Raw genomic sequence first — 70,221 nt, forward strand, 5'->3', positions numbered from 1 at the left:
GCTTCTACCACCTCTCTAGGCGGCCTGTTCCAGTCTCACTACCCTCAGTGTAAAACATTTCTTCCTTCTATCTAGCCTAAATATCCCCTCTCTTAGTTTAAAACCACTACCCCTTGCTCTATTGCAGCAGGTCCTGCTAAAAAAAGACTGGCCCCAGCTGTCCTGGGTTAGCACAATCCACTCTAACAAGCCCCAGTCCGTCCCCCCCACCCAGACGGGAAGGGAAAGTAACACACAAAAAATCTGGGTTGAGATAGAAAGTTTAATGAGATCATATGGTATACAGACACTTTAGCAAAAGCAGAACAACAGAACAACTCCCCCACCAAAGCATGCTGCAGCCAGCCCAGCAAAAAAAGGCCAAAACCCCAAGCCCAGAAACCAGAAGCAGCAACCAGACAGGAAGCCTCTCATGTTACAGTCTGAACATCAAGCTCCATAGTACTTTGCTCCAGCCAGCACTTTCATTTTGAAGCTGCCATCACTGCAGCATGGTATGGGATATCCATCAGCAGATTTGATTCGCCCATGACACAATCTTTCTTTCAGGGTCCCTTAAGTACTGTAAGGCTGCTGTAAGGTCTTCCCAGAGCCTTCTCCTCCTCAAGCTGAACAATCCCAGCACTCTTGGCCTTTCTTCATAGGAGAGGTGTTCCAGACCTCTGAACATTTTTTTGTAGCCCTTCTCTGGACAGACTCCAACTGAAGTCCATGTGTGTCTGGTGCTGAAGGCTCCAGAGCTAGAAGCACTACTCCAGGTAAAGTCTCACCAGAATGGAGAAGAGCAAGCACAATCGCCTCCCTGCTAGCCACACACACATGCTGCCTACACCTATGCTCACAAGAGGTTACTCAGGCATCTACCACTACTGTGAGCACACCCACAAGTTTTACCATCTACACTGACCTGAGCAGTTGTCTGCCCACCTGAATCCCAAAAACATCATGTACTCACAGAAGTTGTTCCAGTGCAAAAAGCCAACACACAGGTATGTTCTTCCAAACATCCCTGTGTTAGGTGAATGTACTATTACCATATAATGCTGTCCTAATCTACATGCCATGGGTAACCAAGACCAAATCTCTGGCAGCAAGGACAAACATACAAATTCTCCCTAGTGTGCTTCAGGCAAAATTAGTACAGCTCATCCAGCTGCTCACTTACCCAACATTAACTCAAGAGCTGTGGGGGTGGTAACTTTGGCAGAGGAAAAGCAGCAAGTCACTGGGGGAGAGTTGCATCTTCAGCCAGCACAGCTGCTTGCAAAATGAATTATCTTGCTACACCCGTAGCCCTGAGGGGCCTAATTCATACTGACGACATCAAAACCAGCTATCACAGGCACTTTCAAACAGCAGACTAGTGGCTAGAGCACTTGCCCAGGCTGAGAGAAAGCAATGGTCACTTCCCTCTTTTATCTAAAAGGATCCAAAAAAGCACTGCCTGCTTCCTAAACGATGGTTGCAGCTAAGCCTATGAGACACCTGTCGTGTAGCAGGAAACACATTAACTCAATTTCTAACAAGCAGCTAAAATATACATTCATTACCTGAAATTCTAACCAGGATCTAGATCTCAGATTAGGAAAAGAGCAGGACCACATTTTTGCTAGGCAGTCTATCTCTACTGCACACGGACTCGGGCGTACTGCTGAGCAACTCCTCAATTACTAATTAACTCACAGTCCACAAGTGAAGAAAAAAAAACAGTATTTATAAAACACAGGGCTGCATACTGCCACGACTCCGAATTTGCAATGGGTGAGACGTGGAAAAAACTTCACCATCTTGCAAATGCAGTTCACCTCCTAAGAAGGCGCAGTGCCCTCTGGCAGTTCCTCAGGCGCCCCAGCCGAGGGGAGCCCCACCACGCCTCCCTCTAGAAACATCCTTCCACGGCGCCGCGCCTTCCCCCACCTGACCCAAAGCACCTGCTGCCTTCACAGCAGGGAACTAATTAGAAACATTGAATTAAAACACGCAGAGCATGCCATGCCGCACTACCGCCTCACCGAGAGGAGGGGACAGACTACAAGAAAGCAGCGCCTCAGCGTACAGTGAACGAGCCTCTCCTCTTAGCCCCCTCCAGCCGGGGCCGCGGGGGGGGTGGGGGGAAGGGGACAGGTAGGCAGGAGGATAGCTAGGAACTGTCCGTAACCCTCGGGTCTCTCATGCAAGGGAGACGTAGAGACGTAAAGGCAGCTCCAGGCCCAGAGCCCCCCAAGGCACCGCCCAACAGTAGCTCGAGGGGAAATGAGGCTGCGTCGCCAAGGCAACACGGGCCAGCCGCTCCCCAGGGAGCTACACCAGGCCCAGCACCCGCCCGTCCCTGGCACTCGCCGCCGGAAGTTTATTTATAGATTGGCCGGATACGTGCTGACGTCACGGAGCGCACCGCCCCCGTGCGTCAGCGTAAGGTGTACGTAATGGGAACGTGACACACGCACGGTTCGAGCTATTTATAGCTGAACGAGGCGGACGGAGCGGGGGGGGTGGTAGCTGTTAGGAGGCGTGTGGCGCTCTAGCCGTTTGTGTGCGGTCTGCACGCGCTGGGGGGCGGGGTCGCGCGCTTAGCGTAGGCACTATCAGGTGACGGTCCCAGCTCCGGCCCTGTGGAGTATGGGGGAAGCCAGGCAGCGCGGGGGACGACCGCCGGCGGCGGCGGCAGCAGCAGCGCGTGACGGGGGCGGGGCAGGGCGACGGAGACGGGCCGGTCGGGGCATGCTGGCAGCACAAGCAGCAGCCGCAGTGTCAGGCTGGGGATTCCCCACCACACACACCCACATCTCCTCCTTCCCCGTCCCTGGGAAAAACCCCACGGAAAATAAAAGCGTACGAGCCCATCCCGGGTTTCCGGGAAACGGAGTCGCCGCCTGAGCCTGGCGGTTCCGCTCAGCCCCCAGAGTTCTGGCCGGGCCCTTTCGTCTCGTAGCGTGGGTGGGCTTAATGGCGGGGCCGGGCAGCCCCATCGGTTGGGAGAGGGAGTCTCCGCCACAGAGGGTGGCACGAGGTCACCGACTCCCTTGTGGAAGCGGTGTCGTAACTGGCGGCGGCCGCCCGTAGAGCCCCCGCGTGCCTCACACCCGATGTCTTATCGGTGACGGCTATTTAAGGCCGAGTTACGTCTTGTTCCCTTCTCCCGAAAGCTGCAAGAGGTTTCCCTAAGTTTTCTCCCGCTCTGACGACAAATCAGACGCAGGAAAACTTGCTGCCCGGGCCAGCGCCGCAGCGGGCGGCTGTCCCGCCGTGCGGCAGAGCTTTTTCGAGCCACCCGCTCTAGTGAGGAACGCGGGGCGGCTCGGGCTCGGAACTGTTTCGTTAGAGGGGGAGCTTCCTGTGCTCGGTGGCGGGCCGAGGCCGGGGAGAGGCGGGGGTGCCCCAGCAGCGGCACGGGGACACCTGTTGGCACCGTGGCCGCCGTCACGCGGCGCTCAGCTGGGCGGGCGCGCGGCGGGCCGGGCTCCAAGCGCGCCGGCGGCGTCACGGGACCGGGCGCGCGTGGCGCGCGGCCCGTCACCTGCCCACGGGATTAGCTGGAGGGAACGGGGGGAGCTTCGCCCCGGGGTCGGTGGCACGAGCCGCTGTCCTGTAACACCGGCAAGACCCGGGGAAACGGCGAGAAGTTTCTCGCCAAGGCCTTCCCCGCGTCGGGGAGAAAGAGCTGAAACCAAATATTCTGTGGTTGCCTCCTTGAAAACAGCCAGCTGCCGCGTCCCGGCTGGATCGCTCTGCTGGCCGTGCGTGACACGATTTAGCGGGAGCGAGTGGATTTCAGTTCGGTAACTGGGGAAGTCGAGGAGTCTAAGCAGCAGCGCATTCCTCGCATGCTTATCAGCGCAAATAAGAAATTAGTGGCGTTAAGCTGATGTGACACAAAATCTACAGATAACGTGGAGCCCTCGAGAAATGTCTGCAATACGGCCAACTGAACAGCTAGAAGGAAGTGATCGCGAAAAGACATAATTTTTAATAAACGCCTCTTTATGATACGGTTTCCAGTTCTTGTCATTAGGAAAAGGAATTATGAATGACAAAAAGGTGAAGCTCAGAAGTCTAATCTGTTGAAAATGGCATGTTCTGTCTTTAATTTAAAGAGCAGCAGCATGACAAATAAAGGGAATTTGCCTAAACTCATCAGGGTGCAAACCCTGCAAATTTAAGTTACTATTTCATAACAACAAAAACAATAAAGCAGGGAAATTAATAGGAAAAGATACCTAATTGAGAACAGATGGCAAAAAGCTTTTTTTTCCTCTTCTTGTATGGAACCACAAATGTGTGGAATGATCAGTGGGGAATTTTGGTAGGGTGAAAACATCAGAGTTATTCTAGCACTCAGCACATGAAAACTTTGGTGAAGGAAAGAGAAAATGGGAATAACATTTGTTTTTTAAATTGCCCAGAACTTATAATTATGCATTAGTTTCTGTTGCCAAATTTAACTGTAATGTGGCAAAGCTTTTGCCTCATCATCCCAGGCAAGTTTCTTATAAAAATGGAAAATGTACCCTACTAAAAAAATAGGAGACAGTGATTCTCCTCATTCATTCTCAGTTCTTCTCAAACATTCATTCTCTTGCAGCACAACTTTCCATTGCCTTCCATGCCAAGTACTGAGATCGGGCAAAGCTATGCAGAATGATGCTGATTTTAAGTAGTCTTTGCCAACATTTGCTGGTTGTTTCTTTCAATCAGAGGAATTAAGAGTCTATCACAACTTTGCTCCTTTGAAAATGGGGAGATCCTTTTACTAGAAAAACTTACCACCTTCTGCTACAGCGGCAAGCAGCTCCACTGATTTTCAGTTCCCCTGCACTGTTTCCTGTTTGTGAAGCTTGAACACTCAAGGGAGGAGAACTTAAACAAGCAGAAGGCCAGGCATGGAATTGCTTCTCCTGCGTTCTCCCTCTCATCTCCTTCATTGAGAAACATTGCCTTTCTGTAATTTTGGATCTCTACGTGCCCTGTAAGCAGCGATGGTTGTTTTCTAAAGCTGTATTTATGTTTTTGACTTTCACTCCTTTATGTTCTAACTTTGTGCTATTTTAACCGCCTCAATATCTCATATAACACTACAACTGTAAGATTTTGCATAGCATACAATTGCAATCAAGGGAGACTGTCCAGTTCCTTGTCTCCTTGAAACAGGAGGGGTCAAAGTCAGAAATTTGCTTCTATTTGTTTTAACTTTCAAGACTTACTTTCCCAGACACATTTCAAAGTTCAAATGCTTTCCTGAAGAATGTGAGGCAATGTCATTCTCCTTTGCCTTTCTCACAGTTTCTCCTGCAGAAATGGCAGCAGGCTCCCCCTCTTTGGTGGGAGAGGAACAGCCCAGCTTCTCTACACTGGTCTAACGGCAGCACACCTGTGCTCAGTGCACTTTGCTCCTTTTGTTTGTAAGCTTGTTTTGGCACTGCTCACTTCTGCCATCTCCAGAGGGCTGCACAGAGGAGCATGCGTAACACAGCTCTAGGTATGACATTTCCAGCCCACTGTGGGCTCTGGCAGCCATGACTTGACTGTTTCAGTCAAGTTTGGATTTCAAGATGGTTTTCACAACCCCAAAGACTAGGCTGAGCTCATCATCATTCTCCTGCAGCTAGGGCCCTAAGTTCAGACCTAGAGTGCACACACCATGATCTGGTCTTTCAGATGCAGGGAGGGAAAGATAGGCTGATTTCATCATCTCACACTAACAGTGTATCTCAGCTGATTCAGAGATGCCAGGTTTAGTCATAATTGAAGAAAGGTGATGCTTAAACTCTCTTAACCTGTGACATGATACATAAAAGAAATCATCCAGATCATCTCAGGTAAATTACCAATTTATTTGTATAAGAAAAAGAGGAATCGCTGCCATTAAGGGATCTGAGGCCTTGTGCATTAGTAAGACATAAACAGTAACAGTAATTAGTTTTCATCTCTGTGTGTAATCCCCAAATCTTGTGTTACAATTTTACAAACTGGGAAACAAATCACACAGAGATAAATGGAGTTGAGCAAAGGCACAAGCAAGGACAGATAGAAAGCAAAAAGCAAAACTTGGGCAGTTGGTTGCCTTGGCAGCTGGACCCTCCCACTGTTCTCTCCTCGAAGCCCTGTGCTTATGCCTGCTGGCCGTTGGGTCTTGGAAATGGGCAGTTCAGATAGCACAGTAGTGGGGAGGGAGAGAAATAGGGAAATAGTAGGAAGAAAGAAAATGCAGTCCCAGAAGAGGTGTGTGAGAGAGTGAATCAAACACAATGCTCGGTAACATAGGTAAATGATTTAGAGATCATTAGGAGTAAAACAGGGTATTCAGAAAGGTGAGGCAATAAGAGCAGGTGGAATTTAAAAGGTTCTGCTCGTGGAAAGATGTTTGGAATAATAAATAAATAATAAGTTGATGCTTTTGAGGAGCTGTCCTTTGTCAACATGAACAGAAAGTATTAGTCTGGTAGAATGGCAATGCCTGCTGAACAAGCCTAAATTTTAATCTGGTATAAAGAATTCTTTTCTTTACAGTGGTAGAGTTGCATTTGTGTAGTACTTTATGTTGTAAGTGAAAGGGGTCATATGGAACCGCAGGAAAAGAACTTAGAAAATTATAGCTATAATTGCTATTATTTTATTAATTACAAGCTAAAGGGAGGGGACAGTGTTAACTTTCAGGGTTTATAAACCAGCCCCATGGCCTTGATCCTCATTTCTGTAATAAGTATCATACTCTTCAAGATCTTTGTCCAGGATAAGTTCAAGGGGTTTTTTTGTTTTTTCCTCTCTGTACTTTAAGTGGACACAATCAAATGTGATTGTCCTTCTGAAAGAATCAAGGCCAATGCAAAATGTAGTTCTGGTGTATCCATAATAAATCCAGTTTAAAGCTGCTTCATTATTAGATAATTAATATACTTAAATTAAGGTCTCTCTGAATGCTTCTTCATCTCCTTATTTAATAATCTGCTGTGCTTACATGTCTGAACTTTGTCTGGTCCTGGCTTCTCCCATTCCTAATCAGCTCTTACGTGGGCAGTAGGAATTATACTCTCAACAACCCCTTGGCTTAATATGATCACAGTTTGGTCTGTGGGTTTGCCTGAAAGGCAGACGTTCCTTTCGTTAACAGGCAACCTTCTTTACTTTTCATTTTGGATCTTCACAAGCAAGAAAGAATCGCCTATTGTCTTAAGAGCCAGGCAAAGCGAACAGGCTGAGTCAGTCCAGGAATATTTAAGCCTCCTCATCTGTGGTATTGTAGAATTCCAGGGCAATTCCACCAGTTGGTGGAGCTTCTGTCTGGGAAAACAGAGCTATTGTGAACAAAGCATACTGTGCATATTTCTAACATTCATAAAAGACTGGGTTTGAATAATTTGAATCTTTCTCAAAATTTCTTCCTTTGGGGCAAAAACTTCCAATGCTTGGCCTTGATCCAGTCATAGTCATTTGGAACATCTGAGCACAAACCACCACAGCCATTTTTTTAACTAGTTGGAAAAATAAAAATATAAACTTTTGAGTGCAAAAGTGTATGACAGTGGGCTAGAATAGACTGGGACTTAACTTAGTCAAGACTCAAGACACAAGATTCAGCTACCACCAAGGACTAAGACAGGCCTTTCCTTCTTCTCCATCATGACCTCTGTATGACAAAAGCACCATTCAAGCAAAGGAGACAGGATAAGTTCTTCTTTCGGTTTGGAAACACAGCAGTGATAGATTTGGTGTCTGACTACCTATTGTAGCATGATACCTCACATATAGAAACTTGTCATCCTAATCATGTGAGGCAGCTGAGGCTGTTCTAGGCTATTCAACTAGGTGTCATTTTGACCAGAATCACATCCTGCTTTCAATGTTTTAGTCACCTTCATCAGCACCAGAGCGTGTACAACTATTTTCTGAATGGCAGGATACCTCTGAAGGCTAAGATTCTGACTGAGACCTAAACCCAGTGAGGTTATAGGTGACCAAATTAAAACTGGTGTGTTTTCTTTAGTGTCCCATCCTCAGAAAGAAATCCAGAAATCCAAATTATCTCTTTGTGTGCTTGCAAGGTGAGAAAAAGGTACAAAACAGCCAGCTTGACAGAAGACATATCCTACCCTTCTGGAGCAAGGATACATAGTTTAGGAATGCAGGAAGTCTCAGGGTATCAGAACCCTGTATTGAAGATGTTCAGAATGATGAGCTTCTTCAGACACAGCTGAAAGATGGGTTCTATCTTACATTGACTCTCTATCTTTGTCAATTACAGCACTCCCTAGAAAACAAGGTGTGAGGTTCAGCTCCTTTCCCTGCTTAAAGAGACTCAAATCCACACTGACTGTTATCAAAGAAAATGGCTTCAGCAGGTTATTAGCGGTTTAGGAAGGTATGGAGGGGAAAGAGAGCTTTTACTGTAGAAGTCATGCTCAATAGGAAGGAATTAATCAGGCAAGAATGAAAATTCACTTAAGGCCAAGGCAGTATTTTTATACTACAGGTGTTTAGTATAAAATAACACAAACCATCCTTGGAGCAGAAATGGAAAGGCAGATCTCCCCCATCCCAGCAGACAGCCTGAAGCACTAGGCTACAGTGCCTGCACGCGAGCCTGAAAGTGGTTGCACCACTTCAAACAGGTGTGTGAAATACCACCCAGAATGATGCAGGGATTAGAGCAGTCTCCTGGGAGGTGGAGAATGCAGGTTGATTCTTCCCATCCCCACCCTGCCTGAGACAAACTGTGTGATTCTGGACATCCTATATTCTGCTGAAACTACTGAGCTGTCATGTGATTTGGGTGTGCCAACAGATTCCTCTTTTGGGGTTTTCCTAGAAGGTGGCATTTAAGCAGAGGAACGGTTGATTTCTGGAGGAAGATAAGGAAATTTGTAGATAATAGATGGGAAAACTTTTAAGTAGGAAGGTGCACTAGGTAATTTTCCAAAGGTCACTTTTATGGCACTACTGAATGTAGCTGCCTCCAGATACAGGGCAGCTGATCAGGATTCCTGGATTGTGGATTTTGGTTTGGCTATTAGGTATTCTGGAATAAAAGCCTAAAAACAGTCAAATTTCTATTGCTCTTATCCCAGAAATGTGCAGCCTAAAGAACAGCCTGGACTGTACAAGCTCTGGTCTTGGAGGAGTCAACTGCAAATTCTGATAGGGAGTTGTCATCAAGTTATTTGGCCATAAATGCAAATTCTAGGATAGGTGGGGTACTGGAAGGGGACCCTTCAGCCTCTCCACATTGCTTTTTCCCAGTAGCCCTATTGTAACCTTCAGTCTCCCCAGCTCTGGAATCACCCCACAATTGTCCCTCGACAACCTTCCCTCATCTCCTTAAGTTTTACTTCTCTCATTGCTACAGGTTTCCTCCCCTCGTTGCACGGCCTCCAGTGCCTGGTCTTATTATCCTGAATTATCCAATAAGCCCTAGAATCGCAGAACCACAGAATGATTTGAAGTGAGAATGACATCCTTCTGGCCCTCACTCTCGCATCGCCGCCTCCAGCCAGCCAAGCTGAAGCGTACAGATCAGTTAGACTATTTCCCTCGTGTCGTTCCTGCCCCCTTATCTCTCCCTCTGCCCCGGTGTTTATCCTTAGATTGAGAGCTCCTTGCACGAAGGACTTCCTTTTCACTGCCTGGGAAGCACGCAGGGTGTAGGAGTGACCTCTCTGTTCATAAATGCAGGACAGCAGACCGCGCTCATCCCAGAGGAAACTGCTGCCTTCGACAGGACGGTGGCCGAGTTCCCAACTCCCTGCCCAGCGCCCTCCTTTCCCCGAGGCTCCCTAGCTCTCTCAGCGCTACTTTCGACCCATTTTTTTCCCAAATATCCCGTTTCCTGTGTAGCGGTTTCTTTAAATAGCACCTCGAAGATTATTTTAAAGGCTTTCAAAATACGCTTTCCGTCGGCTTTGGGTTTGTTGCATTATTTTTTAGCTTTCTTTCATGACGATATTTTCACATCGTGGGAGACAGGAACAGCTTGAGGGAGGTGGGGTTGGGGAGGGAAGAAGCAGAAGGAAAGCAATAAAGTTTATAAGACTGTCCAATTGGTACCGACGTTTTGTGTTTGCACACGCTCTCAGTGCGAAGCTGCGACGTTTCAGGATGACGGTGGGACTTTATACCTCAGTGGTTGCCCGCCCGGAGGGGGTGACGGGCTCGGCCCCGGGCTGCGGCCGCGCTCCGCGGAGTCCCTTTCCCAGCAGAGAGACCTAGGTGCAAAGGAGAAATGACAGCATGGAAAACGGGTATTTTTATCAGGGCCGGTGCCCGGGGTGAGCGGCGGGCGGAAAGTGCCACCCTCCCTCCTCCCCTGCCCTCAGCCGCCCACGCCGGCAGCGGCATCAAAGGGAATCTCCCTTCTCCTGGCGTGTCAGCACCGGGGATGAGCGCACCGGCCCGTCATGGCATTTTCACTTCTCCCGGCGCTTACTCAACAGGCTGGGGGGGGGGTGTTGGAGGGCGGGGAGGCGGGGGGAGGACTCCCAACCAGCCGCCGCTTCTGCCGTGAGGTCACCGCCGCGCTATGCGCGCCCGCGGCCGCCCCTGCTCCGCTCCATTGCGTCAGGCAGGGGGGTATCCCCGCCGCGGCCGAGCGGGGCATCCCCGCCGCGGAAACACCCCGCGCTTCCACGTGTGTCCCTTCGCCAGCGGGGCGGGGGGATCCTGGCTGCTGCCCCTCCGGAGGCCTTCCCCCAGCAGGCGTTTGGTCACAGCTCAGAAATGTCAAGTGGTTGGCGGGGCAGGGCAAGGGTGGGATGGGACGGATGAGGAAGGTAAGCAGCGCACGCTGCATCGAAGGGAATCGCCCCTAGCCGGCGGCCGAGACGTGAAGGATATGCGGAGCAGGAACCTGGCCGCTGAGTGAAACAGCCAGCCGCTGCGTTTTTAGGGAGGGAGGGAGATAGCCGGCACCCCTCCACTGCAGCTACTCTGCTCTGTAGAGTCGTGAGAGCCAACCCAAGGGGGTGGGGAGACAGAGTACAAGATGTCCACGAGATGAAGGGGTCCCCACGGCCCGGCACTCCACCCCCTGCGCATAGGAAGCCGGGCGGGGGCGCGGCCCCACGACAATGGGACTCGCCGGCGCTATAAATACCCGCCCGCATCTATATTTGGTTTGGCCGGATCACAACCGGCGAGGGGGGAGGGGGCCAAAAATAGCCCCACGCGCCCGCCCGCCCCGCCGCCGCTCAATGGGCTCTGGCTCCGCCCCCTCCTCCGCGCGATCCCGATCGCCCTGCACTGGGCCCGGCGGCTAAATTTAGCAACGCCGCTTGCGTCAATGACGCGGCTGCCGTGCGTCAGCCCGCCCCGCCCCGCCTCTCGGAAGGGGGCCAGCCGCGTCCTGTGCGTGGATTGGCCGCGGCGGCACGAGGATGGCGTTCCGCGGTGACGTCGTGGCGTTGATTGGCCTCGCCGGGGGACGGCTGCGTCCGGAGGGGAAGTGTCGCCGCGCGGGGAGTCCGGCGGCCGGCGGATTCCCCCGCGGGGGGAGCAGGGGCCTGGCAGCCGGGCCGGGAGAGAGGGAGGGAGGTCCCGGCGCCTGCTGGGGGACGGCGCACACCGCCGCCCCCGCCGCCTCGAAAAGGGGATCCCGGGCCCATACTTGGACTCTCGCACAGCCGGTCTGCGGTGTCCGACGAGGCCTGCTCGGAGCCCGGCTTGTCTATTTCTCCGCCCAGGGCGGGATCGTACCCGGCGGCGGTACCGGTGACAAGCTGGTGGAGCGAGAGGTTGCGGGCACCGAGATGGCGAAGCGAAAGTACTGCCACTGCCTCCGCCGATTCCTCCTCCCCAGGGCGGCGGGCATGCGTGAAGTGGGGTGCTTCACTCGCCCGTTGCCCCGCAGCATCTTGGTCCCCGTCCGTAGAACTCATGTTGCAAAACCCCTCCGTACGAAGCACAAACTCTGCAGCGGCTATAACGGCCGCCATGACAATAGCAAGCGGCCCGGCTGTCGGCAGCGTAAGTAAACATAGTACTGGGTACCAGCCGCTCTCGGCTGCTGCCAGCGGAGGCGGCGGGGGACCCAGCAGGACAGACACACGCACACACAAGCGGGAGACCCGGACGTTCTCGGGGCCGCACGCGCAAGCGCCCGCTCGGAGCGGCACCTTCCGCAACCTGTTCTTTGCTCCTGCGCACTGCAAAGTTTGAAAAGAAAAAGAGGGAAAACAAACCCAAGAACAAGCAAAAAAAGGGTTTGCGAAAGGGGGGGGGGGGGGGGGGGGAACCCCGAAAAAAAGAAAAACTTTTAATAATTCTTCCTGAAAGTGCCACTAATTAACCGAATAAAGCTCTTTTCCCCTTGAAGTACTCCAGTAAAGAGTTGCTGCGTTTGCAAAATAAGGCAACACCATCGTTGTATTATAATAATAATAATAATAATAATAATAATAATAATAATAATAATAATAATAATAATAAAAGGGGCGACTCGCCAGGCTGTGGCAGTCAGACGGCCAGATGCCGGTGGCGCGGCTCGGCAGTGCAGCGCTCGCCGCGCTCGGCACAGCTCGGCTCTGTACAGCTCGGCGCGGTGCAGCGGGAGCGCGGCGCACACACTGGGGCGGAGAGGGGGGGGGTCAGTAGCGTCAGGCTGCCATGGCGTCACTATTGACGTTTCGCATTCCAGCCGCTCTATGGAGAGGCCGCTAGGGCTCCTCTCACATAAATGACGTTCAGAGAGAGGGAGCGGGAGAGCAGCTCAGAGAGGCGCCTCCGTCCCCTCTCTCCGCGCAAGCACACGCGCACCCCGGGGCACTCGCACCGGGGACACCGGCGCAGGTTTCAGCCCGGCTCCCGCCGCACACACACATACAAAGGCACATCGCGGCGGCGGCTCGGCATCCCTCGCCCGTCCGCCCGCTGTCTCCCTCCCTCTCTTCCTCCGCCTGGGGACGGGCTCCTGGCTTCTCAGGCTTTTTCAATCCTTTTCCATGCCTCGGGATAACGCACCCTCCGGACCTGCAGCCGCCGGGAGTCTCCGGGGTTTTGTGTCTCGGGTCCTGCCGCTGGACAGCGCCTACATGCGCCTTTAAGGAAGCGGGCACCTACAAACTAGATGTAAAGACGGAACCTCCACAGCAACCGAGTACGTATACGAATGAGCGGGAGCGGATGAGGGAGAGGGACAACGCGACGTGTGCCCACTCCGGGAAAGTTGTGCCGCCGCGGTAGATGCTGGGGGGGTGCCGGCGGCAGGCGATGCGGTTCAGCCGACGCGCTGCCGTGCCGGGCTCTCGCAGAAACTTTTCGCTCCCCTTTCCCTCCTGCCCCCACCCAACCTCCCTCCACCCCGCTCTCCTTCCCGTGGATGCTCATTTGCCGCTCGGTTTCCGAGCCTCCCTGCCGCGCTCAGCAGCCTCTGCCGTGCCCGGGGCACCGTCGCCCCTCGCAAACGGGAGGGCTGTGGTTAAGAGGAGCGGGAGCCGGAGCCGGTGATACTAAGGTATTTCTGCTAGTTGTTGTCATGGAAATGATGCTGCCGGCGGCAGCGGGGAGTTTACAGCGCCCGCGATGAATGGCAGTAATTTGTCTCCTTCCTTTAACCGCGCTTGGGAAATAGGTGGTTTTGTTTGCAGAAGTTCGAGCTGGCTAATAGGGACGGCGGGGCAGGTTGATCTAATCTCACTTTGGGAGAGACCAGCCCCCCTCGGCAAGCCGAAAGAGCTCGCCCAAGAGGTAATTGCTGGAATGTGACAGATTGTATTGAAATGAGACGCGATCTTTGCTCGGCACGTCTGCCCGGCATCTGCTCCTCGGAAATGTGCACTTTTCCTTTCGGAGGTCAGAAGCGGTAACGAGGGGCTGCGGTGCCCCGGCACGGGCGGTGCGGTGTGGGGAGGCTGGGCTGGCCGCTGCTGCCCTGCTCCTGCCTCTCGCTTTTGCCTTCTTCCCTTATTAGCTGCCAAGGAAGTTTTCAGTCTTGAAAGGGGCGAGAACGCGCGCGCGCTGGGTTGTGATACTATGTCGGGACACGGTTATCGGGAAGGCATTATCGCGATACTCTGTCCCGGCCGGAGATGCGGCTCACCTTCGTCTGGCTAGTTAGTAACTCAACTCTGTTATTTAACTATCAATTTTTGGAGACGATGGATTCCGTGCGAGGATATTTCTCTGGGAAAGAGCGGAAAATGCTGTTTTCTGTAGGGGGGTTGGTGTTTTGGGATCGGATTTTTTTGTTTTTTTATCCAGGAAGAAAAAAAAAAAAAAAAAAGGCAGAAAGAAAAGTTTGGGAATGAATCACTAACTTTTATCCAAGCCGCTTCACTCGATTACATTCTTCGCCCTATTTTTCTCTCCTCCGTGGAGACCGTTGTATGCTGGAGTCAAGCCCCGGTAAAAACAATGGACTAGACCAGACGGTTTCTTCGGAGGTGAATCTCACGCGAGCTCGTGGATATTTGATGGAGTGACCGTGCAGCTCGGGGCGATCCCTCCCCACCCCCCCCAAAAAAAAAAATCGCGAGCTATCCGGCGATGGAAATCGAGCTCGAAACTTTTTAATTCAATGGAGCTTCCCCCTCCGCGGTCCCTCCCGGGTAAATGAAGGTTTCGAAACTCGCCTGAAGAAGTCACAATCACAATGGAGTATTTCACGCTTTCCTCCTCGTATTACAGGGTGGGGAGGGGTGCCACTCGGGGCTGAATGTAAAGTGCACGGAGGAAGAAAAGAGCTTTGACAAGGGTAGTTATTTCCTCCTAATTTACAGCCCTTACGGCTCTGCGCTCCTGGCTCGGGCGGCTGCAGTCCGGAGGGGTGTTGCATGGTTAAAAGCGCAGCAAGTGTCTCTAGGTAACCGGCGGCTCAGGGGGTGGAGAGGAGCCCTAGGGCGCTCCGTGCTGAGCGGGAAGCAGCAGGAGCTCGGGAGAGAACAAAACCCTCGGGAGAGAAAGGGATGAGCTGACAGTCACTTAAACATCCAGAGAACTGGGGTGGAGGGGTGGGAGGATCAAATGCAAGAAGGACAGAGAAGGCAAAAGAAAGCCTAGGAGCCGGAGAAAGAGTCTCCGGGGAGCGGCTCCTGTAGGCAGGGGCCGGCGTCGCCGCGCATCCCCCGCGGAGCCCCCGGCAGCGCAGGCAGCGCCGGGCGGGCTGGGACAGAGCACTCCTCCGGGGCGGGGGCACGTAGCGGGGCAGGGCTCCCTTCCCCGCGCCCGCGGTGGTGGCCGCGAGGCGTCCCGCGGGGTCGGAGCTGCCGCAGACTTCAGTGGAGCTTGAAGATACCCCTCAAGTTCCTTTTGCGCAGGAACTTCCAGCCTGCTTCCTCACGGTCCAACACTCCGCCCCTGGAAAAAAAAAGTTCACGCGGGGGACTGGACGCACGGGGATGCTGCCCCGCATGCTGTAGTTACCTCGCCTGGGGCTTTCTTCTTGCCTTCCCCGCGCTCCCTGCTCGGAGAACAAACCAGCGGCTCCGCTGTCCCAGCCGAGTGATTTCTGCCTTTTGTGTGGTTGAGGGAGCGGGAGCTGGCAGAGGTGGGCTCCCCGCCCAGCTCTCCCATCCCACCCGTGAGGGAGAGGCTGAGGCTTGCCGTGCGAGCCTGGGGGAAGATTCCCGTCCCCGTGAGGCGCTCGACCGGGGACGAGGCGCGGGGGGCGTACCTCTGTGACCCGTCGGGTTCTGCCGCTCCTGACTCTACCCCTCTCCTCCCGCCGCCGCCGGCGCACAGAGACCGGGTCGGAAGAGCGCCCCCCGCCGAGGCCAGGCCCCAGACCCGCCTCCGCAGAGAGGTCCCAGCCGGCACCCACCTCGCCGCCGCCGCCCGCCGCCGCTGCCGCCTCCGTCCGCACCTCCAGCCCCACCATTCAGCGCACAAGATACCCACCAGGTAAATGCCGTTCTGCCGGCCCTCTCCGGGAGAGCAGGGTGAGCGTCTGTGTGCGTGTGCGTGTGTGTGTGTGTGTGTGTGTGAGAGAGAGAGAGAGAGAGCTCCTGCCCTTCCAAACCCTTTTGTCATCATCGGTCCCCGAGGTCCCGTAGCAGGGCCGCAGGGTGTTCAGATCCCAGAAGGATCTGGGGCAGCGTTTCACAGGGCTTTTAGCGATGCCGTGCCAAGGCGCATAGATGTTGAGCCCCCCATCCGAAGGTGTGCCAGGTTTAAGGGGGAAATGGGTGGGATGTTGGTGTCCCCGTGAGGAGCGCGGCTTGCTGGGCGTTAAATTGGGCGTCCTTCACCTCAAGATCTCATAAAGATAGCAGAATAACAAGGGAATCGCTCTGAATGTCCCTGCCCTGATGTTTTTACTTATTCCTTTGGGCTTTGATGACAGGTTGCTCTTTAATACACCTCCTGGGGGGCTTTATTCTTTTTTTTTAAATGTTGTTTGGTAAAGAAAAAAAAAACCAGTTATGTACTTTGAGGGTAATTAATACTGATGCCTTAAGTGGAAAAGAAGGGGTTAGAGTAAGACAAGTGCCCTGGCAAAGCGCGAGGTAGGAGGAGTCCCGCCGATCCAGGAGAGAGCCGACCTTTAGGTTAAGGATTTTTGTTTTCTGTCCTCAGGTCGTACTTTTTTAGACTTCTATTTTCTTACTCCACTTTGTGCAGAATTCAGTGACATTAACCCTCTTATGCTCAGAAAACTGCAGGGGAAAAAACGCCGTAATGATCTGTTTCCCGGAACTCCCGCTCATTTTCTGAGCTAGCAGAAAAAAAAAAAGGCCTTTTTCCTTCCTCGGGCTGCGTATCAACACATCCACTCATGAGATGATCTGTCCGCTTTGTCAGCTCTATTTCTCAGGCAGTTCTCAGTGGGGGTGCTTGGAAGGAATTTCTTTCCCTTTTTATTTGATTAAGCACGATGTTTTAACAGACGGTCCTCAGACTAACAAATGATAGTAAATAAGACTTGCCATGAAAATTGTGTGCATGGAGTGGCATGGACAGAAATTGATAGGAAAGAAGAGAAACACAGGAAAATACATAAATATCATTGGGATGCAAGGCTTGTGAAAGGGTCACCCTACTTTTTTCTTGAAACATTTGGATTTGCGAGCAGGAAGATCTTAATTTCAGAAAGCAGCACTATTAGTATTTTTTTTTCTCAGTTTTTAATGTTTTCTGCAGCAGAAGAAAGACATGAATGGTTTATGACAGTACAATAATTGAAATCTGGTGCTGCTTAGTTTAAATCTGTTTATCTGCAGAGTGGTCAGGAAACAATTGGAAGTTGATTTAACAGAAATGATTTGATTTCTGCATGACAGGCTAATGTGAAGTGAGTTCCTAAAACAAGGGGGGAAATCCCATTATTTTTAACACAGCTTTTCTTTTTTTTTTCTCCCTTTAATTTTAGCATACATTGTTTCTCAGGTGCTTTTGGAATGTAAATTACCACAATTCAGAAGAGATAACCAGCACTTAAATCCGATACAAATGTTCTCCGTATTTCCTCTCTTTTAATCTTCATAAGAGAATTTATACTAATCTATGCATTTTATCCCTCTGTTGTGGAACTGAAACACCCCCCACACTTTTAGTTTGGATTGCAGATATTAGGCTAGGATCTCTCAGTGTTCTGTCAGGCAAACCTCAAATGGATTGCAGAACTGGGCCCGTTATTTAATGAGAGCAGCAAAGGAAATAACAGACTGGTAGGAAAAAGGGAAAAAAAAATCAAATTTTAATAGCCAGCCACTGTGTTGCTTCAACCATCCCAGCTACCAGGGAACCACATGAATTTTTATGACTAATAGATAAAAACAATTATATTAGCAGCCTCAACCTCGCTTTCCCATAAAAACAGGAACAGAAAGACCACATACTTTTTCTCTTATATTTTTACATATTGAAGGATATGTTAACCACCTACTTTTTTTTCTGGAGAATGTTCTACCACAGATAAGCCTTAAAGCTACTAGGCAGGCAGCAACGTTAGATTATTAGCTGACCAGAAAGGCCCAGAGGCCCAGAGTTGAGTAAGCAAAATTGATGTTTGCAAGTCCTAAGTAGCAAACACTGTGATTTGAGTCGTTCCTCTGACATGCACTGCAGATACTGTTCCTCTTAAAGTAAAGATAGTTTTTAATATTATGCATTTAATAATCTCATTTGCCCTTCATGAAAATTTTATGGCATGGTTGCATGCATACAGAGATAGATTTAGAGCCATAAACTGTTTTCATTCTGCTTATCTAATTCTCATTGACACCTATGTATATTAAGCAGCAGATGTAGGGCAGCTGGAAGATAGATTCCTCTCTCACTGACACTGGTATAAATTTGAGTTGTTCCCGTGACTAGATGAGAAGAGGCTCTCTAATACCTAATGCTTAGTCAATCCTCTATATTTCTTGTTCGAAGGCAGAGACTTGAGGCTAATATATGTGTCCCCTGTCCAGGCAAGAATGGGAGTTGAGTGTCTGACTGAGCTCTGTGAAAAGCAGCAAAGCTCCTAGGAAAGAAGTTTGTGAGGGCCAGGGCCACAGCCTCAGTGTGCTGGGCTTGTTGTTAATGTCCCCCTTTGCCCTTGCAGATATGCCCTGTGTGCAAGCGCAGTATAGTCCTTCACCGCCCGGTTCAAATTATGCAGCTCAGACCTATGCGTATGGCTCGGAGTACAGCTCGGAGATCATGAACCCTGACTATACCAAGCTGACCATGGACCTGAGCAGTACTGAAATCACTGCCACTGCCACCACTTCCCTTCCCAGCTTCAGCACCTTTATGGAGGGTTACTCTGGCAGCTATGAGCTCAAGCCTTCCTGCATCTACCAAATGCCAACTGCCTCCTCTGGCCAGAGGCCCCTCATAAAGATGGAAGACACCCGGCTCTCCCCATACCAGCCCTCACTGCCACCCTCCACGGATGAGGGAATGCCCAGCACTTCCATGTACTTCAAGCAATCTCCACCCTCCACGCCCACCACGCCTGGCTTCCCCTCTCACCAGAGCCTGTGGGATGAGCCCCCATTGCAGCCAACACAGACCTGCCTGCCACCCGGCCACCTGATGGACACCGCCCCTATGAAGACCGTGCCTCCACGCTTCCCCCTTTTCCACTTCAAGCACTCACCTCCCCACACGCCAGCTGCAGCCACCCACATGTGCTACGACCCTGCCTCCCTGAGCCTGCCCCTGGGCTCTGACAGACCTGCCACCAGCCAGGCACCCATGGAGAGCCATTCCTATGGGCTTCACCTGGCCAAAAGACCAGCCACCTTAGCCTTCTCACCACTCGGCCTCAACGCAGCCACCTCCGGCCTGATGGGCGAGAGCAGTGGTGGTGGCAGCAGTGGTCTCCCATCTCCACCCAGCAGGAGCTCCTCATCTGGGGAAGGTACCTGTGCTGTCTGTGGAGATAATGCCGCCTGCCAGCATTATGGAGTACGGACGTGCGAGGGCTGCAAGGGCTTTTTCAAGGTGAGAGTTTTGTGGCTTGGTCCCCTCCCTGCTTCTCACCTCCCCCCCAACAGCTTCCTCCCCACCTGCCTTGACATGTTCTTAGTCCTCACCCAAGGGGTGTTGTGTGTTAGGGCTCCAAGCCTCCTAGTAGGGTAGGATAGATTCACACTCAAAGCTTTTGAAGAAGGCCAAAGTAAGCCTTCCATAAGATAAAAAGATCAGCCAGCGTTGGCTGAGAAAGGGTCGTGGCAACAAGCTGGGCAAGCAGCATCTCTGGCCTGCCAGTATCCCACAGCAGAGCATGTTTCATTCATGTCTGAGCTATAAACTGCATTTGTTCTGTAGTGAAATGCATCTGGAATAAATCCATCCTGGCTTTTACTTGGTCACTCAGTCCAATTAAACCTTGTTTTCAAGCAAGGAAAGAAACCCTGAAATGATAAAGTCTACTTGACGTTGAGTTAATGTCAGCAGTGGCATTTGTTGTCCTGGGGCAGCTGGGATGAGGAGGGCTGTGGGTTTGGCACCAGGAGGAAACTGGTTTCACACACAGGACAAACCCAAGTATTTCTAGTTGCTTGCTGCCTTCTTATTACTCTTCAGTTGAGGAGTGAGTCGAGTGAGTCCTCACCAGTAGAATGCTGCTTGTGGGGCAGTAACTAGGCACTACACAGGGTCCCTGTACCTGCTGTGTAACAGAAAAGGCTTTGCAGATGGAGGGCACCATGAATAACTTACACATGGCAGTTTTTGCAGTCAAAACTTTGTGTGTACATTTCTAATAACTGAATACTCTTTGTTCTTAGATTTGAGAGTTTGTAATTTCCTTTCAACAGCCTGAGTTCAGATTCCAATATTTTCAAATAATAGCTTGTTTAAGTGAAGAACTTGGCATGGATTTTGGTAGGATGGTTCTGGGCAACAGGTTTAAGATTTAATACATTTGAGATTGATTTGGTATATTTCTTCCTGCTAAGGCATGCCTATATGCTGGTAAAAGATACGATGGGAACAAAAGCAGTCCAAAAATAGTTGAGGGGAGGGCTTACAACAGTGTTTATTGTAGGTGGAGCTGCTCATGTTACTTAATAACCCTCTGACAACATGGTAAAATACACATGTTCTGTGAAAGTTATTTGTTATTTAAATATAACTAGGAAAAGGAAGACCAATAACCTGGAAATAGCAGTTCTCACGGGCCCAATTCTGCCCCTGTGAAAATTAACAACATATCCTTGAGTGGGAGATGTATCTAGAGCTTATTCTGCAAAATGACACAGTTTTCAGCTCCAAAGCACAATAAACAATATTTGCTGTGCCTCATGCATTTTGTACATGGAGGCTGTTACTTGTAAAGGAGGACAAATGGTGAAGTAACATTTGTCCATTCATTTACTTGCAGTGAAATATTTGATATTGAATGCTGCGTTGATGAATTTGTCCTTATTCTGATATATTTCCTATTAATGTTTTGTTTGTCTGTTCGTTTTGGGTTTGCTTGGTTGGTTCTGGTTTTATTTCTGTTGGTTTGTTGTGGGATTTTTTTTGGTGCTAATTTATTTATTGATGTGTCTTTGATTTGGAGTATAGAAACATGCAGTAAATTTTGGCGTCAGTATTTGTTAGGTTCTCTCAAGGCTTGCCAGGTTTTTTGCAAATTTAAAGTTTATTCTATAGTTTCAGGATGATTTTTGAGGAATGAAATGTGTATAACTGTAACATAATTCTGTCTATTTTTTTCTTAGGTCAACTTAGCTTTCCCCTCACCATATTTTGTAGGGGTTTCTGGCGGTTTTTATTTTCTCCTTGATGATTTTAAGGGCTAACCAAACCAGTTATTGTGGTATTTGTGTAACAATAATGATAGCAAAAGAAGTACATTGCAGATCATTTTGATTTTATTTTAATAAGGTCAGCAATAATCAAGGGAATGAACCAAGTAGAAAATTGTTCCCAAAGGGATATTAAAAGCGGAGATAATCTAATCCCCAAAGGTAGATGTGATGACCTGATAATTTCAGATATGATTTTATCATTCAAAGTTGCCTGTCTCCAGAGACTTGCTTCAGAACAGTCCTAGATGATTTTCATTGTCAGCAGCTAACACTAATAAAATTGTTTTTCCTGCAGGCTAGTGTGTTAGGAAATTAATTTTATCTAATTATATGAATTGCACTGTCGCTTTTCATGTTGTAATTAAAACACATTTTGTCAGGTTAGAAGTTGTTCAGGAAACGATCACTTTACTCTTCTTGTATTGCGTTTTTGCAGAGAACAGTTCAGAAAAATGCAAAATATGTTTGTCTGGCAAATAAAAACTGTCCAGTGGACAAGAGACGTCGTAACAGATGCCAATACTGCCGGTTTCAGAAGTGTCTCAGCGTCGGCATGGTTAAAGAAGGTAAGGGCTACTGCTATTATTATCCCAGACGCTGAACTATTACATTTAATGAATCTCTGTATGTACGTGTGTGTGGACATGGATGTCTTTACAAAGAATTTTACAGTGACAGGTTTCATAACTTACCCCAAAATACCTCCATTTGTGCAACAATGTATTGATTTTCTTCTTTTCACCCATATTATCATATTTAGACTTTAGGCCCCAGAGTTCAAGAATAGCAAGGTCACAAGAGGATAATTTGACACTGGCTAAAATGTCTCCTTTATTAACTTTGAGTGTTTCTCGATCATGCTCTTGGCTTTCCTCTGTTTTCTCACCGGGGGCTGCACTCGATTGTGTACATTTTGGCATAGGATCTTGTCTCATTCCCATAAGCTGATTATAAACTTGCAATTAATTTAAAACAGGATCAACTCATTAGTCCCAGTTCTGCAAATATTTAACTATGTGAGTAATATTGTGAGCAGTCCCATTGCAAATACTAACATGGATAATATAACCTATATTGCGTGACCATATTTTTTTTCAAATGCCTCCAGAAAGCTGAAATTACATTAAATGAGTGATTACCATTCTAAGGTGCACCAGTAGTAGGAACATGAGAATCTGTGTTTCACATTGAGTTTTCTTTCAGCATTAGAGTGTCTGTGTGTATGTGCATGGGCACACGTACATAGGCACATAGACATGCTTGAAAAGAAAGCATGAACACAAGGAAATCAGCTGGGCTTTAAGTAATGAGCCACACTGCGGGTTGCGACCATAGGTCGGACACAATTCTGGTATGATTTGTGTTCCTTGGAAATCATAGGCATTAGCAGCATGTGATGAAACTGGAGATGCTCTTATTTTTGCTGGACTAGCCACTATAAGGAAGCAAGTGTTCATTCTCAGCCACCATTTGCCAGTATCTTCACGACTAATTTCCTTTCTTATTTTTACCTAGTTGTCCGTACCGACAGCCTGAAAGGGAGAAGAGGTCGGCTGCCTTCCAAACCAAAGAGCCCCTTACAGCAAGAACCCTCTCAGCCCTCTCCACCTTCTCCTCCCATCAGTATGATGAACGCCCTCGTACGAGCTTTAACTGACTCCACGCCCAGGGAGCTTGACTATTCAAGAGTATGTCTCACTTTTCTTTGCCTCTTTGTTTTACACATAGAAATGATTTGCAAACCGCATTTCTACTTACCAGCTGGTTTGCTCAAATGAAATTGAACGTGAAATTTGGATGAGGGTAGAAATTCATCCAGCCAACCGTGCCTTTTCATAGTAGATGGATGACAAGGGGAAAGGAGGTGCAGTAGAAATCAGTGCTAGTAACTATTCATCGTGAGGTTCTCAATCACAAAGTTACCTGCAGCATGTTCCACGGGTGACTGAAAGGAAGAATGTGTGGATAAATGGAACATTCTTGCAAAAGTCTGCTAAAACACTAGCAGTAACATTATGATCTACCAAGTTCAGGAGCAGTACTCATGTGCACAGTATCTTAATTTCTGAACTGTAAAATCTGATAGCACTTTCCCAATGTTCAGATAGAAGGGCTGCAAAATGTAACTCTGGCTGGACAGGGAAAATTTCTGTTGAAATCAACAGGAATTTTGCCATTATTTAAAGGGGGCCAGGGTCTGGCTTTGGATACGCCAGCGTGGATATTTCTCCAGTAAAATTCACAGTTGTAAAACAAACTTTTGATTTAATTCTTAATTTTAATAATAATCTTAACAATGATCAAAATTTTACCAGAGATTATCTGCTCTTGCAACTTTGTTGTTTAATGCATCATAGTCACCGTTTAAATATTCATGGAATATTTTGAGAGCTTAAAAGGCTGTTGTATAGTTACTAAAAGACAGCATTGCAAGGGCTTATTAAATACCTTTTTAGGCAGCTCTATATAGGAAAATGTTAAAAAAGGACAGCTAAGGAAAAACAAGATCAAATTCCTTCCCCTTCATAAAACAAGATTAACTCTGAGTCTGTAAAAATACAGCTGTACTCAGACAACATCCACATTGGCCATTTATCACTTGTTGCTAAGTAACATTTAATACTAAAACACATTTGATTCTAATTGCATCAAAATTACATTACTCTGGTTTAGAATGTACTTACATATATCATTTAGCAATTTTAAGCATGCTGTAACATCTTTTCTTCAAGCTAATCTGAAAGTATACAATCGTATAATTTCCCAAATTACTATTAAGAATCTAGCTGTTCAACATCTGACTGCCTTTTGGGGGGGGAGAATGCATTAGCCATATTTTCATGTATTTTAACTTACCAAGAATGTCTCAGGGGGTCATTCTGCAAACACTGAGGTGTGTGACAAGCTGTGCTCTTTGACAGAAATCTGCTGGGTTCCGCGGGATTACAGGCATATAATAGCCCAGGCCATGAAAGCCATGTCTAACCTGATGTATTTATTTATAGAGAGTAAGTGCTTTTGCATTTGCAAAAAAACTGAATGAAAACTGTGTAATTTTATGTGACTTTTCCCCTTGTCCTACAGGAATTATTTATCTTCTAATGAAAGCAGCCCATAAATCTAACTGCTGAGCAGTTATGTTGGACATTGCAGGAAGCATATGACTGACAGCAAATTAATCTAGTCTTGGTAGCTAAAAGATTCAGTAAGATTGTCTGTTAGGACATGTTAATATCTAAGTTTTTCTATACAATAAAATATATAATTGTCTGTTATGGTCAACAGTACTGAAGAGACAAAAATATGCTGAAAGAAATTAATAGATTCCTGTGGTTTTCATTAACCTTAAGTTAAGGGTGATCAGAAATAAATGCTGTGTAAAAACTGGCATTAACTAAATGAAACGGGCCATAAACAGACTGCAATGATAGAAAAATCTTCTTGAAGAATAATCCTGTCCCTCTAGAGATTAATTTAGGCCGTGTTGGTGGCTGAGCAAAACAAGTGCGTAGGTCTGGAAACCTGGCTTTGGAGTCAGTCCTAACACTTCTGCAGACATGACCTTCACGTTTAGCGTGATCTTCATGTTTACAAGCCGTAAGGTACCGATAAGAGTTTCAGAGATGAATGTGTCCCCCTTCTGTCCAAAAAAAAACCCCAACACATATTAAAAAGGTCCCCCAAAAAAATCAAAACCAAAATTAAATTCCCTAGACTATGAATTTTAAACCAGAACAGATTGGAACTGGTTCTGTTCAGAACATGGCTGCTTTTCATTTCAGCACTGGTTTTAACTTACCAGTCCCCAGCAATGGTATATTTAGGTACTTGGTTTCAAAAAGCAATTACTAGGAAGAGAATTTGGTTTATGAACTCCTTAAAGGCCAAGGGCCGCAGTCCGGTCTCACACCTGTTTTACTGGTACAATTCCACAAGTTTACACTTCTGAGAGATATGCTGTCCTTATTCACACAGAATGGCCTCCAACTTAAATGGAAATGTTGCCTTGTTGGAGGGAGAGTACAGCATTTAGGTTATAATGCCCCCTTTCCCCAGCCACAAAATTAAGCAAATATGGAGGCTTTTGGAAAAACAAGCATAGCTCCTCCTTTGTGCAGAGAGTCAATGTTAGGCTTTTGCAGACATAGCTATTAATGAAGGTCAGATGAAAACCAGCAAAGGGTAGGGCTAGGTACTATCAGGCTCCCCAGCATTAGGCTGTCCAAATCTGTACAGTTATACCATGCTAGTTAATGTCATGCACACCCCTCCTTGAGTAACACTTGAGTTTCACTTAATTCCCAGAGGAGCTCCAAGGAAGGTATTTAGGCAGAGCTTTGTCTTCTGGCTTTCTCTCAGTGTGCCTCCTGTTTTGCTCAGGGCAGGTAAAGAAACGCAGGTCCGAGCCTTTCTGTATTGTGGCCTCCTGACCAAGGTCAGGCATACCAGCTGCTTGGTCAGAAGTTAGGTCAAATGTCAGCTCTTCTCGATGAAATAATCATGAAAAAACCCCAGATTTTGGAGCATAAAATAGAACCCTATACATTTTTCGTGGTCACTTACATACTTATAAGTCTGTTACGAGTAAGTAATATTTTACTTTAGCTATTCTTTGTAAGTGCTAACTCTTTGTAGTGAGCAGGAAGGTATTACAGCAGATAAAATGTATAAAATTCCATATAATTTTTTACCTTTCTTCTAAAATTTCTCTCACAGGATGAACTGTAACAACAGATGGAGGTTGTAATGTTTTTTAGATGCATTTGATTTTATTAAGTGCCCCGTCTATACTCTCTATTGTAGCCTTCACAGTGACGTGACATAACGCAGCATGCACCTTCATTAGAAAGATGTTACAACTTTGTCTTAATTTGTCTAGAGGAATGTTTTATAAATACTGGGAACAAATTAATAGCTGGTATAATTATGCTGACTTGTGATGACATATATTTAGAATTTACTTAGGGTATTACCTTTTTTTCCCCTTTCTTTATCATCTTCACTGTTCAAATGATCAAGAATGTATCTTGCTTTAACAGTACCTATGGTGAGACATGAGTTTCCATCAGCCTATTTGGTTTTCCTGTGTAGGAAGGAGTTGTAGATCAGCCCCTGAACAGCAAAGCACTGTCTTGGCTTGCTCTGTAGCTTTATTTTAAGAGGGTCCAGACCATGTGAGGTCTCTGAAAAACCATACGATCTTTCCCTACCCACTGATCACCCCGGCACCTCTTGCTGCTGTTCGGTGCCAGGAGTAGATAATTCATGCTGCCTGAGCATCCTGAACTGCTCCATCCAGACAAGGGACTGACCACTCCAGTGATGCAGCACACAGATTTTTCTACTGTGTTTTGGTCTCTACATACTTCACTGTCGGAGGATCCTTTGGACTAGCTGGGGCAAATTTTTTCTCCACATTAACTTGTAAGAGGGGTTGCACATATTTCACTGGCTGACTAGGGAGGGATGTGAGCTGACATTTAACATGAGGTACTCTTGCACTTAGTGTTGGGTAAGCGGAACAGAGTCATTGAGGGCTAGTGCTGGTACCTCAGATACAGAATCATAAAATCATAGAATTGCTTTGGTTGAAAAAGACCTTTAAGACCAAGTCAAACCATTCTGTAACTCTGCCAAGTCTGGTAGTGTCTATGGTCAGCAATGTCTAGGATTGCCATGGTTCTCAAACCAGTCACTGATTCAGATACGGTGTCCTTCACCCCTTGCCTACCAGCAGCAAGCAGCTGCAACTAGGACAGGCAGAGGACAAGCCTGAGAAATGCTGCTTGATGCCTCCCTCTCTCTTTCCTTTTGGCTTGCAGTTAGCAGCTTGGGTTATATCTGTAGCCCAAGAAGGAGACGTGGGTCTTTCAGCATCTGCTCTGGCTAGGGAGACCTTTAGGCTGATTGCCTCAAGCCCTAATTGCATATGGGAAGTTGTTGTCAAACAGTATGCACACTTCTTTGAGCCATTCACACCACCCCAACTTCTTCTTGGCTGAGTCCCAGAGGGAGAGAAAGTATGAAGCCTGTCCCAGAAGTAACCCTACAGATGCCTGATGGTGAGGAGGTTGTTAAAATAAATCCCAAATTATTCAATTCTTGCTCAGAAAACCATCAGTGCTTTCTAAGCACAGAATTGGACTAAGCCACAAAAGCTCCTGTTGCATTTTCTGCCAAGAGAGACAGCAGTGTCATGGGAGTGACAGGGATCCACACGTGAAAGAGTAGGAGAAGCAAGGAGGGAGCCGCCAGGGGGTCATGGGGCAGTTGAGCAAGCTGAAGCTGTCGAATGGTTGTCTGGAAGAGTTATGGCCACATAAGCAGGATAATAGGTTGTCCTGAAGCTTAAACACTCCTATTTGAAGGATAAGAGGTGTTCCAGGGCAGCTGTTTTACTTTGAACCATTCTGTATTCAAATGAAGCAATGCTGCATGTGTCAGATAAAACATGATTTATCTCACATGTCTCTATCACTGTCAGATAAAATGCACTTTGAGAGGCTTTGGAAGAATTCTGTGTTTTGGACATAGTGAGACAAATTCATCAATGGGAAAAGTGTATAACTGTAGTAAGCTAAATAGTGTTCCTCTTCTAGTGTAATGGAAATTATCCTACCCACCAGGTTTCTGTTTGTGTTTAGTAATAGCATATAAGTACTTGTAAAATGTGGTGTTGTGTTTGATTTATAGATTGTAAACTATTTCTATGTAAGTGAAAATATTTTTGCAATATACATTTGAATAGCAGAGCACCTGTACATAGCCAAATAGGTGGATGTAGAACTACTTATTATGCCTTTGATGATAGTATCAGTTTTGCCACAGAAGGAAGTATTGTTGGGCAAGTAATGCCATATGTTTCACAGAATGCCCTTAAGTGCACGTAACCTTGCTTTCTGTGGCTTTCATTTTAGTACTGTTCCACTGATCAGGCTGCTGCAGGCACAGATGCAGAACATGTACAACAGTTCTACAATCTCCTGACTGCCTCCATTGACATAACTAGAGGCTGGGCAGAAAAAATCCCAGGATTCACTGACCTCCCGAAAGAAGATCAGACATTACTCATAGAATCAGCTTTTTTGGAGCTGTTTGTACTAAGACTCTCCATCAGGTAACTATTTATTTAATTTCCTTTTTTAGCTGATCTGAAAAATCATCCAGCTAAATGCTTTTGAGGAATAACTATGGCTCTATCTTTGAACATTGTTAGATGTACCAAACCCCCCACAAAACATCAGCAATGTCTGTATCCAAAGGACATGGTGTTTAATTTGCTTTGTGCTGCAGAGAAAAAAAGAGAAAGATAAACTGATTTAAAAAGAGATCATAGGTTTTGCTGGTATGGTTCTTTTTGTTTGACAAACCCCATCCTCTTCCATAGTAATCAAAACTGATCTTTGATTACTATCTGAGCAAGTCTGCTTCATTCTCAGCAGCATAAACTATAGAAAAGCACCTTCAGTGTGAAAGCTTTTACCTTTTCTCCCTTCTTTTGTGCATGCACATCCTTGTCAGCAGTTTGTTTAAGGGATGTAGAAGATCTAAAATCATGATCAGATTGGTTTTCTTCTTGATACCAAGTCATTTGATAGAGTAAGATGCTATTTGTCAGTCTGGTACGGGGTAAGACACTTCACCAAGAGCATTTTCAGAGACTGGGAAAATTCCAGACTGATGATTTGAATTGTTTCTTTAGGTACAAAATGACCTTTGCGTGTGTTTGTTAATGGGCATATTGGCAGTGGGGAGGGGGAAAACAGGAGACCTTGGCTGTAATATGTCTCTTACACACAGGTTTTCATATCAAAGAGTTTTTGATGTTACATATCTTATTGCATGTATTTTCAGCTGGATTTTTCCTTATCAATTTTTACAACCTGAAAAAGCAGATGAGACTAAGTAAATGCTGAGAGTTGCAGAATCTTCAGTTTTCATTATTTTTGTATTTCAAAATGCACTCACTTAGTATTCCTTTGGTTCAAACATACAGTCTTTAATGTAAAATGTCTTCTCTGTTTATGCCTTTGGGCAGGACCAAAATCTTAACTAATTAGACAGTCTACACCACATGCTACAGCTAACCTCAGGCTTATAACTCTACCAAGTAAGCAATCATAGAAGCTTGTTTGTTGTACTTCAGCCCCAAGGGAGAAGCATATTGTCAAATATGAATGCCCACATATGTCTCAGGATAATATGCCTTGGATTTTAAGTGACAGAGACTTCAATACTGGTTATGCATTTTGCTGTAAAGTAGAAGATGCAATTATAATTTTTTCAATTGTTTTTATTTGAGGTCTGATACTGCTGAGGATAAGTTTGTATTCTGCAATGGACTTGTGCTTCATAGACTTCAGTGCCTTCGTGGATTTGGGGAGTGGCTCGACTCTATTAAAGACTTTTCCTTAAACTTAAAGAGCCTTAACCTTGATATCCCAGCCTTAGCAAGTTTATCAGCTCTAACTATGATCACAGGTAAGTGCTCCTTTGTTAACAGAAAGCTTCAGAACTCCAGTGCTTTGCTTTAATACAGATTCAAGCAATTTCAGACCCTAGCTATATTCAAGGTAAATTGAGTATGATTTTTAAGCATTGCAATGACTGTACAAAATTAGACCATCAGATACACCTGTTCAAATGCTATCAAACTCCCTATTTCTTCCTTTCATTGTTTTCTTGGAACAGGCTCTGAAAAGCAAGCTACTTCCAAGCAAAATATGTAGCTCCTACAAAACCATCCCAAATACTTGATGAATTCCCAGACAAACCTAATGAAATGACCAGAGCTAGATTTTCCATGTCAGAATGCTAATACCAGGATAGCTCAAGAGCTAGAAGCTATACAGCTAGTATAGCTGGCCTCTCAGCAAGACAACTGTACCAGAAAGTGTGCTTCATGAGGGCAGGCAGGCTGTGTTTGGTAGCCAAGCTACTGTAGGTTTTCCATGTACTGTTTTTCTGGGAGAGAAAATTGGAGAATAGAAAGAAATAACACCCTCTTTGGCAACTGGACAAAAGTTTTTGGGTGTGCGTGTGACTGTATCACCCTTTCTGTTTGCTGGAGCAAACAGCAGGAAACTAATGTCAAAATCAGGTGTAAATCTGGCCAGTGGATAGAAAATGGGAGCACATAACCTTATAAAGTCTACTTTTGTCATTCCTGAAACAACAAAGTTCCTTGAAATACACCTTCCATTCCTTGGGCTTCTTGCAGCTGAAGAGGCATGACTGAGGGAAGCAGGAATGGTTAGGAGTAAGGGAGTCTGACAACCATGCAGCAGGAGTCAGAGCAGCAGTCATTTCTACTGAAAGCCTCAACTCAGTTTAGAAAAGCAGCTAATACCTTCATGCAGCTGTGTCAGTGTGAGGTAGGGCTTCAGTGTGCCTTGAGATGGATCTTCCCAGGGATGTTACAAGCTCCACTGGAATGGATATTGATTCCCTCCTGCATTTCAGACATCCACCAGTTTGCAGGTGGTAACCTCAATAATATCAGCTTGCAGCCTTCCTTTTAACCTAGACTGAGATGATGCTTAAGAAATACTGAAACAGAATGCTCCATGGCAAATATAGAAACTATAAATTGGCCCATTCTCACTGGCATTTGTAGGGCCAAAATGTGGCCTCCAGCATTTACATGGTACGCTTCCTTCCTGCATTTGGATGAAGGATTAGTGTACACATGTTCCAGCATTAACTCTCTGCTCCTTGAGAAAAGTATGTTAAATTTGTAATTAATTTGTGTTCAGGGTTGGTTTTTTTTCCTGCAGGTGGAAAGGGTTCCTGTTCTAGTTTCTTTCATAAAACTCTTTAAGTCCAGAATAATTCATTGGAGCTGCTTTGTTACCTGTGAAAAATTTTCCAAATGACTAATCTGTTAAAGTGGGAAAGAACATCCACAACTTATTTCTAACTCCTCTATATAAACATCCATAGACATGTGTTCATGCATACTTAGATATATGCATTATAAATGCATATGTATGTATTTGTGTGTGTGTATGTGTTTATATCTCTGTATATCTATAAATCAAGGGGAGGTGCTCTCTCTCTCCATAGATATTGTTATACAGGTATATATGCTCACATGCATATAGCACCTATCATTCATCTAGCCTATTTACTTTATATTAGATGCCTTTTATTTTAGATAGACACAGGTAGATGGAGCTTGTTCTTTATTGTCTTCCTCATAAGGATGAGGAGAGGACTAACCAAGAGGATGCAGGTTGATGAGTAGGATTCCCTGCAAACTGCCTATGTGGCTGTGGAAAAAAGGCAATTCTGTAGGAAAACAAAATCTTTTGTTCCTTACAAAGCATTTTGGTGTGGTAATTCCTTGTTCAGTTAGGCAGAGTCTGTTTTCTGTGCTGGTTTTGGCTGGGGTGGAGTACCTAGTACAGGGCTATGTTTTGGATTTGTGATGAAGAGAGTGTTGACATTCAGGGATGTTTTAGTTACTTCTGAGCAGTGCTTACACAGAGTAAAGGCCTTTTGGCTTCTTACATCACCCCATCAGTGAGTAGGCTGGTGGTGCACAAGAATCTGGGCGGGAACACAGCTGGGACAGCTGACCCCAGCGACCCAAAGGGATATTCCATACCATATGATGCCATGCTCACCATAGAAAGCTGGGGGAAGAAGAAGGAAGGGAGTTTGGAGTGGTTGTGTTTGTCTTCCCAAGTAATCATTATGCGTGATGGAGCCCTGCTCTTCTGGAGATGGCTGAACACCTGCCTGCTGATGGGGAGTGGTGAATGAATTCCTTGGTTTGCTTTCTTTGTGTGTGCAGCTTTTGCTCTACCTATTAAACTCTCTTTATCTCAACCCATGACTTTTCTCACTTTCACTCTTCTGATTTTCTCCCCCTTTTTCACTGGGAGGGGTAGTGAGCAAGTGGCTGGGTGGGGCTTAGTTGCCAGCTGGGTTTAAACCAAGACAGTTGCCCTGAGTCAAAAGTTGTCCCATGACTGGCTCAGGCCACCCTAAGATATTCCATAGAAATATCTTTTAGTTAATAGTGCCCCACATTCCTTCATTTGCTTGATAGCAACCCTTCCAGGAGGTGGTTATATTGTGCTAGTATTCCCAAAGTTTCTAAACAAATGGAAGTTAACTGTTGTCTGTGAAAAGGAGAGCATTTCTGTCCATAAAAGCTTGAAGGGTTTCTGTATTTGTCAAGCTTTTCTGGATTTCCTTATCTGTATGAGACAGTGCTTAGTGTAGTTTTCTGTGTACTGTTTTATTTCATGAGGCTAGTATATCTCTGCTGACCTGCTCTTAAGGGCAGCATATACTTTTGTGTGATCTAAATAAGAGGGAAGCTTGTGTGCCTAGTGATTTATATTGACAGGTTTCAGATGTCCAAGGGTAGCTAGCTAACTTAGGGACTCACCCAGAAAGGGATGGTATTGTATAACAGTATCAAACCAAATAATGTGAAACAAATGAAAATCAGGTAACTATGGCTAAGGGATCACTGCAGCACACAGCATGCTGATAGGCAGGGATTGCTTTTGAGACTTTGTTTGTGATAGTACATTGAAATTTTATATTCAGGAGAGGCTTGAGATTTGCCTCTGGTATTGCATCCCATAAGAAATGGCATCTTGTCTGCTCCCTTCAGTTTGAGTATGACAAGCCATGTGATGATTTTCAGCTAGTCACACCAGAAGAGAAAAAGTACTAAAGGTAAATTTTGGAAATCTGAAATCTGCTGAACATTTGAAAGCATTGTTTGGAGGCTTGGATTTGGCTGAGCAGGTCTAGGTGCCGTTCTTCATCTCTAGAGAAGGTACTCCATTCTCCTGTAATGGAGGCAACAGGTAGATAGTAAATCCTGGTTCAAGCCCTTTTTGTGAGTCAGAGCAAAAGAGAGTGACTTTTTTTCCGGGAACATAGCTTACCTGGCTATTGAGTGTCACTGTCCTTTGTGTTGAGGCCACCTGACATATTTTACAGGCTGCAGAATGGCTTTTGTGCATGGTGATTTGGAGATGAGCTGGTGCTCAGAGGGTACCCGAGGCCCAATCTCTGGTCCAATTCCAACAGGAAGGGAATCTGACCACGAATCTCCCACATCCCAGATGGATATCCATGTCATTGGGCAGCAAGATAGGAAGGAGTTGTTTGCTTGAGTTAGCAACACTGCCAACCCAAAATGCTGGCTTGAGCAAAATTGTCTTCATTATTACACAAATTGCTCCTGTTCTTATTTGGCATTAGTCAACTTTTCATGACTTGGTGGTTCAACTGAAAAAAAGAAAAAGAAAACAACCCAGTGTTCTGTAATAGCTATAGCTTGTTTTAGTACCGTACAGCATCTTAGGTAGCAAGAAATGTTTCTCCAGGTAAAGAAAAAAGCTCCAGGGAATAAAGACCTGTTTGTTCTTCCTGGTTTCATGAGTGCTCTTCATAGCCTGAACAAAGATGTGCTCTTAGAAAACAGCCCCTTCTGCATACCAGTCATTGGCAGTATTGCTGAAGGAGAACAGCAAGAGAAATCACTACTCTCTTTCAAATGTTCTCTCTTTCTTCTGGCAGAGGGACAGGGAGAACTAACCTCTCTTTCCCAGTGAAGGAAGAGGGATTAAATGTAAAAAAATAGTGTTGGAGGCTAAAAGATATTCCACTGTTCCCAGTGTCCTAAAATATTGAGGGCTGTTCACTCATCTTGGGATGTGGTTTTGGAAATCAATTAGCCAATAACAGCCCCAGTAGTTCCAGTGCCCTTTAATTAAACCTGCTGACTTGTTTGGAGCTGCCAAGCTGCGTGTCCTGTCTCAACCACAGCTGCAGGTGACAGCAGAGGATGCATAGTTATAGGCTTGTATGACCATTTGTTCTGTTCAGTAATTTTGAAGGGAACAAGGGGAGACCTAGTGAGTATCACAATAGTCACTAATTCACTGCTTGCTTTGAGTAAAACTAAAGGTATGCACAACATAAAAGAAACAGGAAAAGATTTTGTAATATTTTGAAACAAAAATTCCATACATTAGTGCTTTTTCTGTTTATTTTATGTTTCCTGGCAATTTGCAGTATGTTGCCCAGTAGGAAAAGCATCATGTCAGATCACTGCTGAAGTTTGAAGTCCTACCAGACAGGCCATCAGCCTGAAAGAGCACCCAGGAGGAAAGAAGTGGCTCTTGGTTTATTGTGGGTGGCTTGCAAACAGTTAACTTAAAACTCTGTGATGCCAAAGCACATCTTTTTTCTTTAAGGTACTCCTTTAGGATCTTCCTCTCTCTGTCTCTCTTCTCTTTTCTTACTTCCTTCAGTTGGTTAAGAAGGGCTGGGCAGAACTTCCCCCAGGGCACATCAGTGGCACTCTGAGCATCAGCCAGAAGAAAACAGTTAAGAAATGACACATGACACTCATCCCACATGCCCATGAAAGCAAAAAATTACTTCTGTCCTGTTCTTTTTCTTTGGATCACTTATTCTGTTGGGATGTAGGATCTAATGAGCTAAAGATGAGTGCCAACATGGAAAAGAAATACTGGTCATCCCGAGACAAGTTCTGTCTTCAGTTCTGCATGAATGATTTCTACCAGTGTAGTTTGTTGCACAGATCACAAGTGTTCCTGCACAACCACTCTGTGCTGGACTGGATAGTGCAGATTAGACCAGATATTAACACAGCCTATTCTTGAAAATGTTTCCTTAACTTCCCAAATGACCATTTCTAATGCTCTGCTTTACAATTTTTCCAACTGTGTCAAAATACAGAGACTCCAACGCAGATCATCTCTAGGGCACACTCTAATTTAGGCTCAAATTTCTGCCTGCTCTCTCCCTCTCTATTCTCTTTTCCCCTCTGCCTCTTCCTTTCTCTATCCACATCAAAATGTTATTGTTTTGCCCACTTGACACTCTCAGTGGGATGCTGCCTAGTACAGAGCATTCTACTCCTCATTCAGCCAAGCTCTTTTGGCATATGTTTTACTTTAAGTGTTACAGACCAGACCAGAGCCACTGTATATATGGGGCTTATTCACACTCTTAATGCTTTGTTAGACTGGCACCAGATCATTGGAGAGTATTGTGAGGTTTCAATTAATTATGAGTTTGTGTTTGTTTTCCTGCTGTTGGGGTTTCTGTTCCAGTTTACAAACACAATTTTTAGCACCAGTAGTCATACCGAGAAATAGTAAAGAGTCTGGTCTGGCTAAAAAGGGTCTGGCTGATGCAGTTCCCTTCTGAACATGAATTTGTCCAACTTCCCTACAAAAGGGAGGCTCACCTACTCTTCAGCAGCAGATATCCTTCAGTCCTGTTGCCAGGATCTTCCAGAGTGGGTGCTTCATGTGCTGGGTCTACATATGAGCAGGTGGCAGACTGGAGGAGTGTAGGAGAGCCAGTTATAGAAAAAAACCCTCCAGATTGCATTGTCTGCCTTCCTCCCCACCACTTTGCTGAGGGAAATACTGTCAGCATTGAAGTGAAGTACTTGCTGCTCCTTCTCCCTCCCACCCTTTTGCTGAGGCAAGAACTCTTTCCTCCTACAGCAACCAGGGGCTTCTGTGCTACGTTGTGGTTTTAAAGGAGGGAGAAAACGGTGATGTCCTCTCTGGCCGTTCAGCTCATCTAACTTTAGGCACCTTGCCTAGCTGATGGAGAAACACAGGGCACTTCCAGAAGATGGTATATCCAACTAAAATCCACACCATCTTCTAAAAATGCCCATCCTTCTTTTGAGTTGTGAAGGAGTTCAAGAAGCACAGGCTCCTAGCTTGGGCACCCTTGTGAAGCACCTGAAGGTTAGACAGGGTGAACATGGGCCAGACTGCAATAGGACAGGAGATTCTTGGATCTGCTGAATTGCAGTCTTGCACTCTTACATGTAAGAGTGTGCATGAGACAAGCAGAAAGCTTTAGGCAGCTGAGCCTCATGCTTATTTGAGTTATAGAAGGGGAAGAAGATTGTGAAGGGGGAAGAGAAAATTAGATAACTGTATACAAACTGAGACAATCAAGGGGCCTATGTCTGCAGTGTAAATCTGTTGCATTTCTGATTGGACTGAAACCTCAAACTGAATTAAGGCTAAAACTGACCCAGTCTGGCAGAGTACACAACCCAAAGATCTTCGAGCTACACAAGGTCCTTAAAGTACCTGCTGCCTTTGAGATGTGTTTCTCATAAAAGCAGCAGTCTGCCCAGCCCTGTCATGATCTACCCCATGTCAGAGATTAGGGACAGAGAAGGACTAGCACAGCTGGTGATGGCTTTTCCTCTTCTCTTACTTTCCTTCTATCACCTTTTTGCTGATCAGTGTAATGGTAACACAGAATTGCACTGAGGTTCCTGGGAAAAGGAGAAAGGTGGATAATATTTGCTGTGTTCAGTTTGCGAGGATGAACTGCTAAGTTTGCAGAGCTTTAGAGGCAAGGCTTCTGATGAATCATTTTGACAGGCTTATGGGGAGCCTCTTTGCCGTAAATCACCATTTTTATTGCAAAAATCAATAGTATCCTAAACCACAAGGCTGAAAAATTCTAGATTCACTTTACCCATGCCTTTTGTAATTGTCTTTAAGAACAAGAAAGTCTAAATACAATAACATTTACACACCTCTTCAATCAGAGAAAAATCTATCCATTTTAACTAGCTGTCCTTCTTGGGATAAATCTTGGAATTACCACTCCTGTGTGGCTAAGATATCCTACAGAAGATGGCAAATGTTTAGAAGCCATCAGCTTTGGCACCAGTGCACACACACAGCACAGTGCTTCACGCGGCTCCCCTCAGGTTCAGTAAGAAATACCATGGGCCTTGTTTGGCCCAAATGAAACTGGTTATGTGGAAAAGGCAAGAAAATGTGTTTCCTGCTATTTGAACTCTATGACATTTAAATATTTGCATATATTAGACTCGAGACTCTCCAAGTCTACCAAGGAGATGAGCTGGTTTTAACACTAGTACGCTCCCCAAAATCTAGCTGTATGCTAAACACCAGAGACTGCAATGGCAGTGCCAGTTCATGCAATGCCCTTTGCTAGCAGAAGGGCTTTCTCATAGATGGCTTTGACTTTCTGTGGGTCCCCAAGAGATGTCTTAGGGGTTGGAGACTGAATCCCTGAGGCAGCATCTCTCATAAGAAATTACCTTTATAAAGATTTATAAAGATTTACAAGTGGCAAAGGCTATTGTGTGTCAATTCATGCAGGAGAGGACAGCCTGGATTATTAGAGACTGCTTTAATATTGTAGCACCAGGGACTGGCTTAAGGACAGAGTATCTCTTAATTCTGGATTTCAAGATCTTGCTATGTAAAGCAAGGCTACTAATACTATAAACTGTGTGTTTTGCAATGTCATGTTTCATGGCTAGCCACCAAAGACACTATGAAACCTTCTTCAAGAAACCTTGTGAACTTGTCAGTGTAAGACAAAAACTGTTTAGTTCTGTCTGGAAATGTTAACATTGTTGTGCGCTCCAGAGCCAGAGACAATTTCCCATACTCTGCAGCAAGATACACACCTACTGAGACACTGGTGTAAAAATGTGCTCTGCTAATTTGTAGGCAGGTTTTGGATCCATTCTAGTATTTCAGCTTCCTAGATCTGTAAAGATACCTTCACTTACATGGTCAGGAAACAACCTCAAAACAGATTAAAAAGGTGGGAACTCTTTAAAGACTGCAGGATTCATTGAATGTCCTGCAGATTCTCTCAGTAAAAAAAAACCTTGCAGCTTTTCAAACCTGTATACAATATTTATCTGCAAGATTTTTAATGGCAGAATCTGCCTAAGTATTTACTCTCAGTGACCTGTATAGTTAAGGCTTACATAATTACACTATACACCATTTACTGGAACAGCTTTAAATATTCATTGACTCCTCGTGTTTTAATGTAAACAAGGCACTTAGAATACCTAGAGTTTTTAATTCCTGCAAGGTGAAAAAGATGTCTGAAGCAGATGTTACTGCTTGGATGAGTGTTGCTTTGAAGCAACAGGGCAGATTGATGCTAATTAAATGATAGAGCAAAGCAGCTTCTGGCCAGAGATGTACATCTCTGCACTGATGTCTGATTCTGATCCCAAGCCAGTGTTCTTCAGCAGCTAGCTCTGCCTAAGTAAATGAAGTTGAAAAAAAGTGTAGAATGGGTGAGTATCAGTGCAAAACCAGACCTTCACATTTCTGACTGCCTTTATTGAATCCCATCTGCTTTATTGGTTTCTCAAGAACATCTAGCCAAAGCAGGTGCTGAGGGGAGGCAGCAAGGAGTTTGTGTACGCATGCTTGGGGAAAGCACCACTGTGCCTGGTGCAGACCTTACGCCTGCTTCTGGAAGTAAAGGAAACTGTACTCTTTTCACTGTTCATTAGGGGACAGACAGAGAAAGTATCTGTTCCTTCCTCCTGGAGTAGAGGAAGAAGATTGGGGGGCAATGGGCACAAAATGGCCTGTGGCTGGCAGGGATGGGCGAGAGGGCAGGGAAGGCAGATGACTTCAAATGCATCAAACATGAGAACTGCCACTGTTTCTCCTCATCTGCTGCTGTCACTGGTTTTATATTTCTAGTTGATAAAAATTAATTTAACCTGCCTTTCCTTAGAATGCTCTACCTGGTATAATTGTATTCCATGTCTAAATTCTTATGACTTTACTATGAAGCCAGTTCTTTCTTACCTGTGAATTTCAAAGGCAAACCAAATCAAAACATGACAAAATTATTTGAGATTATTGTTCTGAACTGTGGTATTAATTTATACACTAAAACTTGATAGCAAATACAAAATTATTTCCCCCTGTGAAGAGCCTTCTTTTAATGAATCACAAATCTAATTGATTCTGCTGCTGCTTAAAAAAATGTGGATCCGTTTAACACTGTTGTAGTATTCAAAAAGGCTGTTTGAAGGGGGATGAACCCCAGCTCATCTTCCTTTGAGGAATGCTGAGGGTTTTGTGCCTGACAAAACAGCAGCCTTTCTCTTTAGGCATTGCTCACTCAAAGCAAAATAGTTAACTTCCAGGCTTCTTTTATCCTAGACCTTTTAAAGATGAATAAACTATAAAGCAGCAGCTGATCAAAAAACAAAGGGTGGTAAGGTGCCTTTAGTTTTTTTATTAGAGTGTCTGCAAATTCCTGGTGGAATTCTAGGCTGGGCGCTGATGGAGCTGGCTAAGGATATCGATCGCCACTTGAATTCACTGAATAAATAATGGTTGCCATAGTTATTGAGCGTTCACAACTGGTGGGGAAGCACGGAAATCTCCAAAACACCTCCTGTGATAGTTTTGCTGGAAAATCACCCAATTAATTCTGTCTCATATCATGAAAATTATGAGAGACACACAGGATGCTTGGACTCCTTGTACTAGAATTTCAATCATAATTGAGCATCTCTGCTGCCTATTTTAGCAGCTAAAGAGAAAAGGGCAGTTGTCACCCCTTATTTTATGTGGCAGAAAGGTTAACTGGCATTGTATAACCCCGACTGTTCTGAGAGATCTTATCCTTTCAAAGCATTTTTTGCTTTGAGTACCGGAGTGTGGATATGGGTCACAGTTCTGTTTGTGGTAGGGAGGCTGATGTGTTGTTTTTTTTCTCCTGCTTTGCAGAACGACATGGATTAAAAGAACCAAAGAAAGTGGAAGAGCTATGCAACAAGATCACAAGCAGTTTGAAAGATCACTTAACTTTCAGTTGCCAAAACAAAGGACAACCGGTTGAGTCTGCAGAGCCGAAGGTACTGGGTGTTCTGGCTGACCTGCGTTCTCTCTGCACACTGGGACTGCAGCGCATCTTTTACCTGAAACTGGAAGATTTGGTGCCAGCCCCTTCCATTATTGACAGGCTGTTTCTGGACACCTTACCTTTCTGAGTCAAACCACCCTCCCGAAAGGCAAACGCCCACCAGAGCAGGCAAACGGATCGTGACTTACAGCTAACATTTCTGCCCTCACTTAACAGAAAAGCAGCTCCGAGTCTAAAATGAGGGCTTTTCTGGCGCTTTGTCCTTACAACCTTGAGGCCTGAAACTTACTGGCTTACTGGTTTGGGGTTGTGTTCTTTGTTTTCTTTTGTGTGATTTGGGTTTTTTAAATGGCTAAAATGGCACTTTTGGACTATGCTATCCCAGCGGCAGTAAAAAGGTTAACATGACTGTTTTAAATCTGTTGTTTAATGCCTCATGGTATATGAGGAATAAAATTGTAGAAGCTGTGTTTGATAACAAGAACAGCAAATAGTTGTTTGCCAGGGTAGTATGTGTTGTGTGAGGATACCTTTAGCATACTTCCTGCATCAAGGGCACATACATCAGCACAATCTAAATGAAAATTCACTTTTTTAGCAAAGTACCTTCAATTGAACATTTCATACCAATCAAATATAGCAAAATGACAATGGCTGTTAGCTCCCATGTTCAAGTGCAATTTTTTAAAGTGCTGTCTTACTAAGTCTCGTTTATTAACTAATTTATTTTACTATGAAAACAAACGGAAGAAATCAAGTGAGAAAATCACGTGCACTAACTTACCTGACAGAGTTTTCCAAACTTGATTCCATGTAGCGCGACTTACTGACAAATGTATGTGGAAGACACGGGAGCAACTGTGGCTCAGTTGTTCCTTAGCTAAGGAAATCCGAGGAAGTAGTGATTGGAGCACACAGGGTCAGCATCAGGGATCGTTCAGTCTGAGACTTTTAACATGAAGCGACTAGTTACTAAACGGACAGCAGATGGTTTTCAAGAACAAGCAAGTCTTGTAAAATAGTATGAATGTAAGTGCTAGGAAGGATTTAGCGGGCTGCGTTTAAACATTCCGTGTTCGTACTCCTTTTTGTATGTTTATACTGTTGATGCCATATTAATATGAAATAATTTGTTGCATAGTGTCTTTATTTGTATAAATGTTTGTATGCATGGTATATTGTAACAGCTTTGCCTGTATTTATTGCAACGACTGCCAGCTCACGGGAGCCCTGTTACACGCCGTAACTAAATGGGGTGTTCACACTGACTCAGATACACCGGTTGGGAAACTATATACATATATATAATGTGTATATATATATATGTATATACCTATCTTTGTGTGTGCGTGTGTGTGTGTGTGCGTGCGCGCGCGCGTGTCTTTTTATTAACCATTTGTACATAAAATTATCCGTCGAATCACGAGCAGAGTTATTTTACAGGTTTATTTGCAGTGACTTCTAAGGCAGTACTGTTTAGCACTTTGATATTGAAAATCTTGCTCATGTTTTGCTAAATTCAAATAATATTTAAGGAGTTGAGTTCTAAGGAAAAAAAAAACAACACAAAACAAAACAAAAAAACAACCGACTTTATATGCACTGTACCGAGTCAAAATTTTGTTGGTCATTTTGCTAAGGAAATTTTTGAATGTCAACCTGATGTCACTGTATCTTTTGTTAGCTTTAAACATTCTAGCTTTTGTCTTTTTTTAAACTATGCTGTTTATATGGAAATTAAATTATACAATCAAACAGATGCCAAATGAATTGCCTAATTGCTGCAAAGGATAACCCAGATATCGAGTCACTGTATGGTTTTCAAATAGTAATCTGGTATTTTATCACTTACTATGGTTGGATGTGCTTTTATGAAGAAATTATTCTTATATCAAGATTTATAGTAGTGTCAATAGGGAAACAGACTTCTAATCACTATAGTTAATATTTCCGGTTTACCTGCAGATAATATTTGGAAAAGTATTGCTTTTTGTATTGACTTTTAAGCTTATGTGCAAACATAATAGCATAATTAAATATCAGAGAAGCTAATGTTTCTTGTAGGTTGCTGTAACAAGCCTGACCAGCAAGACAAATATATTTTGACTGAATTTGCTTTTGTATATACTGAATATATATATAAGTATATATACACACACACACACACACACTCGTGCGCATACAAAAACATACAGACGCAAAATCCAAAAGTATGTTTACTTTTGTCTCCTTGTGTAAGACACAAGGACCCTTGAGGAATTACTTTTATCTAGGGACAAATCCTTCCAGGTGCTGAGCACCAGCCAGATGAGGGCTCAGAGGTGCTTCTTGCGAGTTAGCCCTTACAAAGAATCTTCAGGCGAATCAGCATAGTACAGTGAAATTGCCTTTTTTTTGTTGTTGTTTTTGAGCAAGGTTTATTTATTAAGTGGAATGTGAGTGGGAGGTAGCAGGTCCAGAGCCCCATGTGACATTTCACGTAGCCAGTGTCCTCCAGTCTTCCATAGGTAGTCTTAACTGTGATACTCTCCCAAATCCCATCAACTGTGGAATTGTCCTTCATGTCAGCTTCCAAACAGACTCATCCCCGAGTACAACCAGTGGCAGGTCATAGTGGTGAATGAAAGAGTTAACGCAGAATAAAGCTACTACTTTTCTTAGAGCTCTCTCAGTGTGAACATGCCTTTTTCTAGGCAGCATTCAGGAATATATCAGGTGTTAAGGGAGAGTGCCTTGCTTTTATTTCAGACAACAGTGTTTCAGGAGTTTCTTCACTCCGCTAGCCGCAGTACTTTGGTTTTTTTTTTCCTCCTTTGGTGGTGTTAACCTGTGGGTTGAAAGAAATGCTCTTGTACATATACAATGTAAACTAAAATTATTAAATTGAATAACATTTTTTTCAGAGGCCCCATGTGTGTTGAATAAGTACACTTAATTCTGTTAAAATCTGATGTGAATTTTTTATCATTTATAAAACATTAAAAAAATGGTCTACTTGAGTCTTAAAAGTGGAGAAAATTGGTCAAGCATGCTTAAGAACGCTGGCAATTTAATGGCTAGTCTTTTGATTAAAACAGCTTTGATGTAAATACAATAAGACCTGCAGGATTTAGTTATGCAACCTCTGTTACATATTGAGAGCTGCACCTCACTTGTCACAGAGGTTCAACCACATATGGACCAGAGCAGAGGCTACTTGCCCCTCGCTGTTCTTCTCTGTGCCATGAAGGGATTACAATGAACTCACAGGTGATTGCGGCCATAAGGGAGGGAGGGGCTGGCTATAGGGCTCATGGTCCTGCAGCACCTGTATCTGGATAGAAAGAGGACAGAGCTCTCATCCCACCTTCTGCTCCTTTGTGTCAGTAAATCCTGGTAAGACATTGCTCCAGCAGGCACCTGCAGCACTTTCTTTAAATCTGTGTCCAGTTCCTTTCCTTACTAAGCCTCTGCTTTGCAGGAGAGATCACAAATGCATTTTGAGAACATCTGCCACTATTCCAGCTATTGCTTTAAGTACCGGTGGCTCCAGCACACCTCCGTGAGAGTTGTGCTTCTGCAGCAACTGCTCAGCTGGAGGTTGCATCAAATGAAGTGCTGTGGCAGGCTGCAGGACTGGCAGCTCCTTCTTTGCAAGAGAGACTAAAAAGGTTGCTCAAATTCTTTCAAATTATTTGTTGTTTTTTTTCCCCTACTCCTTATTTTAAAAATTAAACAGTGACTCTTTAGAATAATTTATGATAATGGCAATGAATTTTGCATAATAGTCCCCTGTTAGGTAAAACATGCCAATCTGGTGACCAACCTGCACAGAGGTCTGAATTTTCACCCTGCAAGACAAAGCTTATCCTCACTAAATTCACAAGTATCTCAACTGGTAGTTACTTAAGGGGCCACAAGTTGTGTCCTTAGAACAGAAGTGTGTCCTGATAGAGGTCACCTGAGTGCTTATGTGCTTATACTCCTGAACCACATCAGGTAGCAGAGTCCTTGCAAGGGGATGTGATGCCTAATGATTGTTTAAGGCAGTGGAAGGTTGGGCTGAGTCAGGAATACAATAGTGGGGTCCTCTAGTAAAGGCCATCCTTGAACAAGAAGCTGGCACTCAGGCACCTCAAAATGAGCAGCTTTGATTAGAGGAGAGTCAAATCTCTTTCTTCATCATTCCTATTTTTACTTTTCAAGTTTAGGTTCACCTGTCCAACATACAAAGCTAAAATTCCACTTATGTTTGAGAGAGAAGTGGGAGAGAGAGGTTTAATTGCATAAAATTAAGCATAGCTCTAACAAAGAATTGGCAACTGCCTCTCTGGCCCCTAGGATACACGTCTTCTGATTAATTATTTGTATTATAGCAACACCTAGAGGCCACAATAGAGATCAGGACCCCATTTTTGCTAGCTACCCTAGTTAGCACATCCAGTGTCCTCCCAGGAGGAGCTCCAGCCCACAAAGACAAGAAAAAGGAGCAAGAAGGAAAAAAGAAGTGGAGTGCCTTGCCTAAGGGCATACAGCATCTCAGTCGTAGAGCTGGGAATAAGAACTTTTGTTTACTGAGCTAATGTCCAAGGAATGCTCTTACTTTGTTCTCCCTTTCTTTCCTTGGGCAATTTGTGCTGCTGCTGTATCAATTTTTATGCAAAAGCATTAAAAGCATAGAAAAATTGAAAATAACTCATATTTTCAAGCTGATCTTATTTGCCCTGCCTATGTAAGTCTCCCGAGAGACAATTCTAAATCCTGGTCAGTCACGTGTTTTGGAACAAATCTGTGACACAAACTTGACAGTATTTAGAAAAGAGGTATTTAGCTATTCTTGATTAAACTAATGAAAGCAACCACTAGGAATACTGCAAAATATGGATTAAACAATAATTACCAATAGGCAGAAATTAACTTTGCAAAATGCCAAACTACTGATCTGGTAATTGAATACATGGGGAGTCAATGAAAAATTCTTAGCAGCAGATGACACACTTGAGAACAGCTTTCCAGACATTTGTGAGAATTACTGATACAGCAATTTGTCAGATAAAAGAAAAAGGAAGTTTTTTATCACATGAAAAAAACTTTTAGTCATTTTTCTACTGTTTTTTAACATTAGACACCTTTGCTTTTATATTCATAGTACTGAATGTCCTGGCTGCCTTTGGTTACATTTGAACACATGGAAGTTGTGCCATGGCCATGAAAGTCTGACAAGATCAAGATTCTGGCCTAAACTCACAAAAGCAAGGATTTTCCTTAAAGAAAAGGGTAGAATTACAGCTGTAAATAGATGCTATGTGTATGTCAGGATACTTACATGTGTGTAATGGATCTAATTTAATGTCAAGTACAAGATTCAGAAGTCATGCAAGAAACAAGACCACAAGGAAAGAGTATACCATTTCCCCCCACCATTTAATATTTTCATAGAATGATTTAGGTTGAAACAGACCTTTAAGATCATCAAGACCAACTTAAAGCTGCCACCACTAAACTATGTCTCTAAGTGACATACCCACATATCTTTTAAATATCCCCAGCAGGAACTCTGACTCCAGCACTTCCCTGGGCAGCCTGTTCCAATGCTTAACCGTTCCTTCAGTGAAGGAATTTTTCCTAATATCTCCCCTGGCACAACTTCAGGCCATTTCCCCTCCTCCTATCACTTGGTACTCGAGAGAAGACACTGATCCCCACCTCACTAGAACCTCCTTTCAAGTAGTCATAAAGAGCAATGAGGTGTACAATCAGCCTCCTTTTCTCCAGGCTAAACAACCCCAGTTCCCTCAGCTACCCTCCACCAGCTTTGTTGCCCTCAATGTTCTTCTTGTAATGAAATGCTCAAAAACAAACACAGTATTTGAGGTGTGGTCCCACCTGTGCCAAGCACACATGACAATCACCCCTAGTCCTGCTTGTCACACCATTTCTGATCCAGGCCAGGATACTGATCCAGGCCAGGATACTAAGCCAGGCCACCTGAGCATACAGCTGGTTCATGTTCAGCTAGCTGTCCATCAACACCTCCGGGTCTTTTTTCACTAGGCAGCTTTCCAGCCACATCTCCCTAAGTCTGTAGGATTGCATAGGGCTGCTGTGACCCAAGCACAGGACCCAGCATTTAGCATTGTTGAACCTTGTAGCACTGGCCTGAGCCAACTGACCTAGTCTGCCCAGATCCCTCTGTAAAGCCTTTTCACTCTCAAGCAGATCAGCACTCCCAGTCAGCTTGGTGTCATCTGCAAACTTACTGAAGGAGCACTCAATCCCCTTGTCCTGATTGTTGACAAAGATATGATGCGGAACTGCATGGCCAAATGGCCCAAATACTGGGCCCTGAGGAACACCACTTGTGATCAGCCACAGACTGGATTTAACTCCATTCACCACCACTCTTCAAGCCCAGCCATTCAGCCAGTCTTTTATCCAGCACAGCATCCACCCATCCAAGCCACAAGCAGCCAGTTTTTCCAGAAGAATGCTGTGGGAAATTATGCCAAAGGCATTACTGTAATCCAGGTAGACAACATCCACAGCCTTCCCCTCATCCATTAAGCAAATCACTCTGTCATAGAAGGAAGGTTAGTCAAGCAGGACCTGTCTTTCATAAACCTATACTGACTGGGCCTGATAACCTGGCTGTACTTCACATGCTATGTGATGTAGATGATTTATCATATTTCTTAAAAGAATAGAGAACTCTAGGCTTGTTTTAGGCAGACTTTTATGTCAGATAAGTAAACAAATCACCAAACTGATATTTAAAGAAAGATATGTGTTTAGCTGAAATAGTTTAAATAACTCAAAGTTATTAACCTGCCAGGTAAAGTCTTAAAGTACTTCCTCCACAACAACTTCCACTGCGGTCTGTGATTAAGCACTGTAGTAGAATGAAAGTGAATTACAGAGATAGCTTGACACTGAGGTAGCTTTGAAACGTAGCACACAGAAAACAGAAATTAATTTACCTTTCCTGGGGTCTTATTATTTATCTTGCTGTGATTCCTAATTAATTGACGATATTGATGTTTACACAGGGATTTGCTCCTTTCCAACTTCGCTTGATCCTGTGAAGAAGTCAGAATGCTGCATTTGTAGTACCACATTTATTGCCATGGCAACAGTCAGGGATTTCACAAACACTAATTAGGGTTGGCAACTTGGAATGTTTTCAGTATGGTCCCATATAATTTCCCCTCTTTTTCCATTTCTCATTATACCTTACTTCAACAACTGACTTCTCTAGTACATATACAGGACTTTCCCCCATGTCCTCAGGTTTCTGTTAATACCTTCTCTGATATACAGCCACCTTCCTTGCACCTCTGCACACACCCAGTGAAGATGTAACTACAGTGCCTACCTGCATTTGTTCCATTTCTTTACACTTCAGCTTAATCCAAGTTTCAGTATAACCAGCTGGTTGCTGCGACAGCACATGCGAAAGTACTAAGGGAAGGTACAGAGGCTTTGCTACATCTTCCCAGGCAACCTACTTTTGAAGGTAGATGCTAACTCTTGCTCAAGGCAGAATACAAGCCTTTTGTTTGCACAAAATCCGTTCTGTGAATGTAGAGCATGTAGAGCATTTTAATTGAAGCATATCAAGAACATTTACAGACATTTAATTTCCTTTACAGTGATGATGGTGGAGCACTGGACCAGGCTGCCCAAAGCAGTTGTGGATGCTCCTTTCCTGGAAGTGTTCAAGAACAGGTTAGAGGGAACTTTGAGCAACCTGATCTAGTGAAAGACATCCCTGCCCATGACAGGGGTGGTTGATGAGATGTTCTTTAAGTTCCTTCCAACTCAAGCCATTCTGTGATGCTGTGATGACACAATTTGTTACTCTTTCAGAAAGGATTTTGTACTTTATTAAGAGAAAACTAGTATTTGAAGAATAAACTCTGAGCCTGGCTATCACCTTCTTTCCCTACTCTGCAGGGAGGTAAGAAGTCTCTTAAATGATGGGAAAATGTTTCATAAGGTATGAAATTCATCTTGATGAATATTAGTGAATCTTTTTCAGGAGATTATAATTTAAACCAGGGCAGAAGTACTATAGCTGAAATTGAAATAAACAGTATAATGTGTTTAAAAAAGCAAACAAATGATTTGGACTAGACATTTAAGTCAAAAGTGAACCACTGGAAAAAGTCCTGTATTCCAGCAGACACTGAGACAAGCTAACATTAACATCTAAAGAAAGCCTTTACTGGAAAAGCCTTTTGCCTCAGAAGTGTACACTTTGCCTGCCTTTTTCATGAAGAAAGACCGAACTGCACCAGCTTGCCTTGCTTTTCACAACACCTCCCACTGCAGTTCACTCCAAGGATCAGTTTTAAAGCCTAGTCTTGATGCTTTTATGAAATTCAAACCCAGAGCCCTTCAGCCTTTGGGACTTCATTTTCATTTCTTAACTTTGTTCCCCCTACCCTGAATTTCAAAAGGCAAAACCAAACTCATGGCAGGGCTCTTCATAAGCTTTGTGAACTGGGCCACAGTCAGGAATTTCCACACTGAGTAATTTTATTACATGAAGTTTCCCGCCTGCTGTACAGAGCTGTGCAATACTCAGCACAAACATCTGCTTTTCATTTGATTTCTAAAGGAAAGCCTGGTGGATTGCTACCCCTTTGAAATTAAGTAGTTGGGGAACAAATTTAAGTCGTGAAAACAAAATGCTGGAGCTGGAGGGCTCTGGGTTCAAGTTTTACAGAGGTACCCATGCTCTTGATCTCTTGAGAGAAGCACAATGGAATTTATTTCCATTGACTGAGCAAGTTGAGTCTTTTTGGATAAAGAATCAGGATCCATGACACACTCAGACACAGAATTACATCCACTTCAGAAGTGATAGCTTTCAGTGAAAGATCTTTCAAGGTAAGCTACCAAATGACCTGAGAAATTAAAAAAAATAGACATCACCAACTTAACTCAAATTCTTGTGGAAAACATGAATTCTTTGTAGTAAATCTTGTTTTACTCTGTGCCTCCAAAGCAGCTTCTTCTTCCCATGAGATGGAGTTGTTAATGTAACGTAAGAGGCTGCAGAATCATGATGCTGGGGCAGGAAATCTAATAAATACAGTGGGAAATGCTATTTCGTGTCAGCAATTTCTACTTTTCCACAGTGTGCTATTCTCACTGCTCAAGCAAAACAAAAGGCCAGGTTTGGTCTGGGGTTGCTGCATCATTCAGGCTGTAGCTTTGCAGACATAACCAGCTGGCATAAGGCAGGACTTCTGTCAGCAGCAATCATCCCATTCCTATTTCTTCCCTCTGTGATGCTTTCCATTCCTTGGCCCAGTCACAAGGATTGTGTGCATGGGAGGAGAAACAGAGCAAGAAACTAAAACTAACCTGGTTCTCCCAAGTGTCCCTACTGCTGTGAGATCCCACCTGGAGTACTCCATTCCGTTCTAAAGTCTATGGTGTAAGACGTGGACCTTCTGAAATGAGTCCAGAGGAGGGTCACAAAAATGATGAGAGGGCTGGAACACCTCTCCTATGAAGAAAAGTTGAGACAGCTGGGGTTGTTCAGAGAAGAGAAGAATCCAGGGAGACCTTACAGGAGCCTTTCAAGATATGAAAGGGGCTTAGAAGAAAAAGAGACTTTTTACTGACACCTGTAGCAACAGGCCAAGGGGCAATGGTTTTCAGCTTTAGGCTGGAAACTCTTTACCATGAGGGTTGGTGAGAGGGGTGGCCCAGAGAAGCTGTGGGTGCCCCATCATCAGAAGTGTTCAAGGTCAGGTTGAATGGGCTTTTCAGAAGCCTGGTCTAATGAAAGATGTCCCTTCCCACAGAAGCCTGACTGTATCTTTAAAGATCCTTCCCAGCCCAAACCATCCTGTGGTTCTGTACCAATCTGCAATGCTATTAATATGCCCTTATTTTCTCATTTGCTGCCAGGGTACTTGGCTTGCTTTTTAGAACTGCTGCAAAAAACCAAAATGAGAAATAGAAGCAAGAAGAGCCATGGCCAGCCTTTTGAATCTCACTGCCATATACTGTTTGCAAGGGAGTACCCTGCAGAATTCCCAGCTGAATTAAGGGACCCAGAGTGCCTTCACATATATAATTTGAGATGGCCCCAGACATCTCTTGCTCCAAAGACATTTATAATTAATGAAGTAAGACAGAGGAAAAAAGTTGCTGTATGAACAGAACTTATATGGACAGAGGCATTTAGAGATTTGCTCTGTCACATGGGAACTTTGGAAAAGTGAAGAAATTAACCTAGATTCTACCATACTAGCCTACTGCTTTATAAAAAACCCCCAAACCTTCCTGTCTTATGCCATGAGTCAGCATACTTTTCCAAAACAGTGCTCTCAGCCTAACAAATTGCTTGGGTAGACTCTAATCTGATATATTTAGTATGTTCTTCCCACAGTCCTCACAGAAGCCCACAGATGTCAGCTTCTATCAGACTCAGCCAGGACTGCAAACCCCATCAGGTTCACAGGGTTAGGACACGTTAAGATCCTCTAAAAAGTAAGCTCTCAAAAAAACTGTGTGTGTGTGTGTGTGTGTTCCACACACAGAGAGACACGTGAGGCTGCAAAGGGCAGCATTTCTAATAGGCTACCCCAAAATAATAGTCCAATATTGGTCTTAAATCTAGAGATTTCCAGACCATGGGAATTCTTTTGGAAGCATATTACTGCTTTGAATCTCAACTTGCAGCCATCCCCCGCTGTGACAAGCTGTCACCATCCAGTCAGTGGAGTCCAAACCCATCTTGCAAACCTGCATGGCATAACAATATAAAGCAAAGTATGTTTTACTGTAACTGTCTATGTAGTGAGCAGGATCAAAGTAGGTTGTTAAAAAGAAATTAAAAAAAAAAGGCCAGAATGTTATATAAGAGATTTAATTTCCAGTATTTACTACTAGAAATGCAAGTCATATGACAGGAGCATTTAAAAATCAGAATTCAGTAGGGATGGAAGAGGGAGGAAAAAAAGTTTAAATAAAACCTGATACATTGTTGGAAAGCTGCAGACAGTTCACAGTCACAGAAGGTTTTGATTTTATGGATTAAGACTATATAAGAATTCATGTGCTAGTCACAACTAAACATCCATCTACCCCAACATCCTGACAGTGGCCAGGACCAACTAGAAATGGGCTGTTGGGGGTGGTCTTTGACTGAAAGAGTTGGGGCTGTTCAGTCTGGAGAAGAGAAGGCTCCAAGGTGACCTCATTGTGGCCTTCCAGTATCTGAAGGGGGCCTACAAGAAGGGTGGGGAGGGACTTCTCAGGATATCAGGGAGTGATAGGACTAGGGGGAATGAAATGAAGCTGGAGGTGGGGAGATTCAGGCTGGATGTGAGGAGGAAGTTCTTCACCATGAGAGTGGTTGAAGCCCTGGAATGGGTTGTCCAGGGAGGTAGTTGGGGCCCCGTCCCTGGGGGTGTTTAAGACCAGGCTGGATGAGGCTCTGGGCAGCCTGATCCAGTGTGGGGCGTCCCTGCCCATGGCAGGGGGGTTGGAACTAGATTATCCTTGTGGTCCCTTCCAACCCTGACTGATACTACAATACTATCTTGCCTTTAGGATCACTGGAGGCTAAGACCATACCTGCTAGGTATCTCATTGAGCACTGCATGGTCTGCAAATCTTACTTGATTGTGCACCCCTACCAGTAAAATATTTCTGAGCATGCACCCTCAATATATGTTTATTTATTTATTTGTTTACAAACGTTATACCTGTACTAATCATAGAATCATTGAATGTTAGAGATTAGAAGGGACCTCCAGAGATTATCAAATCCAACCCCATTCCAAAGCAGAATCACTTAGGGTAGTCTGCACAGGAATGCATCCAGGCGGGTTTTGGAAGTGGTCATGGTAGGAGTCTCCACAACCTCTCTGTGCAGCCTGTTCCAGTGCTCCATCACTCTCAAGTTAAAGAAGTTTCTCCTTATGATGAGGTGAAATCTTCTATGTTCAAGTTTGAACCTGTTGTTTCTTGTCGTATCACTGCGCACAACCAAAAAGAGCTTAGTCCCCTCCACTTGACACCCACCCCTCAGATACTTATAGACACTGATCAGATCCCCTCTCAGTCTTCTCAAGACTAAACAGCCTGAGGTCTCTCAGTCTCTTTTCATAGGGGAGATGCTCAAGTCCCCTAATCATATTCGTGGCTCTCTGTTGGACTCTCTCCAGCAGATCCTTCTCTCTTGAACTGGGGAGCCTAAAATTGGACACAGTATTCCAAGCGTGGTCTCACCAGGACAGAGTAGAGGGGGAGGAGAACCTCCCTAGACCTGCTGGTCACACTTTTCCTGATGCACCCCAGGATACCATTGGCTTTCTTGGCCACAAGAGCACGTTCCTGTCCCATAAAGAACTTGCTGTCCATGAGGACTCCCAGGTCTTTCTCCATGGAGCTGCTTTCCAGCAGGGCAGCCCCTATCCTGTACTGGTGCCTGTTGTTATTCCTCCCCAGATGCAGGACCCTGCACTTGTCTTTATTGAACTTCATGCTGTTTGCCTCCACCCAGCTTTCCAGTCTGTCCAGATCTCATTGGATGGCTGCACAGCCTGATGAGGTGTCAGCCACCCTCTACTTTTTTCCTGCACTTTCATGGATCATTGCACAGAATCCCTGAGGTGCCTGCACCCCACTTTGGAGATCACAATTATAAAGGCTGCTCCACCATTTTGGTAGCATGTCTAGGGGGAAAAAAAAAAAAGTATATTTTTGAACACAGGGCATCTTGCAGCTAATGCAGACACATTAATTACTGGACCTCAGTCAGATGGTAAAGGACTGCCATGTCTGGCTATCATTAAGCACGATCCTCTCGCATTTATGTTATGCATGTTGAATGAGATACCACTTAGAAATAGAAAGGGACAATTTGTCCAAGCTCTTAAAACCCTGTTGCTTTAACAAGCTAGGAACATCAATTTAATGTGGGAAATATTAATAGGCACTGGAAATTGTTCAAGAACATTCTACTGGGTATAGTAAAAACAACAAAAAAATTGGGCCACAAATTTGCAAAGTAGAAAAGAATTCCTGCTGGGGAAGAAAAAAATTTGCGAAGTATGGAAGATGTAGAAATATTAGTCAAATGTTAGCAATCAAAATAGAAAGAATGCAAAAAAAAAAAAAAAAGGATAATTGCAGTAAATTTCAAATTTAAAAAAAAATAGAAGCACTCTGCTGGAAACTGCTATATAAGAAAAGACCAACTGGCCAAATACCACAGTATCATAGTATTACAGTATAACTAAGGTTGGAAGAGATCTCGAGGATCATCAAGTCCAACCTATCAACACAGACCCCGTGACTAGACCATGGCACCAAGTGCCACATCCAATCCCCTCTTGAACACCTCCAGGGATGGTGACTCCACTACCTCCCTGGGCAGCACATTCCAATGATGAATGACTCGCTCAGTGAAGAACTTTCTCTTCACCTCGAGTCTAAACCTCCTCTGGCGCAGCTTGAGACTGTGTCCCCTTGTTCTGGTGCTGGTTGCCTGGGAGAAGAGACCAGCCCCCTCCTGGCTACAACCACCTTTCAGGTAGTTGTAGAGGGCAATGAGGTCACCCCTGAGCCTCCTCTTCTCCAGGAGGAGAATCCCAGCTCCCTCAGCCTCTCCTCGTGGGGCTTGTGCTCAAGGCCTCTCACCAGCCTCGTTGCCCTTCTCTGGACACGTTCAAGTGTTTCAATGTCCTTCTTAAACTGAGGGGCCCAGAACTGGACACAGTACTCAAGGTGCGGTCTAACCAATGCAGAGTACAGGGGCACAATGACTTCCCCAGTTAGAAGGGACAGATGAAAAACACACCAGTAAAACATTTCTGCACCAAATACTGGTCCATTGCTAGAAACAGAAATTAGAATTTTGAACAAAGGCTCGGGGGAAAAAATAAAAGTGTTTACCACTATTTCTCCTCTGATTTCAAAAGTAAGAGGAGAATAAATCTGCCCAATAAAATGTTGTAGATAGAACAGAAAACCTGGCATCCTGAATGAAGCAAAACACGATGCAGTGTCAGCTTCAATTACACATGTACAAGTTGAGCAGCCTAGGGGGAAACAAGCAGCACAGAAAAGAGGAAAATCTCAAAGATCTTTGAATCGACAATGCATTCCAAATATTAAATAAGAGCAGAGAGATGATCCAGTACAGTATAGATCTGTTAGTCAGGTGCTGAACTTGGACACATAATGAGAGAATAGAATAGAAAAAATAGAATAGAATAAACCAGGTTGGAAGAGACCTTCAAGATCATCGCATCCAACCTATCATCCAACACCACCTAAACAACTAAACAATGTAACCAAGCACCCTATCAAGTCACCTCCTGAAGAGGTTTCATTTACAAGCCAACCAACATTAACTTGAACACTAAAGGTACAATTAATAATAATCAAAACAATTTAATGGAACGTGGGTCTGGTAAAACAAACTTTATTTTAACTTCTTTGATTTTTTTGTGGTTTTGGTTTTGGTTTTGTTTGTTCACAGCTATTGTGCTGGTTCATAATAGTAACAACTGTGTTCATGCAATATATTTGTGCGCCACTGCCTTCAAATGATTTGAGCATGGATTTTGAATACCATATTATATGGAACTAAAAAAGATTGACCTTGGGAATTGGTTCCTATCAGTGAATGATTTTGTCATTGCTACAGTTTCCATTGATGAAATTTGCACAGGATACAGAAGCAAGTGGGATGGCAAGCAAGAACAGGTCAATTGTAAAGAGTGATCTGAAATGCCTGAGTAAAAGAGCACATCAAAAAAATTGCACAGAGATATAAAGACATGTTTTGAGGAGTAAGAAATACAATCCCACTTTAGAGACACAGAGAAGCACATATGGATCACCATATAGTAGGCTGAAACTAGCGCAGCTAATTACTTCCCAGCAATGGCAGGGAATGCAAGCCTTGGTGGAACCTAGTGACTTTGCCTGGCAGTCTGAGTGTTACAGAGTGCCTGAAGTTGTAGGGCTCAGTTTAGGGATAAGCTTTCATGATTTTGTGCACAAGGGTCAACCCAAGCTGCTTGACAGCTTATTTTCTGTCTCTGAACGAAAGGGAGATATATTTTCCTGATGATTTTATACATCAACCTTCGAATGCAAGTTTGATCTAGGAAGGGCACTCCTGAGTTCCTAAATTGATTAGATAGTGGTGGATGATAGGTTTGACTCAATGATCTCGAAGGTCTTTTCCAACCTGGTTAATTCTATTCTACTTCTATTCTATTCTATTCTATTCTATTCTATTCTATTCTATTCTATTCTATTCTATTCTATTCTATTCTATTCTATTCTATTCTATTCTATTCTATTCTATTCTATTCTATTCTATTCTATTCTATTCTATTCTAGCTCTGGCCAGCCTGATCTAGTGTGGGGTGTCCCTGCCCATGGCAGGGGGGTTGGAACTAGATGATCCTTGTGGTTCCTTCCAACCCTGACTGATACTATTCTATTCTATTCTATTCTATTCTATTCTATTCTATTCTACTCTACTCTACTCTACTCTACTCTAATCTAATTCTATTCTTTCTATTCTATTCTAAATGCAATGATGACAAGCCAATATTCAGAACATGATACACAGTGGGAAAAAAAAAGTTTATGAAATTGTATTAAAATTTTTAATATATCTTCCATTGCCAACTTAATGCTCTTTTGTATTCCTTACTTGATTTTTATTGGCACAAATGTGTTTGGAAGTGTCTGTGTGCAGATGAGTTCTCAGATACAAACATGTCTATTCATGCATAATTACAAGTGTGCTCTGCTCACTAATCATTTATAATCATGCTCTAATTCAGTAGCTAAACTCCAATATTTAAGGATGTACATAAACACTGCAATACAATTGAAGTGACCAACTATATGCCATAAGCAGCAAACAGACAAACTTAACAATTCACAGGCACAGGCAATATTTTCCTTCTAAATCTTCAGGTGAGCACTTTGAAAATCAGTCTGTCATGAGGAAGCAAGATCAGTTCATGAATGATTTGTGAACAACAAAAATGCCAAAATAATCCTATAATCCATTTACAATGAATGATTCATCCAGCCCTAGTAACACTCATGCCAATACTGCATCACTGGCCCAACCAGTTATTTTCAGGCACCAGCAGAGGCATCTCTTCACACACACCATCTCGATAAAGGTTCCATGTAAACAGGCAAGACCTGATTCTCCTTCTGGTACAAACTGCTGTCTTCATTAGTTTTGGCAGTGCTACTCCAGTTTCAGCAGCTCAAAAGCTATAGCTGAACAATAACAGCACTAGTCACAATCATAATAAAACATTATGGATGGTTCATTTTCTGAAGGACATGAGTATATTAGCCCTTAGTACGTTTAATGAGATTTTAAATGCAGTTAAGCAGCTTACGGTACAGATTTGCATTCTGATTTCTGCAATCTCTCACTTGTTGCTTCATGTTTTCTTTTGTTCCCATCACTTCCATACAAGCAAATTCAGCAACTTCTCCCCTGTGCTGCTTTGGCTTTTCTGTGGTTCCCCATCTGGCTGAGCAAGTAGCTTTTCTCTTAATTTCACTGACAGTGCTCCACATCATGCTGCCATTTTTGTTTCCTAGAGTTATTTCATGATAGTCTGCATTCAGTGTTCTGACATGCTCCATGTCTGACACCAGCAGCTCATACACATGTTATTTTTAAATTACTATTTCATCTAGTCTATCCTGTATGTACCTGTGAACAATCATTGAGTGGTTTGGGTTGGAAGGGACCTTACAATTCATCTAGTTCCAATCCCCATGCCGTGGGAAAGGACACCTTCAAGTGGACCTGGTTGCTCGAAGCCCCATTCAGCCTGCCCTTGAACATTTGCAGGGATGGGGCATCCACAGGCTCTCTTGGGCAACCCATTCCACTGCCTCACCACCCTCATAGAGAGGAACTTCTTCCTGTATCTGATCTAAATTTAACCTCTTCCAGTTTGAACCCATTACCCCTTGCTCTATCACTACATACCCTTGCAAAACATCCCTCTCCAGCTTTCTTGTCAGCCTCCTTTAAGTGCTGGAAGGCTGCTATAAGGTCCCCCAGATGCCTTCTCCAGGTGGAACCCCAACTCTCTCAGCCTGTCTTAATAGGAGTGGTGCTCCAGCCCTCTGATCCTCTTTGTGGCTTTCCCCTGGACTTGCTCAACAGCTCCATGTCTTTCATATCCTGGGGCCCTCAGAGCTGAACACAGTACTCCAGGTGGGGTCTCATAGAGGGGGACAATTACTTCCCTCAACCTGCTGATCACAACAGGTCAATTTATTCTTCTGCTAGTCAGTCTAGTCTTCCTCCATATTCTGGGACTGGTAGAGATGCATGGATCAGGTATGACTTCTGTGAAGACCATTATCACTGTGCATCAGAAGCACTTGGTAGAAACCACATTGACTATACTCCATTTTGAGCCCACGAAGACTCAGCTGTCCAGGCTCTATGCAAGCCTTGCTATTTTTAGTTTGGTACCTCCTACATTTTACCTTTTGAAGCTTTTCTAACATTTTATTTCATTTCCTTAGAGAAAACATATGGCAAATAGATGCCTAAGCAGCGTTCCAGGCACCCATATCTTTTTCCAGACTTTTCATGGTATCTGGGAAAATTGTGAGGTTTATTCTGATACGCATCGCAGTTGCAATTTATTTCAAGTGCTACCTTTTTGGTGACAGTCATTCTAAACACCATCAGTTTTAGAGGTGTGTCATTTTAGAATCAACTTCCTCTCTCTCTCTTTTTTTAATAGGCAACCTTGAAAATGTATAATCTAACCACCAGGTTTCAAAAATGGTAGCAGCTGGGTATCAGTCAGAGGAAGCACCAATGCTCTGAGGACCTTTCTCCTCGCACACACCTCTCAGAATCTGAAATAAACCAGCTGAGATTCATCTACAAACATCAGTTTACCAGTGCCTCCCCAAACCTGAAGTAATGCTCTCAGTACAACGGCATGACCATGGCTCTGTCTGAGATAAAAGGGAAATGATCTGAAGACTTGAAAATGCTAAATCTAGCTCTGCTGAAAAATGGCTAGTCCCCTCTGAGACTAGGATTTAGCTATTTTGCATAGCTTACGAGAGTGCTAATCTTGGGCAACAGACCCCCACTTGCTGTGGCCAAGGCAACTGTTTCAAACCAACAGCAAGACAGAGAAGTCTTCAGCAGAGCTGTTGGCCTCTGTCACATACTTTTTTTTCCCCCAGGTAGCAGCCTTGTTTTATAATGTAATTCTTCTCTCTCCTTTCACTTTCCTAGGTAGTAGCCATGTTTTATAACGTAATTCTTCTCTCCCCTTTCACTTTCCTAGGGCATTGCCTTTACAATTAATATTTTGGTATGCTGAAATGATTTTGGAATTTTAAAACTGTATGTGTATTCTGGAGAACGTTCATTTTAAGTAAAGAAGACTACATGTGGATATCTGCATTCTTTATTAAGGCTGCTTTGTAATTAATTGCTCACATGGGAGCTGAAAGCCAAGAGATATCATATGTGTTTTTCCTCCGCTCTGTCCCCTTCCCAGGATTTGCTCATTCCAGAAATACAAAACATTGAGAACAGAATTTAAGTTGCAGTCATGTGTTGAAAAGTGAGTACTGAGAGCCAAACATAGGCAAGGTGGTAGATTTACCCTTACAACTGAATCTATCCCCCAAGAATGAAGACACCCAAGGTGTGTCAAGATTTGCTCTATCAGAATGTAGATTTATTCACAAAATGCAAATGTTCTTTTGGGAAGCTATTTTAATGAACAGCCTCTTGAATTTATTGTCATACTTTCTTTTTCTTTTCTCATTAAAAAAATGCTGGGTTTTGCACAAAAGATGAGAAAGCTGCAGTGCATTGTTTTCCGTATTGATATGCAGAGATCAATTAATGCTGAAGTAAATGATTTCACCAGTTCTAAGACAGGCAGTGGAAGCTGAAACATAAGCTGCATGAAATTGCTCTAAAAGGCATAGTATGTGACCAGGAAAGGTTATCAGCTCTGAGGCCGTAGGGCTTCTTCCCAAGTGGTTTATACGTATTTGTGCCTTATTTCATATCAAAATTAGCCAGCAAGAAAGAAATGTTAATCAATGCCAAACTGATCATTGTACGTGATTTCCAGGGATTCTCCTTTTTTTTTCCTAGTTTATTCTATAGAATCATAGAATGGTTTGAGTTGGAAGGTACTTGAATGGTCACCTATTTCAAATTCCTCTGCTGTGTACTTCCACTAGACCAGGTGGCTCAAAGCCCTGTCCAACCTGCCCTTGTACCAACAGGAAATATCCTTACCAATGAAGGATCCCTTTTTGTTATCTACAGGGAGGAAGGGTTACAGAAAATAACTACACACTAGACACCATAGGTAATCCCCAGGGGATACTTAGTTTTCCTTCCCCACATGTAACACACATTGTTCCTTACAGTATCACAGTATCACAGTATAACTTAGGTTGGAAAGGACCTCGAGGATCATCGAGTCCAACCTATCAACACAGACCCCATGACTAGACCATGGCACCAAGTGCCACGTCCAATCTCCTCTTGAATGTCTCCAGGGACGGTGACTCAACCACCTCCCTGGGGATCCAGATAAAGGAGCCATTGTTGCCATCTTTACCAAGGAAGGGTTAAAGAATACAGAAAACTTTATTGCACCAGGTCACAGAATGTGACTGCTGGGAAGAAACAAAACTCTGCAGTCCTCCCAAAAGTTCGCTTTTCAGTATCTATGGAGCATCTTCTTCCCCAAACTCCATTCACTGCGTAGTTACAGCTGCTGCTTAGCTATGCAATATAGGCAGTAGCTGCCTGTGGGGACAATGACAATCCTGATGGAGCTGCCTGCCCCTAGCTGAGACCTCCCAGGCATGCTGGCCAACAGGACTGTCAAATGCTCTGGAACATGCCATCCTTTTGCACAGAACCAGGTGAGGGAGACTAAATCTTGTCTCTCTTGATGTGACTCAACAAAGATAAAATCACCTTTGCTGCTTGCCCAGACAACAGCTGATGTGTATTGGGCAGAACTCTCTGGAATGTGCATAGACAGGATCATCTCTACCCATCAGCTACCCCAGAATGGGAGGATGGTGCAAAGGATAAAGATTGCTCACCAGACTGCAGCTGCCCTGGAAATAATAGACAGAGGCCACTGCTATCTATACTCTCTGGAATATACATATTCACCACATGGACACATACCTAAAAAGCTGTATAAAAGATCTGAGCAAATACTGGCTTGGTAGAAGGAATATCTGGGCAATGCCACTCTGAAGAAAAGCAAAGAAAATACAAGGAGAGAAAAGGACAGAGACATTACCATGCAGCCTGGAAGAAGCAGACCAGGAGGAAGCCTCTCTCTGTGTCCTAAGTTCCACCTGCTGCAACTCATCGAGATGAAGAGGCTGCTCAGAGAAGGGTCCCTCCCCTTCTCCAGTGGAGGACAGCACAGCCAACAAGGATGACCTCTCCTCCATGCCAAAGCTGCAGCACCCTTCCTCCACAGAACCAAACTGTCTTGGGGGGTGAGGGGTGTGGTAATATAATTCCTTTCCATTTCTCTTTCCCACTTCTCCCTCTCCCTCAATTTTTCCCCTCTCTCCCTTCTTCTGTTCTGTCCACTTTATTCTGTTAATAAAATAGCCTTGCTGTTGATATTTTGGCCTCATTTGTGCCTCTAATTTCATAACATGGGAATATCCAAAAGAACTGAGTCTCTTTCCCTCTCTGGACCAAGATATCAGGGCAGAAGACTCTTGCTTCACCCACATTAACTTCAGTGATCTCTGCAGGTCTCCTTATCCTTTGTGCCTTAGGCTCTCTGATGTAGGCTGTTATACTGTCCCCACAGTACTCTTTTGATAACATGATTCTTAATTTTCCTCAGTGTTCCTAGTCATAGTTTTACTATTAATTACCAAATGTGTATGAGCAAAACATTTGGTAGCCACATGGGGCGGCTGCAGACCAAAGGTGTCAGACTCCACGCAGTGCAGAAGGAATCGTGTGTCGCCCTGTTAGTGAGCACCCGCTCTGCCTGTGTTCCTTTCAGCCTGTGCCAACTTCTGTTTCATTCCTCTCTATAGCACACAGGGACCATAGGAAAAATGGGTCTGGAAAATAATGTGATTTCTGGATTAATTTGATGAAACACTTGTATCAGTTTCTAAAGTGTACAGAATTTTTGTTCCCTTCTGGAATGACAGTTTTCAAAGAACACTGATTGCCACCACATGCATTAAAAATGGCATTTAACAGTGACTCTATCAAATGTGCTGGAATATTAGCAGATACATTATGTGCATAAATGTAACATGCTTCACCTTCTCTATTTAATCCAAGAGCTTCTTATTTTCCATCCACCCACTCAGGCACACAGTTATTCATCAGGTACAAAAAATGAAATGCACACCTTAAATATATTCAGATTATTGTAAAACTGTCTCCACCTTACTACAAGGATTGCCAGAGTAAAAATATCCATTTCTCTCGCAAAAGATAGATGGTGATAATATAGAAATGTTTCTACTTCCAAGGCGCCTATACTAATACAAGGAGTCAATTCTATTTAAAAACAAATTCACACTTGAACAGTTGCTGTACTAGATACATGTATTTCACACACACACACACACAAAAATTGTTTAAAAAGTTATGTAGTTCTAGCCAAGCATTTAGAAGTTAGGAAAGAAAAGAGCAAGGAAGAATCTTCTGTGCATGAAGAAACTTTTTCCTCCCTCTTCCTGTGTACATACTATGATACAGCCCTCAACTACATGAAAATGTGTCTTTTTTGAACCTCAGGAATCCATTTTATTTCATCCAAAGACAACCTTTTTCTCTTCAGTTTGTTCTACCTGTGCCACCCGAGCCATGAACACCTATAACATTGTTTAATATCCTCTCTGGTCTAGTTTTCTAGGCAAGTGAAGCTTACGTTACGCTCTGATTCTTTCTCTCAGACCCCACTGAGAACTCTTGAACCCACTGGGTGATTTCAACCCAGTACAATGGAAAAGTAGAGGTTTTAAAAAGAATAAAATCTCATCTAAGTTTCAAGACAACCAGGCAAAGGTGATAGCCCTGTCAATACTTCCACCAAAGTAAAGGCTGAAGGTGAACCCTGCTCTTCTGCCAACATTTAGGCAGCCCAGCCTCAAGACTCTACTTGTCAGGAAACCTGCCTTTATCCATTCTCCTGCACCAGGGCCACCTGGTACTCCCATTGCCCTCAGCCTCCTGCTTTTGTCTGGCTGATCATATTTTGGCTCTATATTTCTGTCTTGGTCCGGAGACACAGTTCTTTTAAATATTCCCGTGTTGTGAAATTAGAGGCACAAACAAGGCCAAAGTATCAACAGCTAGACTATTTATTACATAAATAAAGTGGACATAAGAAGGGGAGAGGGAGAAAATAGAGAGGGAGAGAGAGAAGAGGAAAGGAATTATATTACCACACCCCTCACCACCACCCCCCACCCCCCCCCCCCCCAAGACAGTTTGAGTCTGTGGAGGAAAGGTGCTGCAGGAGATGTTGGGTTGGTACGGGAACAGTGCTGAGGCTCTGGCTGGAGAAGAGCTGTGGTCCTCTGGGCAGCCTGGGTCTGTAGAGAAAGGGTGCTGAGGCTTTGGCTGGAGAAGAGCTGTGGTCCTCTGGGCAGCCTCTTTTCTCCGGAGCAGCATTGTCCCGGCTTTCCCTTCTCAGTGGCATGGTCCGTCTCCTGTGTTTTCCTTCATCTCCATTTTTCTCCCCCCTAAGCCAGTCCGGGGGACACAGTCCCCCACATTTTCCTTCTGCGTTTTTCTTCTAAAGTAGCCAGTAGTGGCTCCAGTCTTTTATACAGTTTTTAGTCCTTAGGTATGTGTCCAAGTATTGTCCCTCAGGAATTCCAGGGGCAGGAAATAATCCTTAGGTAAATATCCAGGTATCGTTCCCCCGGAGAACTTTCTGTGCATTTCTGTGTGTTTGGGCAAGAGATCTGGATGGGGGGTGGAGGGGGGCCCTCCGGCTCCTTGGCCTCCTCGTCCAGACAAGCCCCCACACTCATTACACATCAGGAAACAGGTGGTGCACCCTTCCCAGGGTACTTGATGGGTGGAGATTATCTTGCCCTAAAGGCGTGATGGCTGAGTCCTTGGGTCCATTGTTGTAGTCCAGTGTTATCATGATGCAATGTCAAGCTGATTTGCATCCAGGATTGGTAGACAGGATTCTTTGCACCTTCCTTCCCGTGGCTCTGCTCAACGCATATCAGCAATTGTGGGCAAGCAGCAAGTGATTTTATCTTTGCTGACTCACACCAAGAGAGACAAACTTTTAGTCTCTCACAACTTTTCCCTCACCTTGCACAGTCAGTTTGCCATCAAAACTTCCCCTCTAAGCTGAACACTTGGGTTGTGCTATTTAGGCCTGCAGTCTGGAAGTTTCTGGTAAAATTTCTACACATAAGGCACATCAGAATGATTTCAGTATGAGATGACAAAATTCCCCTTCTTTCTATGCACACAAGCCACCCTTCAATCAATGTTTACAACTGTCTGGTCTCTGCTATCTTTCAGTGTAGCTAAGATGGAGCTAGGTCACAGATCACAGCAATAATACCTATGTCAGAAAAAAACATATCAGATATATAAAACCCAGCATGCTACCTGAGAGTTCATCAGCCATTGCTGTCAAATGTGGATCTTGGACAACATACTGCCATTTGCTGAATATTGTCAATACAGATGTTTGCACATTGGCAGGAAATTGATTAAATCCCACTGTTCTTTATATTCACACTCTGCTTCCATCTCCTCTCATAAAACAGGGGTGTAAGAGGAGATGGTAGACAACCTCTGGTTGTTTATAAATGCTGTACAGTACATATGTGCACATCATCACATTGGCTTTGCTGCATGTGCCTTTACTGTCACTTCTCGTCAACATAAATGGTTAAATGAAGTAGCAGGCAGTGAAAAACAATGAAACCCTTCAGTCTGGCACTACCTGTTACACATCAGAGCAAATCTGCTTGTGTCCATGAATATCCAACCCATCTCCCAAGAATTACTATTTTCCCATTTTGTACTGGTCCCAGTATTAATTATCTAATAAAGATAATTAATATATCTCTCGTATTTTCAGAGTCCTCATTTGATGATTTGGTTTGTATTCACATGCACTTTCTGCCATAGCAGCAAAAGTCTGTTGAAAGGCTGCTGCAGGACTGGATATCAATCTAGAGAAGATGTACTACCAAAACTATGTTACCAACCTGCTATGTATAGCGAGCAAAAAAAGGAACTTCAGCTCTGAAGTACAACTCTATGCCTTGTAACTGTGCTAAGACATTTTGCTTGTCAATGTCCACACTAAAATAGGACATTGTTTTATCTTAAACAAGTCAAACACTGGTAACACTGAAATCAATCACTTTGATAAAATGTGAACGTTATCTGAGAAATTTACATTAATAAAGTATGAGTTTAAAACCATAACATCTGCATCCTTCATGCCTTTTGCTAAGGAAATGATACAATACATTGGTAAAAATACAAACATCTTGATAGAGCGTGGCATCCAACTTGTTTTATAATGTCCAAAACCATAAGGGTTAAAATAAAACTACTTTCCTATAATTATGTAAATCTAAGGGAAGTCTAACATTTAACAATAAAGTTTTAGCTTTCCCTGCAATTTTCTTCTGAAATAGCGGTTACGATTCGTTGTAGCCCAGAGTCTATAACGCAGCCTTTGGAAGTTGCCTCAACAGCAGCTGGGTGTATAGAACAGAACTGCTGAAGACTGACTGCACTCTGTGAAGCAAAAAGAAAAAACCCAAACAGCAAGACTCAAAAGCTACTGTCAGTCTTATCTTCTGAAAAAAGAGTCTGATGAGGTAACAGGCTGAGAACCTAAGGTGTCCTGAATAGATCTGGGTTTTGAATGCAACCAGAATGTATAGAGCAGGTTTGTGGAAGAGAGAGGAAGAACATACCTCCCCCTGGAATTGATCACACAAAGGGAGCAAAAAGTGCCATTTCATGCAATTCATGGACAGATCCAGTGCACTGACTGGGGAAAAAAGGAATGGCAGCTTCAGATGTACAACACATTTCTTGATGTTATGTAAAGCATGTCAACACTTTTGTTAAGTGAAGAGCTTTGTGACTTGCATGTTACACTTGTATGGTGATCACCAGTGCTGTCTGATAGTCCTTTGCTTCAGCTAAGGGTGGCAGTGAAAGGTGGATCTTTGACATCTTTTCCTTTCCTTACAGTACTGATACCATTGCTATGTATTATTATAGGTGATTTTAGCACTGCTTCAGGGCTTGTAGGTCTGTTGGAGTGCAGACCCAGGGAATTAGGGCAATGGAAAAGGCAGAGATTTTGAGGTAAGTCATGCATGGGGGAACAGAGTTGAGGAAAGAATAAGAAGGACAAAGAGAAGAGACTAGTGGCAGAATACTCTGAAGGTGGCAATGCAAAGGCAGGATATATATATCAAATAACAGGAAACATATGTGGGGTGTGGTCTGGAAGATGGCAGATACCAGCATTCTCGTCAGCAAGCTCATCCTACCACTCCATGGAAGCCTCCTTCCTTATCCAAAGGATACAGAGCCAAACTATGATCCCACTTACACTCCTCCTTTGCAGAACTACCTGTAAAGACAACACACTTCCACAGGAAGCACATAAAAACTTTGTTGCTCCTCCACTTGCACCTGCATGCAGCCTTTTCCTTTAGATTCTCCATTGGTACAGAAGTTATGCTGCTATAAATAGGTGTTGCATGAACAGTGTCAAATGGTGGGACAGCTCTTTGTACTCGGTATTTGCATTCCTATCACCTAGAAGGGAAATCCTAGAAGGCAGAGGGCTACAGTGACTAACTTGTTCTCCTGAAATATACTTTGAGGATGCTCCTGAAGTGACAAATTCACTAACCTGAACAGTAAGATTGAGATTCAACTGGTCCCAGGAGACTTCTTTAGTCATCAGCTCTGAAAAAATCCTGAGAAGCACATAGCACTTTTACAGTCCAGGCAAGGTTTCATCTAATTCACTCAAGTGCTAGGAGTCATCCTCAGGAAGAAAAAAACCCTGAGACACACTCCCAAACCCAGAAGTTTAACCCACACAGCATTATATTAAAACCACACCAGTGTAAACGTTAATATTCACTCTTGTCTTGGTTATTGAACTATTCTCATCCCACATGTCTGTACTAGAATTCCCAGACAAACAAATGGAATCTGGACTCACTCCCCAGTCTCCTCATTGTTCGGGTGTGTTGTGCTCTCATCCAGACACTGCATCACTTCTGTTCTGCTTCTTGTTAGCCCCCATATCTAGCTACACAACATCAAGTTTGTTCTGGTCCTAACTCATGAAAGTACAGGCAGATTCCGCAGGCCTGATGTTGAGGAGTGAAGAGGAGTAGTGAAGGAAAGCTGATGATTTTTCATGAGAAAGCAAGGAGAATAGCAGTGGTGAACAGTGGTGTTGCATTCCCTCTCCCTCAAAAACTTTTGTCTACAGCTTGGGAAAATGATGACAACTATTCCTATTGAGCCACAGCTCTGTTCTCTAGCAAGAGACTGGACAACCCATTAGTAAGTATAGCAATGGAGCAGTAAAACTCATAATAAACCCCTGAAATATCTGCAGCTACAGTAAAAACTACACTTTAGAGGAACAACTAAGAGACCTAAGTAAATACTTGCAAAAGAAAGATAAATAGTAGGCTTTGTGCTAAGATTCATAGCAATATTGTTTTGGTTTCTTTTGAGGCCTCAGGCTCATAAGAGCTGTTTTGTACTCATCACCCCCATCCTATTCACTTTGGGATTGCTGTCCGGCTCAGAGATGAGCCTCAGTGTGAAGCAGTCAGACTGAAAATGAGGCCCACTTATGTTAGTCAAACAATGCTATCCATGTGCAAGGTCACCAAACACAGTCATATACCAATTAAGGGGGGTTTTCATCCAGTGTTTTACTTGTCTGCAGCTGATACACAAGAGAACTGTTCATAAATGATTGAAGAGACCTTATTGTGGCCTCCCAGTATCTGAAGGGGGCCTACAAGAAAGCTAGAAAGGGACTTTTTAGGGTGTGAGGTAGTGACAAGACCAGGGGGAACGGATCCAAGCTAGAGGAGGGGAGATTTAAATGAGATGTTAGGAAGAAGTTCTTCCCCATGAGGGTGGTGAGGTACTGGAACAGGTTGCACAGGGAGCTGGTGGAAGTCCCATCCCTGGAGGTTTTTAAGGCCAGGCTGGATGTGGCTCTGGGCAACTTGATCGAGTGGAAAGTGTCCCTGCCCATGGCAGGAATTGGAAATAGATGATCCTTGAGGTCCCTTCCAACTCTGTGATTATGTGAAATCCATCCTGCAGACAATATTTGCCTCTACATACAATAACTCGCTCTCTGTACCACCCAAATGTTAAGCTGAACTCTTAAGGTTCTCTGACTCCCAGAGCATTTGCACACAAAGAAGATAACCTACAACTGTGGTGCCCACCGAACATTAATCCTCTCTACTACTTCCATGGTAAGAAATGAAGCCATTTTAGTCACAATTCAACGTTTAATTCAAATTGTAATAATGCTATGTTTTAAATAACATAAACCACCTAAACTAAACTAAAAATTGTCTTTCCCACATTGGTTTGGTTTTTTTTATATTACAGATGATTGTAACAGTGAGAAACCAATACTTTAATGGCTCAAGTAGTAAACAAAGATACAAATATTCAGTATGATGCACAGAGAATTACTAGTCATGCACTACTGCATTAGTAGTAATGCAACTTGCACAGCTTGTTTTCCACATAGCTACCTGAACAGGTATCCCAAAGTGCTCACCAGGAAAATCAAACTTGCAAGTGCCTCTTCAACTAAGCTTAGACACCTTCTTTCTCTGAGACAAGAACTACAAAGAAGATTTATCTTTGCAAGACTAAACTTTAGGGCCTCATAGTGTTACTGTCATACTAAAAGTAAGCAGAATAAAGCATTATTTATAAACCAATTCCTACTGTGGAATTATGCCTCTTTGGATCATGCATATTTGTTTATGCAGTATCTCTACCCTACTGTTAGAGAACTTGAGCACTTCACAGTATTAATGTATATATGACACTGCTTGTGAGGTAGTGAAAAGGTCTACCTGATCTGACAACAGAGCTGACACTCTTCAGCTTGGCATCTCTGACACTAGACCATCGAATTTCTTTTTCAAGAAGTGCCAATGAGCACCTCTGCAGTAAAACCCTCAACCAGGGAAGAAGGAAACGACTTTGAAATGTGAACTTAAGTCATTTGTCTCATGCCATCATTCCTCCCTATGGCTTAGATACATCTATGACCTAGCAGGAAGCAGGAGACAGTTAAGAGTCAGTTTTAAGTGGCTACCTTGTCATTTTGAGTCTTTCATAGAAAAGGGCATGACTTCTGCCAGAAGCAACTTAAACTTTTCAAGATAATATCAGCAAGCATCACTGTAAAGATCTAGGTCATGAGGGGTTCCCTAAATACAAAGAAATTGTAAGATGGAAAGAAGCAAAGCAGCACAAGACCAAATAAGGTTCTGATTTGAGCAAGTATATTTTATGACTTACTAAGATAATGTTTCAGCTATATTTAAAATTGCATACTGCTTGCCACATATTAGAAATGCTAGTTTCTTGCCCGAGATGCTGTTATTCCCGCTCTTCACTTCTCATTCACCCTGGCTTCTCCTAGCAAGAGTCAGTTTCTTGTGAGTGAAAACATTCCTTCAATACTTCCCTTCAATACTTCTCAGTGTATGGGCAGTTCCTAAGCTAAGTAGCCAACCATTATGTGGGACATCACCACTCAAAGCAAGACTTTAGGGTGATAATGGAGACTTGCAGGAAAAATTCTTGGATATAGTTAAAAAAAAAAAAGAGAGAGGGGGACATATCAAATGTTAGGAATTGTTTGCAAAGTAATAGATAACAAACCAGAAACTACAATATAACTTTGTACAAATCCATATTTTTTCCCACAAAAAAAAATTAATACTGTGCACAGCTCTGGTCCACTCACATTAAAAAAAAAGGAAATGGAAAAGACCAAGAGAAAAATAATGAGGATAATCAAAGTTATGGAGTAGATGGTCCACAAGTACTGGTTGAGCCTGAAAAAGAGACAACATAGAGCAAAAATGAGGTCTGCGGAGTAATGAGTACCATGGGGAGGCTAGACAGAAACCAACAGCTTGCCTCTTTACGCAGACAACAGCAAACCTGTGAAAATCCTTGCCAAAGGACTTGGTGTCTGAAAGAGATTTATCTATTTACTAGGGGAGACTGGATGAGCATTTGAAAGAGAGATCCAGAGGTTACTGAGGAAATAAACCACATCTGGTTCAGGAAATTCCCGATTTGAAAAAAAAAAAAAAGTGAAAGCTGGGAGACCATTGAGGAGGAACTAGACCTGATTCTTGCTCTAACCTCACCACGCACTTGTGACTACTGTGGGAGATAATCCAGAGCTAGATGGCATACAAGATACAAGGCCTTTGAACCAGCAGTGTGAACAATAAGCCATTACACAGATAGGTAAACTCCTGGTCAATTTAATGCATGCCTTGGGAGTCCAATATGAATTTTAAACCAGAAGCAGTCTGATAAACTTTTTCTCTCCAGAAAAACAAACAAACTAGGCTACTGATTATCATGTCTGTTTGCCCTGCCTTTCAGCACAAGGAAGTATTTTTGGTAGAGCTAAACAATGTCTTTCTGGTTATCCCATCAGGGAGAAGGCAAAACCAGCTCTTTCAAGGCTGAATGGTTTTGCAAAAGCAATGTCTAATGTTATTATGGTGGACACACTGGATAAATGAATCTTCAGTTGATTTGTGATTTTCTGGTTTTCCCTCTGAATACTGTTTGTGTTTTCTTGTTTCAGGAAGCATTGGAACCTGGAAAAGAATGAAATGTAATACTAATAGAATTTAATTTAAATAAATGGAAATTTTACCACTGACTTGAGTGGCACTAAGATTTGACACAAGATTTCTAATGCCTTGTATAAAAACAAAACAAAAAAAACGGACCAGCTTGCTTTGGTTGGTAAAACTGTCTTGTATGGAAACTCTTTCAGAGTAACTTCTAGAGATTTAGCTTTAGGTGATGCCAGTGGAATTTGGTCCAACAACAAAAGACAAATGTACACAAAAGCCAGTCCCACTAAAAGCTTTTTGAGTTAGGTCAACTTTCTTCTGAAGTAAAAGAAACCTGCTTAGGTGATGTTGAAAATGAAACTGAGAGTATCTGATATGCCTTTGCTACATGACA

General features: G+C 44.0%; 1 protein-coding gene across 2 annotated transcripts; it reads left to right on the forward strand.

The window, feature by feature from the left end:
* Positions 1-12,661: 12,661 nt before the first annotated feature.
* Positions 12,662-42,789, forward strand: NR4A3 (nuclear receptor subfamily 4 group A member 3). Of its 2 annotated transcripts, XM_068169982.1 has the most exons (8): positions 12,662-13,081; positions 15,664-15,822; positions 18,470-19,356; positions 21,610-21,739; positions 22,689-22,861; positions 28,091-28,290; positions 29,476-29,654; positions 39,752-42,789. In XM_068169982.1, exons 3-8 carry the CDS (start codon positions 18,472-18,474, stop codon positions 40,012-40,014), a joined length of 1,830 nt encoding a protein of 609 aa, XP_068026083.1. In that variant the 5' UTR covers positions 12,662-13,081; positions 15,664-15,822; positions 18,470-18,471; the 3' UTR covers positions 40,015-42,789. The 2 variants fall into 2 exon arrangements, with proteins under 2 accessions (XP_068026083.1, XP_068026085.1); XM_068169984.1 differs by lacking the exon at positions 15,664-15,822.
* Positions 42,790-70,221: the final 27,432 nt, after the last annotated feature.

Source organism: Melanerpes formicivorus, unplaced genomic scaffold, assembly GCF_026170545.1.
Source record: "Melanerpes formicivorus ecotype bairdi unplaced genomic scaffold, bMelFor1.0.p_v2 SCAF_258, whole genome shotgun sequence".
NCBI classification, from domain to species: domain Eukaryota; kingdom Metazoa; phylum Chordata; class Aves; order Piciformes; family Picidae; genus Melanerpes; species Melanerpes formicivorus.

What these genes read in the sequence shown, in the direction of transcription:
- NR4A3 (XM_068169982.1), top strand. Translation starts at nt 18,472, where the DNA reads ATGCCCTGTGTGCAAGCGCAGTATAGTCCTTCACCGCCCGGTTCAAAT. An exon ending in CGTCGGCATGGTTAAAGAAG is followed by an intron (nt 21,740 to 22,688) that starts GTAAGGGCTACT and finishes ATTTTTACCTAG; the next exon opens with TTGTCCGTACCGACAGCCTG. An exon ending in AGCTCTAACTATGATCACAG is followed by an intron (nt 29,655 to 39,751) that starts GTAAGTGCTCCT and finishes CCTGCTTTGCAG; the next exon opens with AACGACATGGATTAAAAGAA.